General features: G+C 47.0%; 7 protein-coding genes across 11 annotated transcripts in view; 4 read left to right on the top strand and 3 right to left on the bottom strand.

The window, feature by feature from the left end:
* ppp3r1b (protein phosphatase 3 (formerly 2B), regulatory s1ubunit B, alpha isoform, b) overlaps window positions 1-2,040 on the top strand; it is a 14,879-nt gene extending 12,839 nt beyond the window's left edge. Inside the window, exon 6 of the mRNA XM_076048744.1 lies at window positions 1-2,040. This exon is cut by the window's left edge and continues 179 nt beyond it. The gene's annotated coding sequence lies outside the window, so the exon portion shown is untranslated.
* Window positions 2,041-3,533: 1,493 nt separating this feature from the next.
* Window positions 3,534-8,029, bottom strand: etaa1a (ETAA1 activator of ATR kinase a). Of its 2 annotated transcripts, none has more exons than XM_076048959.1 (6): window positions 7,663-8,029; window positions 6,983-7,120; window positions 6,797-6,867; window positions 6,446-6,558; window positions 4,553-5,583; window positions 3,534-4,236 (listed from the first exon to the last, which is right to left on the bottom strand). In XM_076048959.1, the coding sequence occupies exons 1-6, from the start codon at window positions 7,826-7,828 to the stop codon at window positions 4,124-4,126; spliced, it is 1,632 nt and encodes a 543-aa protein (XP_075905074.1). In that variant the 5' UTR covers window positions 7,829-8,029; the 3' UTR covers window positions 3,534-4,123. The 2 variants fall into 2 exon arrangements, with proteins under 2 accessions (XP_075905074.1, XP_075905073.1); XM_076048958.1 differs by having other exon boundaries at window positions 3,534-4,239; window positions 7,663-8,027.
* A 7,764-nt stretch (window positions 8,030-15,793) lies between these two features.
* Window positions 15,794-32,573, bottom strand: meis1a (Meis homeobox 1 a). The gene is made up of 12 exons (XM_076048967.1): window positions 32,145-32,573; window positions 30,053-30,258; window positions 28,855-28,996; window positions 28,179-28,229; window positions 28,008-28,058; window positions 27,772-27,918; window positions 27,390-27,501; window positions 24,646-24,791; window positions 19,766-19,842; window positions 17,538-17,600; window positions 15,997-16,085; window positions 15,794-15,887 (listed from the first exon to the last, which is right to left on the bottom strand). The coding sequence occupies exons 1-12, from the start codon at window positions 32,154-32,156 to the stop codon at window positions 15,850-15,852; spliced, it is 1,134 nt and encodes a 377-aa protein (XP_075905082.1). The 5' UTR covers window positions 32,157-32,573; the 3' UTR covers window positions 15,794-15,849.
* Window positions 32,574-34,301: 1,728 nt separating this feature from the next.
* On the top strand, window positions 34,302-45,136 carry spred2a (sprouty related EVH1 domain containing 2a). Its single transcript, XM_076048964.1, has 6 exons — window positions 34,302-34,751; window positions 39,671-39,845; window positions 40,595-40,763; window positions 40,853-40,917; window positions 41,398-41,550; window positions 42,416-45,136. Exons 1-6 carry the CDS (start codon window positions 34,726-34,728, stop codon window positions 43,112-43,114), a joined length of 1,287 nt encoding a protein of 428 aa, XP_075905079.1. The 5' UTR covers window positions 34,302-34,725; the 3' UTR covers window positions 43,115-45,136.
* Window positions 45,137-48,758: 3,622 nt separating this feature from the next.
* Window positions 48,759-54,480, bottom strand: actr2a (actin related protein 2a). The gene is made up of 9 exons (XM_076048966.1): window positions 54,334-54,480; window positions 52,802-52,912; window positions 52,500-52,715; window positions 51,970-52,042; window positions 51,651-51,787; window positions 50,534-50,683; window positions 50,281-50,426; window positions 49,548-49,680; window positions 48,759-49,034 (listed from the first exon to the last, which is right to left on the bottom strand). The coding sequence occupies exons 1-9, from the start codon at window positions 54,379-54,381 to the stop codon at window positions 48,864-48,866; spliced, it is 1,185 nt and encodes a 394-aa protein (XP_075905081.1). The 5' UTR covers window positions 54,382-54,480; the 3' UTR covers window positions 48,759-48,863.
* Window positions 54,481-55,384: 904 nt separating this feature from the next.
* On the top strand, window positions 55,385-57,815 carry LOC142903375 (E3 ubiquitin-protein ligase TRIM21-like). Of its 2 annotated transcripts, none has more exons than XM_076048954.1 (2): window positions 55,385-55,484; window positions 55,945-57,815. In XM_076048954.1, exon 2 carries the CDS (start codon window positions 55,955-55,957, stop codon window positions 57,629-57,631), a length of 1,677 nt encoding a protein of 558 aa, XP_075905069.1. In that variant the 5' UTR covers window positions 55,385-55,484; window positions 55,945-55,954; the 3' UTR covers window positions 57,632-57,815. The 2 variants fall into 2 exon arrangements, with proteins under 2 accessions (XP_075905069.1, XP_075905070.1); XM_076048955.1 differs by having other exon boundaries at window positions 55,415-55,480.
* A 575-nt stretch (window positions 57,816-58,390) lies between these two features.
* On the top strand, window positions 58,391-63,759 carry LOC142903389 (ras-related protein ORAB-1). Of its 3 annotated transcripts, none has more exons than XR_012929233.1 (7): window positions 58,391-58,547; window positions 59,842-59,914; window positions 60,040-60,135; window positions 60,250-60,345; window positions 61,394-61,525; window positions 62,357-62,743; window positions 62,780-63,759. XR_012929233.1 is itself a non-coding variant. In XM_076048973.1 (6 exons), the coding sequence occupies exons 1-6, from the start codon at window positions 58,534-58,536 to the stop codon at window positions 62,552-62,554; spliced, it is 609 nt and encodes a 202-aa protein (XP_075905088.1). In that variant the 5' UTR covers window positions 58,391-58,533; the 3' UTR covers window positions 62,555-63,759. The 3 variants fall into 3 exon arrangements, 1 of the variants encoding a protein (XP_075905088.1); XR_012929232.1 differs by having other exon boundaries at window positions 62,357-62,747; XM_076048973.1 differs by having other exon boundaries at window positions 62,357-63,759.
* The last annotated feature ends 4,524 nt before the right edge of the window (window positions 63,760-68,283 follow it).

Genomic DNA, 68,283 nt, shown 5'->3' with positions numbered 1-68,283 from the left:
CAACCAGCCACCCACCAACCCCTCTACCTACCCACCCACCCAGTCACCCACCGACCCCTCCACCCACCCAGCCACCCAGCCAGCCCCACCCCCTCGAGCTGAGCGCTCTGCGTCTCACCGATCCGAACTCAAACTCCGAGCGACTCGACGTCGTCTTTTTGAACGGCTGCTGGCCGAAGAGCCCAGGCCTCAGTTTCTGTTGGAGGAAAGCTTGTGTGTGTGTGTGTGTGAATCTGTGAGTGTGTGAGTGTGTGTGTGTGTGTGTGTGTGTGTGTGTGTGTGTGTGTGTGTGTGTGTGTGTGTGTGTGTGTGTGTGTGTGTGTGTGTGTGTGTGTGAGATATTTATTGAGCTGTGTCAGTGGAGGAGTGCAGTGCAGTTGGCAGTGATGCTACTTTAACTTGAGTTTGGGAGCAACACAAACATCTCCAAGTGCCAACGTGAGTTTACCGAGCCACAGCCGAAGCTGCTCCGCCCCCATTCTACCCCCGTTCACATACACACGCACACACACACACACACACACACACACACACACACACACACACACACACACACACACACACACTCTCTCTCTCTCTCTCTCTCTCTCTCTCTCTCTCTCTCTCTCTCTCTCTCTCTCCCTCTCTCTCTCTCTCTCACACACACACATACACACACACACACACACCTACACACACACACACACCTCTAGAGCGGCTCCGGCGAGGCCTGTTAGCCAACCACACGGGATTGTGCGCCCGTTTACTCCTCCGGGTTCTTCACTCTCTTTTTTTTTTTCTTTCTTTCTTTATTTCCTCGTTATTTATGAGCCGTGAAAACTGGCCGCCGCCGCCGCCGCCACCGCTGCGACCTGCTCCACTGGAATGTGTGTGTTTGTGTGCGTGCGTGTGGCATGCGTTCAGGGACGAGCATCGACGAAAAAGAAGCGTTTGTAGATTTGCTGCAGACTTGGTTTTTCTTTTCTTTTTCTTTCTCTCTCCGCTCTCTGCACAGCTCTCCGCGTTTGCTTGCAGCCGCCCGCCGCTGGCCGAACAACCTGCAAAACACTCTTTCTAAGCTTAACTCGCTAGTTCAAAATGTTGTTTTCACGACTGTAAGATTTAGTTTAGTTAAATTAATATATATATATATATATATATACATATACATACATATATAAATGTACACGCGCACACACTTGTGTATGCTTTTTAGTCTTTTAAGCTTTTAAAAGGAATTCGCAGAAACTAAGACAAAACAAAAAAAAACAAAAAAACAAAGCGCTCTGAGTTTGCAGCCGCTCACTTTTTGTTCTTCAGGAAAGCTGAAAAAATAAAAACAACACACGACGGCCATAAAACTGCAAAAAAAAAAGCTGCAGAAATCTTTCGAACTGCGCAAATTTTTTCACTTTTATACCTGAAAACGGGCGACGGCTGGCGTGTCTGCACGAAGTGTGAATCCTCCTCCTCCTCTTCCTCCTTCTTCTTCTTCTTCTTCTTCTTCTTCTTCTTCTTCTTCTTCTTCTTCTGCCTGTTCTGCATGTGTGTTCAGAGGCTGTCGTTGATCCCAGTCGAAGGCTTCGGCCTCCGACTGCATCTTAAAAACAAACAGATATTATTAATAATCATAATAAATAATAATGATAACTTTAAAAAAAAAAAAAAAAAAAAAAAACAAGTCAGTTTGTGTTCTGTGCATGCAGGAGTCAACGTGTCCATATTTTTCTACAGTTCTGACACACAAAGTGGACTTGGTGCATGTTTTCTTTTCTTTTTCGCTAGTTTTAACCTTTGACCCTCATCGAGGAGTTTCATTCAGATGTAACAATTCCGACGTGTGGACGACGAGGTTTCAGAATTGTGTTTAAATCTTGTAAAATCACAGAGAGGAACTGAATCATTTTGCTTTTTCTCTCCCTCTCTCTTTTTTTTTTTTTTTTAAGTTCTGGATCCTGTCATGAAACTTCAGTGCAGCCGTGTTTGTTGTGTTGATTATGGTGATGAATAATAAACATTTTGAGCACGCCGATGTAAACCAATAAAATGTTGAAACTTGGATTCAACCTGTTGTTTGACTCTTGGATGTGAAATACAAATAATTTGAGCAAAAACACCACTAGTAGCATATAGTACTATTAATCATATTAGTTTTAAATATGATAAATAGAAAACTATGAATTTCTCAAAGGTTCTTACAACTCAATAATAATGCAACATTGCTTTACAATGAAAAATGATTTCCCTGGTTGTTGTCGATTTTTATTTACTATCCAGTCACATTTATCTTATATTTTGCTAAAGCCTGTAGTTGAACTCATTTTTAAAAAATAATTTTTGCTGCTCACTGATTGGAGTACGGTGACACGGTGGCGCAGTGGTTAGCGCTGCCGCCTCACAGCAAGAAGGTTGTGGGTTCGATTACGGGGCCTGGACCTGGGACCTTTCTGTGTGGAGTTTGCATGTTCTCCCTGTGTCTGCGTGGGTTCTCTCCGGGTTCTCCATCTTCCTCCCACAGTCCAAAATGCATGTGAGGTCAATTGAACATTCTAAATTGTCCATAGGTGTGCATGTGAGTGTGAATGGTTGTCTGTCTCCATGTGGCCCTGCGATGAACTGGCGACTTGTCCAGGGTGTCACCCTGCCTTCGCCTTAAGACAGCTGGGATAGGCTCCAGCAGACCCACGTGACCCTGAATAGGAATAAGCGGCTATAGATGATGAATGAATGAATGAATGGCGTACGAAGACCATAACAGTTTGAAGTTGCACTGCTTTACTCCTACCAGCAGATGTCACCATGACGCCAATTTTTCAAAGACGAAGCGTTTTACTGGCGGTGTCTCGCCCTCTGAGGGAAACTGGAGTTTTTGCAATTTCTGTGTTATGTTTTTACACAGATGCATATTTTTTTAAAAAAATTTATTTATTAGATTTTACGTTTCGCGTTTCTTCATCCAATATGCTGCTGTTTCTTTTCTTTTTGAATCCGCAAATTTTATTACAATTATTGAAGCAGTATTTGTTGAAGCAGTTTTGACGCTTTTAAGCCTCCATACAAGAATTCATCCTCCTTCCTCCGATGCCTCCAAGTTGAGATGACTACTTCTCAGTGTTCCACCTGCTGTGATATAAATTAGAGTCATCACTCAACAAGGAGTAAATACTGTTTTGTGAGCGATAGCAATATGATACAATACTATAATTAACGACATCCCAATGTCAATAAACTTTGTGTTTCATTTACTTACTCTTTTTAACTTTATTTAATTCACTGGACGTGAGTCAAAGTTGTCATCGTTATCTGCCCAGTCTAAGGTCTGCAGCACCGGCGCCTCCTGAAGGCGCTGAGGTGAAATGGCTTTGTTGAAGCTATGAAGCTCCACTGAGGTCGGTGAAACCCACAGTCGGGACCCCACGAGGACCGTTGGGTGGCGTTCACGGTCACCACCGAGATGTTTTTCGTGGAGGGAACGAACAAAGAGGCATCAATGACATCATCAATCAAAACTTTATTGACAAACCGCTCTGACATCAGTGAAAAGTGCTTTAGAAAATAAAATAATAAAAAAAACAACTCAAAGAGAACGAAAGCAGTTTGGCTTAAAACGTCTGTTTTGAAGGAGCTTACTGCCTGAGTGTGGTTAGCCTAGCTTAGCATTGGGGAAAACAATAAAACAATATTTACCTGAGATGTTTGGTTAAATTATGATAAAATATCAATCATTTCTCGAGTTCCTGTGCAAGAATCCCCCAAACTCATTAGACGATTTGATCCTCGTTCTGCAAACATTACACATGAACTTCTTCTTTGTTTTTTTTATTTTAAATGGCCCTGTCGGTGAAACAAGAGAAAAAGTTCAAAAGTTCACCGAGAGCCAAGAAGAGAGCTAAGAATTAAAAGCAGAAGATGGATCAAGAGCCTGCTGATTTGTCCTATTTCAGGAGTTTAAAAACTGAATTTAATATTGAAATCTAGAGACGTGAAGGTGTGGCTTCACACTCAGACTGGCTAAGTGCAAAACTAGAGACTAGCAAGCGGAATTATGTGACGGAAAGAAACATCGCAGAGATAGCGGGCTAGCGGTTTCCTTTTGCTAACGACCTTCACGCTCAGCTAAAGGCTAACCACGCACAGAGCGCCCTCAAGTGGCAGCAGTCGCCGTGTTGGCGGCCACCTGCAGCCGCCGGCGCCGGCGGTCGATGGCCTGCTGCTTCTTCAGCTTGATCTCCGCCGCCGAACACTTGGGCGCCACTGCTGCTGCAGGAGGAGACACGAGGAGGAAAACGGTGACGACTTCATCGCTCGTTTATCATATTGCGGAAAAGTTGCCAAGGGCTCAGCCTCAGTCGACGACAGATGCAGTAACGGACCGGTCGTTTTTCTCTCTCTCTCTCTCTCTCTCTCTCTCTCTCTCTCTCTCTCTCTCTCTCTCTCTCTCTCTCTCTCTCCATATATATATATATCTATCTCTATATCTATATCGATATATATATCTATGTACTCCTCACTCTCCTGCTGGTGGCAGGAAGTGAATCATGCCCTGTGCTGATGTCATCGGGGGCAGTCTCACCTGGACTGGTCACCGTGGAAACGGGGCCGCTGGGCTTCTTGAAGGTGAACGGGCCTCTCTGGACGCTCCAAGGCAACCATGGACCTCCGGCTGCTGATGGCCCTGCCCCCGCTGTCGCAGAGACGACGCCCGCCACCGACCTACCGGCCAATGAGCTGCCAGCGGAGGCGGGAGGAGTCCTGCGGTTCCCGCCGGGCGCCATCGTCTGCTCCGCCACTACGATCTGGTTCTCCAGGTCTTCACACACCTCGCACAGCAGGTGGTCGTCGGCCAGGTCATCCCAGACGGGCTGGGACCGGACTGGCTCGGACTGGAGTGGTTCAGACCGGACCGGCTGGGACCAGACAGCGGCGAGCAGCTCATCGTCGTCCAAGAGGTCGGCCGGTTCCTGGTAGAGGGGCGGAGGTTTCTGGAAAGTTCTGGAGGAGGAGGAGGAAGTCTGGACGGGACTCGTCTGGTGGGACAGACGGGGTTCCTGCTGAGTCCATCGAGACCTCACTGGGACCGGCGAGAACCGGTTCCGCTGGGCCTCCTCCCGGTCCTTCCTGACGGAGCTGTTTTGATCCGACCCTGGGGTTCCCGCCGGTGGGCGTGTCCCACCCACAACCCCCCCAACCGAGCCCAAAGGCTTCTGGGTGGAGCAGAACTTCGGAGCAGCAAAGTTCTGCTGCAGTGGGTTCTGGGCCGCCTCCATCACCAGGGAGTCATTGAGGAAGTCGTCGTCGTCCCAGTCGTCCTCAAACGCAACGCTGGCCAAAGGTCCTGAAGGGGGTGCTGATTCTGCTGATTCTGCTGACTCTGCTGATTCTGCTGATTCTGCTGGTTCTGCTAGCGGCTGACTCAGCGCACCGGCGCTCAGCCGCTGGGTAGGACCGTCAAACAGGAAGTCCAGCTCGTCCGTCCGGACCTCGGCGTCCCCCAGAGTGAGGACGTCCTGACGCAGCAGCTCGTCCTCGGGGCCGTCACTCTGCTGGAAGAGGTTCAAGTCAAACTGCCGGGCCAGTTTCAGCAGGTCGTCCACGCCGTTTGGCCTGAAATGGGGGAAAAAAAAAATGTTTGTTTGAGTCGGGTGGGAAAAAATTTGGAAATGTTTGGTGTGAAAAAGAAAACAACTGAGGAAAAATGCAAAGACGATAGCGAACGTTGATACATCAGCAGCAGCAGCAGTGACCGAAATACTTCGATCCTGTCGATCATCGTAAAAAAAAAAAAAAAGAATCATCTTTTGTCGCGAAATTCCAAAATATCCATGAAAGTGAATCTCAGTGTCTGCCAGCCAATAATCATTTGGCGTTGAATGATCAACAAGTGGTTGCTGACTGGCTCTCACATTAGAGGCGGAAACTAAACTGTTGGAGTTCAGGTTAGAGTGTAAATTTAACGGAAAACGGGAAAGAAACGGTAAAAGTAAAAATTAGCGTCATTAGCACCAATGATGCTAAGGTGTCTCCACATCATGAAGGTGGATCAGAAAGAAACAGGAAGACAAGAAAGTGGATTTGGAGGAAAATCGTGATTTGAATCAGCAAATGAAAAATGGAAAATGAAAATTTTGTGCTGTAGCGGCTATAATGCATTTTTGTTGTCGTTCAAATTGGCTTTAAAACATGGAAAGAGTATTGTTCCGATACCGGTATTGAAATTGGGCATCGTATCAAAACATGACACTAAACACTAAATGGAACCCAGCCCTGGCTGTGTAAAAAATATAGTTTTCCTGAAAGGAGGAATCAGCCGTTGGAATTCTCCTCATCCATCTTGTAAAACTCTGAGTGGAAACATTTTTCTTCAAACTTCAGTGGATCGCAGACCCGACCTCTATGTTTCCCATGTAAACACAGAAAATGACACAAGATGAATTGGGTGCTTCCTGTTCAGCAGTCTGGGACCCACCTGGGCGACTTCTTCTTGGCTTTGGGAGCCTGGACGTCCGGCGTGCAGGGGATGGATGCACTGTCTCCGATCCAGCGCTGCAGCGTGGGCTCCACCACCTCCGGCCGGCCGTGCTGAGGGACAGACAGTGGGACAGACAGGTGGACAGATGGAGGGACAGGCCAGAGGGGCAGATGAAGAGTCAGACAGGTGGACAGACATATAGGAGGGACAGGTGGACAGATGGAGGGACAGACAAAGAGATAGATGGAGGGATAGACAGGTGGACAGACAGAGAGACAGACAGGTGGTTGAGGAAGGAAGACAGACGGCTGCAGCTGGATGCTATGGGAGACCAGAGGCTCCGCCCACCTTTGGAGCGATCCTGTTGACGATCTCTGAGATGTCCACCAGGCTGCCTCGCTGTTTCTGGCCTCTCTTACCTGCAAAAAAACCTGTTGTTTCTTCCTGGCTCTGTTAAACTGTCCCAATGCTGAAGACCTCCTTGGTGACAAAGAGGAGGAAGAGGGGAAAGGGGAGGAGTCTTTCTCTCTTTACCAGCACGGTTGGGTGACGGTGAGGTGGCGTCCCAGATGATGTCTTGCTGGAAGTCGGAGTCGTTGTGCGGCGACTCCTCGCCGAAGCCTCCGCTGCCGGCGGCTCTGCTTCTGGGGACTCGGGTCGGACTCTTGAAGTCTGGAGGAAACACGTGATGACACCATCAGGAGTGTGTTGATCAGATGTTACATGGATGTTGTTATTGTCACAGTCGCTTTCTGGATGTTCTATGTTTCACTACGATGACAAAAAGAAAGAAGTAATGTTGGCATCCTTGACTTACAGATGAAACGCTTTGCGGATCAATAAATCATTATTGATATCATTACTGATACTGATGAAATAAAGGACTCATGATGATGAGGTCAGCGGTAACCAGATGACGTCAATATTTGGCCTTGCACCTTTGACTTGGACGCACACAAAACAATCAATTTACGTTCATCACTAACAAGTCAACGTAATCTGCGGCTAGCCGAATTAAACGGTGACACCTGAAGTTTAAATAACATCGTGCCGCTGGCGGGCGCGCGTTTATATCCAAGAGGAGCAGATACTAATCGTGAATCTGACGGGATTCAAGAGGGGGCTGGTGCAGGGAGAGTTCCGGGCTGCTAATGACGTCAGAAAACAGCGCCAAAAAGAGACATAAGCAAGCTGGCTGGCTGCCGGTGACTCACCGGACTGTCGACTCTTTGGAGACTCGATACTCCCCGGAACCGCTGCCTGGGTCTGCTGGCTCGGCCTGTAGCTTCTCCTCAGCCGGTTCGGTCTGCTCTGCTGGCCCGGCGGGGAGTCTGGCAGGCCGGACCCGGAGCTCGACATATTCCTGCGGCTTCGGTTCATGGTGACCGGGCGGCTGAGCGGCGGAACGGTTCGAGTCCGAGCCGGGTTCCGGTTCGGCTTCGGGCTTTATGTCATTCACTTATTAGTTTCAGGATTGGCCACTGCGGGGAGATTGTTTTTGAACGTCCCGCCATCTTGTTGTTCCCAGAATTCATTTCGAGCGGAGCGAGCGCGTTCATGAGGAGCAGGGGCGCGCACAGAGAATCGCCACTGACACATGAGGTTCAGTTGTATGCGCAGCTAGTGTAGGTTACTCGGTATCTATGTTTTGGCAGACTATACATTTTATATGTGTTGTGTATTATGTCGTACTACTACTACTACTACTACTACTTTACTAAAGTAGTAGTAGTAGCAGTAGTAGTAGTAGTAGCAACAATAACAATGATGACAACAACAACAATACTACTACTACTACTACTACTGATAATAATAATAATAATAATAATAATAATAATAATAATAATAATAATAATAATAATAATAGTAAAAGGGAAGTGTGATCACTGGGATTCTTTTAGTTAAAATAAATAAATGAAACAAAATCAAAATAAAATAAACTAATTTCCCTTCATGCAGGTCTTTTTAAATCTGGCCTTCAGTCAGTGTCTGAAGTGATGTGGTTGCAGTTTGAGGGTTGTGTCACCGTACAAAATGATCAGTTATGCACAAAAAAAGAAAAAAGAAATCCAGAGTGGGCACTGGAGATGCAGAGCAGGAGTTAATCTGCAGCCTTGGAGATGTTGTGTGTCTGATGTGCCGCTCTGTGTGGAGCAAAGACGGGAGGTTGTGAAGATCTCTTCCCTCCTCCTCCCTCCCTCCCCCATTAAATTATATATATTATTATTTATTTTTTTTACCCCTCATTTAACCAAAAGTGAAAAAATCTTGACAGCTTCCTGTCATGAATCTCCGTTTAAACTACAAGAACAGTTGCTGCGCCAGTGGAGGGAAAATTAAAGCTTCTTCTTCTTCTTCTTCTTCCACTATTTCTGATGAAAATGAGACGATTCTGCACGCAGCTAAAAATGATTCATTCAGACTGAGCACTCAGAGCACCACGAGCAACCACGTCATGATCGGATTGTTTATTCAACGTTCATGTAAACGGTTGAATCTGGAATAACATCCAAATCCCTCAAATTAATCTGATGAAGTTAATCCAAATTAATCTGATTAAGAAATTGTTTGTGCAGGTAAACGTAGCTAAAGACCGTTTCAGATCGCTCAGATCGGGATGTGTGTGTGTGTGTGTGTGTGTGTGTGTGTGTGTGTGTGTGTGTGTTTGGTGGGGTGGGTGGGGGGGCCTGTCTCTAGCCAAAACTGCTATCAGCTACTTTAAACAGGCATCCTGCTCCGCTTCCAGTTGCTGGCCAACTGCAGGCTGAGGTTGAAATCTGAGCGTCTCATCGGGTGGACATGCCTCCTCCCCCCCCAGCCCCCGACACCCCCCTCTTTCTGGCTCCCAGCCAAACAGATACCCGCCGTATTTCACGGCCCCCTGCGTCCGTTCAGATGTGCCGAAGGAAGGAGGAACGTCAAGACGTGCCGGAGCTCTACCTGCTTTTCACATTACCACAGTCGTCCTGCTCCTTCCCGTTTTTTCTTCATCTTCTTCTTTTTCCCCGGCCCGTCTTTTTGAAATGCGATCCGGGACGCTGGCAGAGGCTCGTTAGAGGAGGCCCGAGTACTTTTGAGAAACGCGGCTCTCTAATCTCAGCAATCCATCACTGTCTGCTTAGAAGTGCGACGGGGAGCCTCCAGGGGGCCGCAGAGCTGAAGGGCAGAGGGAGGAGTAGGGAGAGGAGGAGGAAAAGAGGAAGGAATGGAAAAGGAGCAGGAGGAGGAGGAAGAGGAAAGAAGGTGGTAAGGTGAGGAGGAGGAAGAAGAGGAGGTGGGAGAAGCGAAGGAAGAGAAGGACGAAAGGAATAAGAGGAGGAGGAAGAGGAGAAAGAGAAGGAGGTGGACGGGGAGAGGAAGGTTGAAGGAGGATGAAAAGGAGGAAGAGGAAGTCATGGCGGCACAAACTGGGCTGAGAGTTTAGCGTGCGTTCCGGTTTTTATTGTTCGCACGGTAACATTTCGAATTGGGTTAGCGTTCGGCTTAGGTTAGCTTGATGTAGCGTCGGGTTCAGAGGCAGCAGCTTAAAAAACGAGGAACAACAGCTGAGTGATTTGAGACGGCGGAACGAGACGGATCGACGTGAGCGACAGAGCAAAGACCCGCAAACCAGCTTGTGAAAAAAAAACAGGGTTTTATGACAAGGCTTACACACTCTTTGTCGAGTGAAGAGATTTTCAGATTTGATGACGGGAAGTTGTGGCTGAGGAAAACTTGACATACTTATTGTCTCGAAAAGAAGGAAGTGACTGATGGACCTTGACGACTGATAAGGCCAAGAGAAAAACTTGAAAAAATTATATTAATAGTAAGTGAGTAATAAAATACCTTTCAATCACAGTAATAACAAGATAATAACAAGATAAATACTCTGGGGGTTCAATTCAAAGACATATTTTGTTTGCTATTGACATTAAGCACATGTTTTCTACTTATCCCATGATATATATAGTTTTTCTTCTGTGAGATGGGTCACCAAAACTACTCCATCCGTCAGCTCCTGGTTCGGCCCGTTGTTGAATTTTACAATCCATTGTGGCCCACCAATCAAACGTTTGCCCACCCCATGCTCGAGAAAGAATGAATGAAAAAAGTCAGTAGTTCACACCTTTGAATTTCTGTATTTTATTGCTGGAGACTAATTTTTTTTGCCAATTTTTTTTTTTTTTTTGGTAACGGCCCGTGGAAATTGGAATTTTAGGTCAGAAAGTTGAGGAATCTCCACCTGCTGGTTTCTGTTTAAGCCTCAGACTTTCTGACATGACGTGCGCTGAAGGACGCTAACATTCTATTTAGTCTGTTAGAATATAATTGACCAGAAGCAATAGACGTGAGGGTCATCTACTTTCCCCACCAAATTTTTTTTCAGGTCATCTGACTTGGGGATTGTTAGCCTTAGCCTCACTCTGTTAGCATCTCAACAATTACTGCACGTTTATGCGTTATTAATAAAACTTTTTTTTTCTTCTTCTGCAAAGTGTCACATTAGCTGTTAGCCTTGGAAATTTTCCAGTAAAAAACCTCTTGCATCGTTCCTCAAAGCTGTTTTTTGTTTTATTTATGTATTTATGTATTTATTTATTTATAAAACAAAAAACAAAGACCGCAGAGTTTGGTGACACACGGCCGCGAGATGATACGTACGTAATTCAAAACAAATGTGTGTGTCCGTAAGGTGAGAAGTGAACAAAGTATTTTTAGCACAAAGAAACAGGAGGACGTGGATGAGGTTGGACTCCCAAAGCAGACGTGATGTCATTGATCTCTCTGCGGAAATCTGCCATGGGGGGCCGGAGCCTTTCAGACCATCCACGGCTGGCTGGACTCGGGTTCAGCCGCGCCGCAAAACCTCCCTTTGTGGTATTTTTCCACTTTAAAGTGAGCAAACAATTCTGGTTAGCCTTTCATTTCAGGGCCCTGAGCTCCACCATAGCTGTCTCGGTCACGTCCGTTTGAGAGATGTCCAAGTGGCCGGCTGCAAATCGCCCACGACGTGTGTACGAGAGTGTGTGTGTTTGTGTGTGAATGGAAGATGCCGTAATGTTTGTCAGATGGGCACCAAGCTGAGAAGAAGAAGAAGAAGAATTCACAGACGTGCACTCACTTTTTGCAACCCGACGTGCCAAACCGATCCTTTCCATGTCAATGATTTATTTCACGTGTCCGTCTAGGATGCAGGAGGATGCAGAGAAAACAATCCATTATCGATATTATTGAATTTAATGATCACATTTCTTCTACACACTGTGTTTACTTACTGCTGTCCACAGCAATATACTTTTAAAATCTAAATTTTCATTTAATTCAATTTTCAGCATATGTCCTGCTGTGTATCTTATTTGGGCATGCTAACATGCAAACAAGGGCTATTGTAGATCGTGTGCAGGACTGGTTTTAAGGTCTTTTGCAGTTTGTTTTTTTTGCACATGTTCACTCCACTGACAAAAAGCAAGAAACTTGTTGTTGTTGTTGTCTTTACCTGCAGGGGGCATCAGAGGACGGGGCCTGCAGAATCGTCAGAACGTTCAGTAACAGAACCATCTGGATACTCCCTGGTTGTTCAGAAGCCACGCCCCCTACAACAAAAAAAAAGCACTGATATCTTCCCCCAAAGATGGTTCGTGATGGTTCAAGTTCTGAAGCTGCTGATGACTTTGTTCATCAGTTTGTGTAGTCTGACAATGTCACATCGGAATGTCGTCCATGTTGTCGTTGATTAGTGACAAAGAAGCGGCTGCAGCTTCATCTGGCAGCGACGAGAACCAGAGAGTTTCCCCCCGATGGCCCGGAGATAAACTGTTCAAGACGCACATCTGATGAAGGGAGGAAGAAGAAGAAGAAGAGCAGAGTGTATTAGCCCGCTAATTGCGGCAGGAAACACATTTGAACATTTATTGAAGCAGCGTTTTTCTATCCAGACCAGAAAAACACCCGCAGGAATGTTTTCATCTGGAGGAGCCAGAACCAGAACCTCAGTCCTCCTGGGCTGACGGTCATTCCTGACTGGAGAAGTCTCCAAGCCCCCTCCACCGCCGTTCCGAGAGGTGAGGATAGTTCTGGATTTATGGACAGACTTTACTGGGCCACTGGGATCCTGCGAAGAACCGCTGGACCGCCGTGAGAACCCTGAAACTGTCAACCGTGACGGTCGACCGAGGAGAATCTGAGGAGGAACTCCGGCTTGGAGAGGAAAAATGTCAATACAGGAAACATGTAAAGGAAAAGGAGGAAGAGGAGGGAGAAGATGAGAAGAAGGAGGAAGAGGAGGAGACAAAAGAGGAGCAGGAGGAGGAAGAGGAAGAGGAGGCGGAGGAGGGAAAGGAGGTGGAAGACAAGGAGGAGGAAGAGGTGGAGGAAGGAAAGGATGAGGAGAAGGAGGAAGACGAGGAGGAAAAGGAGAAGAAAGAGGAGGAGGAAGAGGAGGTGCCATGGTAGGATAGGGGGTTACAAAGAGCCCAGAACCACCAAGATTCATTCAGGTCTGGGTTCTGGGAGGAAGTTAGGAGACAGGTTGAACCCACTGGACTCACCTTCAGCACCTTAACCCCGCCCACTGAGCCCCGCCCACGCAGCCTCTCCCCAGTAGGTGCAGGGTTTTGTTACAACCCATTCACAATCAGCCGTCCCTATGGCTAACGAGCTAAGCTAACTGAAGTGAAGGCATAGCTCTCGGAGCTTAAGTGGGCAGAGCTTCCAGCAGGGAGACGAAAAACAAAAATTTTCCCGATCTCCTTTAAATCAAACTCAGTCGTGTTTGTTGTGCTGGGTTGCTGCAGCAGCAACGTCCCAGGGGTGTGAAGAGTGTGTTTGTGTGTGTGTGTGTGTGAGTGTGTGTGTGTGTGTGTGTGTGTGTGTGTGCGTGTGTGTGTGTGCGTGTGTGTGTGCGTACATGTGCTTGCCTGCCTTAAACTCGTCGCCTTTCGGGCCTTTTTACATTTTTAAGTGAGGGGGATTTGACTCTCTGGTGAGTTCAGGGCCTATCGGGAGAAATCAGGCTTCCACCAGCGGCAGTGAAGATGAAGGCAGTTTGTCCAATCCCCTACAGAGGGCGACCTAAAGAGGGAGTTGAAGCCTGTCAGTCAGCCACTGTTTTTAAGATCTTGGCGATAAATAAATACATTTACAAAATAAAAACAAAAATAAAAAAAAATAAGAACACAGCTAATGATGCAAAGTTCAAAAAGGAATTAAAGTAGTGAGAAGGAAAAGTTTCCTGAAGGAAGGAAAACAAACTGACAGGTCATGTGATCAGAGGGAGGCGGGGCAGCGCTGCCATTCAGCTGGCCGACTGGAGCGTGAGGGGGAACTAATTCCACCTTGTAAAGGTTCAAAAAGACTCACACAGACCCCTTTACCCCCCCACACACACTCCATCTTCCCCACACCCGCCCCCACCCTGCATTTCAAAATAAAACAAATGGTTTGTTTTGTTCACCTTTTGCTGCTTTAGTCGTTTCTATGTGACTTTTGTAGCAGCAGCAGCAGCAGCAGCTAAACGACAAGTTTTACATTTGAAATCAAACTTTTCACGCTTAACGTACTTGTGTGTATTCAATGCAGCAGGACTAATGAGCAGCAGGAAGTAGCAGAAGCAGCAAGAGCAGCAGGGAGCAGCAGGATGTAGCTGGAACCAACAAGAAGTAGCAGGAAGTAGCAGGAAGCAGCAGGTGCTGACAATTTACAAAAAAAAAACTTTTTGAGATTGTTTAACTTTTTTTATATTTTTTTATTTTCCAACTCAAAAGGTTTTTGGCTCTCCTCGGAGGAAAAAGAGACAAAATGCTCAGAGTGAAGAAACAACAGTGTTGGGTCATGTGACTTCCGCCGGCACTTTTCGACAAAGTTCTTTCCTTGGAAAAGAAAAAACAAAATAAAGTCATTTTTCTTGAAAGCGCTTCCGTCTGGGGAAGTACAGACATTGGCTGCTGGTGTCACATCCAATGTCCAATTCAGACTTCAGGTTCCACCAGAGACCCCACGTCCACATCCAGCAACGCGTCCACATCAGGTAACGCGTCCAAATCTGGTCCAGGACTTTTCAAAGGGTTCGTTGTGCTTTAGGTGTCTGAATTAGAGTCACAGAGTGTCTTTCTTTGGTGGGCAGCAGTCGGACGGATTGACGGTGTGAGGGAGGGACCTGCTCCATGCCTGCCTAGGAAACTCTGCAGAACTCCTGAGTGAAACCTGTGAGAGGGAGGAGGAAGAGTGTCACCACAGAAGAAGACGAACCATTAAGCGAGCGGTACAGTCGCTCAAAGCAGTCAGTGGCAAAAGGTCGTGTTCAAGGTCCATGGTGTATCTCTTTGACTCACTTTGTGTTGTCTACAAGCAGATAAACGAATGCAAGTGCAATGAGTGTGTTGGTTAGCTCGCTGTTGAGGATGGTTTAGCCGTCAGAGACTCTTTGAGCTACCTCCTCTCGAGCCAGCTGGCTCGCTAGCTCTCTTTCAAGTTTGGTTTAGTTTTTTATCAAACCAAGGACTCAATTAAACCCTGTACCTTTTATAGAGAAGATACATAAAACAGAACGTACGCTACATTAGCTAGCTAAAGCCAGTCCTCTTCTCCTCCTCCCTTCCTCCCTCCTTCACTACTCATCACGTGTGGACCGTCGATTCTTTTTTCTTGTCTTTTATCCGAGTGAGAGCCAATGGGATGAAAGAAAAGAGAAAAGAGGCGCACAAGATTAGAGACGTGTGTGTGTGTGTGTGTGTGTGTGTGTGTGTGTGTGTGTGTGTGTGTGTGTGTGTAGCTTCACGCATGGCTGCGTCCGATCCTGGCTGACAGGTGTTTTGTTTCCCAGGAGCCACTAGGAAAAAAAATCTTTAATTGTCCTCTCCTTCCCCCCCCTCTCTCTCTCTCCGCACTTCCTTTCTGCATGTCAACATCCACCTGACCCCCCACCCCCTTCCCTCCTCCCTCCTACCCCTCACTATGCTGACAAACTGCTTACGTGCTAATTGGACTGAGCTGATCAGATTAGGAGCTGCTGCACTAATGATCGCTCGCTCGCCCGGCTGGATGGATGGAGAGGGAGAGGATCTCGGAGGATTAATTGACCTTTAAATCAGAGGGAAGCTGGTTCAATTAGCTAGGGGAGGTTAAGGTGTGGTTGGGGAGGGGGTGGGGGGGCTAATGCATGTGCAACGACTGGGAGGCGAAAAATACTGAAGTGTCATAGTGTGAGAGAGAGCGGGAGAAAGAGAGAGTGAGTGGGGGAGAATGAGAGAGGGAGAGAGAGAGGAAGAGGAAGAGAGAGTCGGGGGGGCTGTAATTAATTTCAAAACGTGAATTAATAATAACGAAAACTCATGTGGTTGTGTTCCGTCTCCACTCCACACTCACTGTTTCCCGGCCTGGCGGTGCGCTGCAATTCCCCCGGCTGCAGGTGGGCGGCGCTGCTACATGTAATGCCACTGTCCATCCACACCGAGGCCTCCTGCAGCACCACAACAACAACAACAACAATAACAGTGACACTCGGCTCAGACTAACAACAACCCAGCGCGAGTGTGTGTGTGTGTGTGTGTGTGTGTGTGTGTGTTTACCAGGTCCTCTGAGCCCCATGTGTGCCTGCCCGTCCATGACGAAGCCTCCCATTGGCTGAGGGCCGTCTGGGCCGAAGGGTCCTGCCTGGCTCACTGGGTGGGAGGAGACTCTTTAGTGGGCCGTCCAGCAGGGATGACATCACAGCCTCACTCAGGGCGCAATAAATTGATGTTTTTTTGGGCTTTTAAATTTGTCATCTTGTGAACTTTATTGAAAATCTCCTTCGAGGGAAAGACGAAGATGCTGTTTTATTTTGAAAGGGGGGAAGCCCCGCCCCCGCCCCCGCTCCGCTCTGTGTTTACTCCCAACAGTGTCTCCTGGCCCACCACTTAGCACCATATTAATGCTTTTTGTGTGTGGGACGCACTGTAAAAATGCCACAGGGGCCAAAAGGCTAGCGGCGCTTTAGCCTTTAGCCTTTAGTGGCGGTTTAGCGGCGGTTTAGCTGGATTCCCAGTGGCTCTAATCCCAGGTTAAAACGTTCAATGTGGCGGTCAGTCAAAGCGATTAGCGTCTTTGTCCGCTAGCTAATCCTGTCAGGCCCCGCAGTACTGCGACCTCTTTAAACGACCATTTTAAACACGGTGCAGAGGGCCGGAGTGGGCGGAGCCACAGCGCAGAGGCCTCAGCTACGACTTGTTGAGTTGAAGCAATTTTCCTGTTTTTGCAGTGGAGATATGAGGTCCACTTTGTGGTGCTTTAGAGAGCTACTGTAGATAAGCACTAATTTTAAGGGTCAGAGGTCAGAGGTCAAAGGTCAGAGCCAAGAAGCCAATCAAATACATCCAGAACTCCGCCGCCAGACTTCTCACTGGTTCCCGCCCCTACGACCACATCACCCCCGTCCTCCACCAACTCCATTGGCTTCCTGTTGCCCACTGTATCCAATTCAAGATCCTCCTCCTCACCTTCAAGTCACTCCACAACCTGGCCCCTCCCTACTTGTCTGACCTCATTGTCCGTCACACCCCAAACCGTCCCCTTCGCTCAGCTGATGCTAACCTTCTCTCACCCCTTGCCATAACCAAGCACCGAACCCTGGGGGACCGGGCCTTCAGTGTCTCCGCCCCCACCCTCTAGAACTTCCTCCCCAAACACATCCGCAACTGTACCGAGCTCAACAACTTCAAGACTACCCTCAAAACCCACCTCTTCTGAATTGCCTACCCTACCTGAACCCTCCTACCCACCACACCTCCCAGCCCATATCTGCCCTCTCAACCCTGTCTGTTTTTAACTGATTTTATCTTATTTTATTATTATCTATTTTTTAATCGTTTTTAATTTTTAATCTCTCGCATTGTTTTTATTGTTATTTTACCTGTAAAGCGACTCTGAGCACCTGTAAGAGCGCTTTATAAATAAAAATTATTATTATTAAAGTCAAGAAGAAACAATCGTTTGAAAACTAAATGAAGGGTGTTGGTGAGAAAACTAACAAATAAAATAGACAAACATTTTGTGACGTGCACACTCAACATGCACTATGAGGGTGTACGTTGATGGTTCCGCTTGGTTTGAGCCGGACAGGAAGTGGCACTTGCCTGCTCGGTTGGACTGGTCGATCATTGGCTGGACGATTCGCCGCCGGGCGTTGATGAACCTGAGGAAGAGCAGGAAACAGGTTCAGATGTTACAATCCAAAAGCAAAGTCAAGTCAAGTCAAGTTGGGCTAGACAAGCTAAGTGAAGTTACGTTATGGTGAGTTTCGTAAACATATGTTAAGTTAATACCAAATATGTAAAGTAATGGTAAGTAGAGTCATGTTAAGTTGAACCAAGTTGTGTTAAACAATGGTATGCTAAGTTTAGTTATGATGTGTTAAGTTACATTCAGTTATTTTTAGTCAAGCTCGGCTGAGGTGCGGTCTGTTACGTTAATTTAGGTTATGTTACGTCACCTTATGTTGGGTTACTTACGTTATGTTATGTTAAGTTTAGTTAATCTAGTCGTCTGGCTAAGACAGTTTTCAGCTGTACCTGTTGACTTAAAAAATTGTTACTTTCTAGTACAAGTAACGTTTTGTGATTTCTGTGGATCAAGTTACCATTCAAAATGAGCAATTTAGCATTTAGCAAAAACACCTTTTACGACAATAGGGGCTTGAAAACTTGTAGCGTCAGAAGCTGAAGGTGCTAACCAGGTGCTAACCAGGCAGCGGCGGTGCGTTCAATGTCCTTCTGAGTCGTTGACTCTTCCAGCCATCATCCTGGTATGTGTGACCTCTGACCCAGCACCTTCTGTGACACTCCCGCCTCCCACCTCCCTCCCCCTCCAGAGGAAGGTTCTGGTCTTCCTCAAAGCTTCGCTGGCCCCCCCACAGTGACCCCCCTCATACCTTCCCCGTGTGATTTATGTCCTCCCCCTCTCCCCCCCTCTCCCTCAACACACACACACACCCCTCCTCTTCACCCCCGAGCCAGGAGGGACGGTTCCATTTCCACTTGTTCTCCGGGAGGAGGGAGCAGAGGAAGAGAAGGAACAGAGAGAGGAGGTGGAGGAGCAGTGGGAAGAGGGAGAGGTGGAGGAGGAGGAGAAGGAGGGGTAGGAGTAAGAGGAGGAGGAGGAGGAGGGTGGGAGAGGAGGAGGAGGTGAAGATCGGACTTCTGCTCACCAAATCAAACTGGCTGAACTGGATGAAACCGGTTCCCGGTTACCAGTTGACCTTCAGCAGGTTCTCTTGGAAGTTTTCGCAAAAAGAACCTCAGGCCCTGTCCACACGGGAACGTTGACGTTTTTTTTCTTTCCCGGGGTGGAAAAAAGTGGCGTCCACACGCTGACAGATGGAAACGGGACGGTGGCTGAAAACGATGTAACGCGTATGCCACACCGAAACGTGGCGCTGTTAACAGACGCTGACACAGCCACTGGACCCACGATTTAGAAAAGAGGGCATTTCCGCTACGCACCAAACACACAGAAAACAAAAACGGCGAGTAGCGGAAAAAAACGTGAGTCTGAGGTTTTGTGAGGTTTTGTAGTAATATTGCCAACAAATCTTGAAGCGCCTGCCATACAAAGACAACTCCGCTGGCCGCTATCGTTGTCGTTTGTGCCGCTGCATGCCGTGTTTTTTCCGGTCACATGACAGTGAGGGTGCGACGACGTCATCGTTTTACAAGGAAAAGCCGTTTTCACCGTCCACACGGCAACGATGTGAAAACGGCGAAACGGCGTTGTCAGATTCCTCTGTACCAATGGGAAGCCTCCGTCCGTTGCCCCCCCAACTCCCACCCACGGCCCCCCACCTTAACACCTTAACTTCCTGTTGACTGAGTGACACTTCCTGTTGAGGTGAGTAATGCAAAAAATAAAAATAAAAAATCAAGTCGGAAAGTCAGTTCACGGCAAGTGCAGCGCGCGCACACACACACACACACACACACACACAGCTTGTAAAAGGCCAGCAAAGCCACGCCCACCCGATGTCATTCTCAGGTCAGCCCCCACCTCCCATCACTCACTCTCCACAAGGGGGGTGTTTGAAGACACCAGTCCAGCTGTTTGCCATGAAAATAGCATTCACACACACACACACACACACACACACACACACACACACACACACACACACACACACACACACACACACACACACGCAGATATGTGTGTGTATATGTGTGCTCCAAACTCCCAGCGGTGAATCCTGCTGACGCCGTCTCACCTCCAATTAACTCTCCCATGAGAAGAGATCCAGGTGTGTGTTTGTGTGTGAGTGTGTTTGTGCGTGTGTGTCCTGCTCACTCACTCACTCACTCACTCACTTACCAGTTGTTGACCTGTAGGATGGTGAGGCCAGTGTCCTGAGCCAGCTGCTTCTTCTGCTCCTCGGACGGGTACGGGTGCTGCAGGGGGACAAGATGTAGCCGTTAACTTGCAGCATCACAGCAGGACTCACTGCTCTATTTTTCTGCTTTTTTCTGATTTTCTTTATTCATTCATTCATTCATTCATTCATTATAGATTTTTGTTCTGTAAAGCTGTCGTTGATTGCCGCTGATTTTTTTCTGTCTCATTTTTGTGTTCAAACTGTTGTATTTTTAATCGGAAGTGTCTTGTTTTAGGTTTTAAGTGTTTTTTTTTTTTTTTCAATTTTCAGTTTTGCTCGACACATTATGGAATAATGATAATAATAATGATAGAACTAAAATGATGAATAAGTAAAATCCTAAACACACAGACTAAAAAATACCAAAAATACCAAAATAAATGTAATAAAATGAAATAAAATAAAATAAAAACAATTTTGTTTGTCGATGTTTGGTCCATCTTTTGGCACAAACAGCTGCCGGACTAGACCAGTCTTGAATTTCATTGGCTCTCTCTCTCCGAGTCACACGACACAGTTACAAAAGAATTCACACAACATTTTTACAACCGTTAACTAGAGACGTCATTCAGGAAGATGTCCAGCAGTGCATGTGTGTGTGTGTGTTTGAGTCCCGGCTAGAGGTTTGACGCTGAAAGATGTTGACATGCTAACACAGAAATCACAACAGCGAAATTTTCGAAAACAATAATAAAAAAAACAAAACAAAAAAAACACCCAACAACATAAAAACCCTGGAAACCTGCTGCGGCCGCCGGATGAGGTCAGCCGTGTGTGATAAACGGGCCGGCGGAGCCGAAGAAGGTTCAGCAAGAGTTGGAGGCCGTAAATCAGCTTCCAGAGTAACAGCTGAGCGAAGAGTTTCTGAGTCTGGCTGACTGGAAACAGCTGCAGCGGCCGACACGGCCCTGACCTGCACAACGCCGCCGCCGCAGAGCTTCCAGGAGCTATTTTCACACCGACGACGACGTCAGAAGAAGAAGAAGAAGAAGAAGAAGGAGAAGAACTTTTTGTCTCAAAAAAAGTCGCTGATCCACAAGAGAATCGGAGGACCCGAGCAAGTGAGAAGGTCTTTGGTGTTTAATTATTAAAATATGGACTTGAAGTTAAAAAAAACAAAACAAAACAAAACAAACACAACAAAAATAAAAACTTCATCTTATCTTATCAATATTGAAAGCAAGAAACAAGAAGAACAGTTCAAATAAAGGTCGTGGCCTCATGGAGATCAGCTCCCTCACTGAGTTCAATCAAACACAAAGAAGAAGCGACGACATGGGGGACACACACACACACACACACACACACACACACACACACACACACACACACACACACACACACACACACACACACTGTTCCGTGCTGTGATGTGGGGAGATGCTGTTGTTTTTTTAATTGCCCCTGTAAACCAGTTAAGGGGTCGTAATAAGTCTATTTTGGTGAGTGTGTGTGTGTGTGTGTGTGTGCGCACGCGTATGCAAACAGGTTCAAAATAAAACTAAAAGGAATTTATTCACAGAAAAAAACTTTTTCAGTTGGAGGAGCCATAAAGAAAAATGCAGGTCGACTTGAATAGAGAAGAAAAGAACAACAAGTTGACATTGTGAAGTTTTTTTTCTTCATACTGGATCTTTTGTTGGGCTCCATCTGCAGGAGCTCCTGGTCATCATCGAATGGACGGATGCTCAGTCACGCCGTCGGCGAAGAAAGAGCGAGTCGTGATGTATGAGAGCACATGCTGCTGCTGTGTGTGTGTGTGTGTGTGTGTGTGTGTGTGTGTGTGTGTGTGTGTGTGTGTGTGTGTGTGTGTTGTCGGGGAGCGTGGGGGGGTGGCTGAGGGGTCAATAAAGGCGACCCCTGCAGGGCGCCGGGCCCCGCGGCCCCTGGGGATCCCTGTCACCGAGGTAATGGATGATGTTTTCACTGCCGGGGAGAAGTGGAGCGACATCGGCTCACACACACGTCTGTTTTCCAGCCGCCGCCACCGGGACGGGGGTTTGGTGGGCGGCGGCGGTGGTGTGGTGTGGTGTGGTGTGGTGGTGGGGGGGGAGCTCCAGCTCTGATTAAAACCACCTCGGGTCCTGACGGAACTCTGGGAACCGTCCGGAGTTCAGGACGGAGTCAAGAAAACATCCAGACGGAGCAGAAAGAGCCGTGTTCCTGGTCACATCTGGGGAGCCGCAATCAGCCAACAGTGCCAAAAGTTTCTCTCACTGGGCAGGAAAAACTGCTAATTATTCATCAGCCAATCAACTTGATCCGCTTCCTTTTGTTGTTGTCTTAAAGTATTAATGATAGAAAATACAATGTTCAATTAACAGGAGGGGGTCCGGAAGAGGTATATATGTGTGTGTGTGTGTGTGTGTGTGTGTGTATATGTATGTATGTATGTATATATGTACTTGTTATGTATGTGTGTGTGTGTGTGTGTGTGTGACACACACACACACATACATACAGTATATACATGATAATGGTAAATGGACTGCACTAATACAGTGCTTTTCCAGCACCTTCACGGTACCCAAAGCGCTTTACAATGGCCTCATACACCAATGGCATGGCTGCAGAACAAGAACATTTCAGACAAATGGCTAGTCGGAGCCAGGATTTGAACCGCCAACCCTTCGATCATCAATTCGCAGCCTGCTCTACCAACCACAGCTGGTAAGATTACTTTAAGAAAACCCTGTCTAAAATTAAATTTTTAAAAATATGCATGCTGCATGTTTCGGAAATTAAGATTGTTATTGAGTAACAATCAGAAGGATGGGGACCCCCACCCTCAAACCTGATGCATGTGCAGTGTCTCAAGCTAACGCTAATCGCTAAACAAGGAGACCGGAACTGTAACTGAAATGTTCTCAGTCGAACTGATGACATGTTTCCTATTAAAAAAAAAAGAAAGAAAAAACAGTTGTCAGACGCAGAAAAACCTCCCCTACTTTCGATTAATCGCGATTAATGGATTCAAGAATAAATCTCAGAAAACATCTTGAAAGGAGGAGGAGGAGGAGCCTTAAAGAAAAGCCTGATGATTGAAGGAAACCTTCATTTGTTCAGCAGACCAATCACGATTGTCATTGTGCAACACTTCCTGTTTTTGGTGACCATTCCAGCGAGTCCAGACCCAATCAGGAGCCTTCGGCGAGCTGCAGTTCTCGTCTCGCCGTCACCCACATCTGCAGCCCAGCAGCTGTAATAAAGAGCCGGTGATAGATGGATGGAGGTGTCCCGCTGACCTTTGACCCCGGGTGGTTGGCGCGAGGGAGGGGGGGGGGCCAGGTCATCGCCGGGGCTTCCTGCTAACTCATCTGTCCAGCTCGGCTCTGGAGGCCCATCCTTCAGGCGGGCCGACAGGGGGGCGGGGCCGAAGCCCAGCGCCCTCCACTTTGAAGTTTTTTTTTTTTTTTTTTTTAGAATTTTTTGTTTCTTAGAATCGCAGTTTTTTTTCTGCTCGACGTCTCGCGTGTTTCTGCCGTTTTGACGGAGCCACGCGCTACTACATAAAGCCCCGCCCCCTTTTTACCTGCAAGTGCGTTTATCAGCAGTGAATCACTTCAGGTGAACTTGTGTTGTTGTTTATTGTTTTGTCTGTTGTTGTTGTTATCAGTGGTCGTCTGCACCTCACAGCGGCTCAGGTTGCAGGGCGGAGGAGGGGTTTAGCGGTTTCTGAGTTTACACGGATCCGGGAAAGGCGGAGGAGCGTTTTCGGAAAAGTGTGGTTTCAGTCTGTGCGGTTTCATTGAAGACGTCGGCTTCGTGTAAACGCGAGGCCGAACCTCATAAATATTTGTGCATTTTCAGAGAAACTCGTATTTGTGTAAATGACCCCTCTGGGTGAATTTTTGTTCTCCACTGAAGGCTGAAGAAAACAAAGAATGTACAAAATTTCAAGACTTACATATATGCGTGTGTGTGTGTGTGTGTGTGTGTGTGTGTGTGTGTGTGTGTGTGTGAGTGCGCGTGCGCGTGCGTGTGTATGTGTGTGGGTGTGTGCGTGCGTATGTACATGCATGTAAAGCCACGGACGTAAACAAGCAACAGCATTTTTTCCAGAGTAGAAGTTTTTTTTTAGTTCTTGCTTCGGGTTGGAAGCTCTGAGCAGCCGGCAGGTTGAAATACCTGGACCCGGGGCCAAGGGTCAAAGGTCATCACCTCGGCCCAGGAGGAGAAGGTCACAGCAGCTTCAAAGCAGACAGGGAGGTCAGCGGGCGGACGGCAGGACAGAAATACCAGGAGCAGGAGTGGGAGGTCAAGGGTTTAGACCTCCGAGTGGATCTCAGAGTCCTGAAGGTCTTCAGGTTCCTCCTGAGAGTCGAAAGGTTCCCCCTAAAGGTCTTCAGGGTTCTCCTGATGGTCCTGAGGTTCCTCCTGATGTATTCAGGTTCCTCTTGAAGGTCCTTAGGTTTTTTCTGAAGGTCCTCAGGTTCCTCCTGAAGGTCTTGAGGTTTGTTTTTTCCACAGAATCTCCATATTCAGGCCACTTGGTATTTATGGTCATTCCACATGTTTCCAGAAAGGTGTCTGAACCGTTTTACAACTTAGATATGTTAGCATATACTGTAGTGCCCTAGCCTAGTTTCAAAGGATTTTTTTTCCAAGCAAGTTTTTTTTATTTTTTTTTAAAAAAAAGGGGAAAACCAAAATAAAAGTGCAGTTTTTTTCCTGGAGTAAACCAGTTGAGGTAAATTTATAGCGACGTCATTGGCTGACACTACACAGCTACACGAAGAAGTCAAACCAGCAGCAGCAGCAGCAGGAGCAGCAGAGGAAGTGAGCGGCCAATAGGACGGCTGCTCGGGGGCGGACCTACCGTCAAGTGCTGGAAGAGCCACGCCCTCAGGATGTTGGTGGCCACCTTGGGGAAGATTCCTCTCTTCTTGTTGTGCAGTTTGTCTCGGTCGGGGTCGTCGTCGTCACCGGTGCTGGGAGACGCCAGGCCGTTGTCAAGACCATCGCCTGATCACAGAGGAAAAATAAAAAAACAACCATGAGGTCAGTTGGCCGCACAGAGCAGGGGAGAACAGAACCAAACAGAACTGAACCGGAACAAACCAGGTTGTCCAAAAACACAGAAATACAACAAAACCGTCAGTCAGAACAAACGACTTGTCATTGTTTTGTACGACTGTACCGTAGGCAGCCACCAGGGGGTGGTGTGTGTGTGTCGGGGGCGTGTCTAAATTAGCCAAAAACAGCCCTGTTAGCGCGCCGCTCGACCTCATGAGGTACAAGTTGGAACATTTCCCCAGTCTGACTCAAACTGGCGGCCCCTCCTATCTCCCCAGCCTCCACACCCCCCATCCCCCCTCCACTGGACCGTGACACCCCGACATAATAGAACATTTCACCAGGAGCCTCCAGGAGCTCCGTGTATTCACTCGGCCTCCTCTGCTGCCTCGTTAATGAGCCTCATTTTCTCAGCGTGTTTCTTAGCAGCCGGGGAGGGGGATTTGGGGGGGGGGGGGGGGTCGTGGTGGTGGGGAGGGGTCATGGCGACCTGGGTCTGATTGTAGGGGAGGAGGGAAGGGGTAGGGCAAGAGTGAACAACGTCTCAAGAGTGGAGGCAGGTTCTAAAGCCTGAGAAGGTGGAAATAATCATAAAAATGACGCGTAACTCAATAAACAAGCTCTCGGCCTCATTAGCCGAGCAGCAGGCCAACCTGAACACCCTCCCCCACCTTCCCCCTTCCTAGCTCCGTCTACACTCTGTAACCCCGCCCACCTCCCTCGGAGGGCCCAGGAGGAGAGGGAGGGGGAGGAGGTCAAGCCATAGCGGCTAAATGGTTTGCGACGACACCTGTGAGAGCAGGACGAGTCAGTCGGCTGTAAAAACAGACCATGAAAGTTGTGAAACTTTTAGTCGCATGATATATTTGAAGGAGGTAAAGCTCAGAATATTTGTGGCTGCAGCTCAGATTATTTTCTCAATGAACGGCGAAAAAAGTTCTGTCTGTGCGGTTCCAGGGATTTTTTTTTTTTAGCCGTTTCACATCAAGGTTCCAGTTCCAGGTCTTCTCCAGATTGAACAAAAAAATAAATGAAAATCAGCGACAGACGCTCTTCGAAACGATGACTGAAGAAAATTACGTATTCCAGTCGACTGGTCGCTCATCTTTTCCTCAGATGAAGCGGCCTGGCGGGGAGCTCGGCACCAAGGCTCAACATGGCAAATCTCTCTGCAGCGCGACACAAAAACAGAAACACAACTCAGGGCACTGCCCCCTCCTGCTCTGCGCTCCTTAAGTAGTGTTTGTGCAAAAACTTTATCGTCCGTGAGCTGCTGCAGGACGGACGGTCGGACGGACGACTCGCCCAACACACTTCCACCACCACGCTCCATTTCTTGCCTTGGCAGTAGTGGGAGGAGCCCTGATTATTTAAATACCAATCCGACGCTCAACGGATGAGAAGCTCCCAGATGAAACTCAAAAATACCAAAAAAAAAAACAACAACAACAGGGGGCCGGATTCTGTCAGCGCGAGAGCGTGCAGGGGGCGGAGCCTCTTCTTCCACCAGATGTTTCTCACATTCGACCGCAGCCGACTGGGGGGAAAAAAACGGGGAAAAACTTCCAGTATGAATTCTTTGGAGTTCCACCTTTGAGGAAAGTCCCGGCTGAAACGCTTTCAGCGTGGCACCTTTGAGAGGGAAGGGGCGGAGCCACAGTTGGGGAACGTGGGATTGACTGAAACCAGTGCAGAACAGCGACGCACAACCACTGTGTCTTCAAGAACAAACGTCACGCTGACACACATCTGAGCCGCAGCTGGTTTCACAACCCTCTGCTCGGCTGCATTACACGAATACAATTTTTTTTTTTTTTTTTTTTTTGGGGGGTTGGGGGGTCCTAAACTCAGGCGCTGAATAATTTTAAGAAGGCGCACGGCAGCGTAGAACTGTAAATATGTCAGAATGTGTGGAAGAAAACCGCGGCTCTGGTTCCCGTTTTGGCCCACTAATGGACGCTAGCAAAACCACAGCAGAGGACTGTTAGCATTTATTGAGCTGGCGGTTATTACCTAGAGAGGAAAAAAAGAGAATTGTTTGTCACTCACTCACACACACACACACACACACACACACACACACACACACACACACACACACACACACACACACACACACACACACACACACACGCTAACGAGAACACAGGTGCAAATAAGGCACCACTGCTGCCTGCTAACGCAGCTTTACGAGGCCTTGCCGCTAATTAGCTGCTCAGCTGCGGTGCATTAACAGCGCATTAACGCGTGTCGCGCACGTCAAGCTTGCTGAGCTTAGACTCTAAATGTTGTATGTGGGGTTTTTTTTCCCCTCTTGGCTGCTGCGAACAGACAACATCTGCCCTCCGCGCGGCTGCAATGACCGTTATGTCGTCTCGTGGGGAGGAGGATTTTATTATTATTGCTTTACCCCTGAAATTGCTGGAGGTTAAATATTTTGTGTAAGATTATTTCATCATCTGATCATTTTTCAGACACTTGACACATAAATTTGTTTCTCGAAAACAGCGTTTCGACTTAAAGAGAAACCAGGTGTTGCGGTCTCACCTTGTTCGCTGCTGTTGTCACCGCTGTGAGACGTGTGTCCGCCACTAGATGGCCCTGGCGTGCCTGCTGACCGCACCGAGGCGTCGTCATCATGATCCCTGTTCCAGGAAATCTGCAGATCAGTGACAGTGAGTTGAAAAAGCCTCGACAGAAACAGGAAACTGCTGCTAGCTTGGAAACACCATCTGTGTATACATGCATTCATACATACATATATATATATATATATATATACACATACATACATACACATATATATATATATATATATATATACACACATATATATAGATACATAAACATATAAATGTATACGTATATATCATAATAAATTGTGGACGCAGACGATGGAAAAGTGATAACTCTGAAACAGCTGTCTCACCTGCTCCATGTTGCTGGCGGATGAGCGCAGGAAGTCTTCGCCGTCCGACTTGTTCCCGTCCCGGTCGTCCAGCACCAGGTCCACCGGCATCTTCCCCTTCAGGCAGCTGATGTAGCGGTGGCAGAAGTTGTCACACAGCTCGTGGACCTGAACACAAACACATATGTGTTTGGTTTGGGTTTTTTTAAGTGTTAAACTTGAGTTGGATGAATGTTTCTTTGATTTTATGTTCTGACCTTCTCCAGCTCCAGCAGGTGGAAGCGCAGCACCTGTATGGCCTGGATCATCTACACAACAACAGCAACATAAACAAAAACAACACAAAACAGAACAAAACACACTTTCAGTCAGGTGGCGGCGAGTGAAGACGGAAGAAACAAACGGTTGAAAAACATCTAACAACCCACCAAGTTGTCCAGCTCCGGATTGGACGAAAACAATGGTTTTTCTGTTCGGATCTGGACACACAGGACAAATAAATAGTAAGATATTTGGCAGATTTGTCAAATGCTGTTGTTGTTTTTTGTTTTTCATTTTAATGTTTTTTTTTTCATTCGTCGAAAAGTCGTTTTGCATAAAGCTGTCTCTGTTTTCAATTCATGGCTAAATTCAGCTCAATGAGTTTGCTGACGACACTGTGGTTGTTGTTCAGCTTCAATTTCAAAATAAAGACGTCATTCAGGAGGCTAAAGCTAATTAACCTTGTGAGTGTTTTTCCTTTTCTTTAAATCAAGTGCATGAAAAGAAAGGTGAGAAAATTTCTTTAAGCAGCGTTCTGTATTCTCCATAAAATAAATACATAAATAAAAAAATAGACAAGAACCTTTGCAAAGTTCGGGTGGAAAAAAACATAAAACAGATGACGCTAGCTAAAAATATGCTAAGCAAGGCTAAGCTAAGCTAAGCTAAGCGAGTTCTTGGCGACTCCTGCTGCGATGGGCTGCGGTTCAGAACATTCCGGAGTTCTTCTCCCTGAAACACTGCAGCTGTCGCCGCGTGTGCGACACTTTTACGACTGTTTACATTTTTCATTTTTCAAATTTCATGAACGACTCTCGACTCAGGGAAAGGGGATGGCCGGACCTGCTTGGAGAAGACGGCGATGTCCTCGCTGAAGGAGTCGGAGGAGCAGACGTCGGCGCCGGACCCGCTGCTCTCCCGCGGCGTGCAGGTGGCCAGCTCACATTTCTCAAAAATCAGCGCCAGCAGTGGGAACAAGGGATGTCTGAAGAAGGAGAAGGAGAAGAAGAAGAAGAAGAAGAAGAAGAAGAAGGTGGAGGAGAGGAAGATCAACCACTTGCAGCACCTCCAGCTTCCATCTGCTGAATTCAGATCCAGTCGGAGTCAAACTTGAGCGTTTTGACGGATGAGGAACGACAACGTTCAAAAGTTTTGGCTGCGACTGAAATGTTGTGATTGGCCGGAAAAGAAACAGCTGGTCAACGTCCCGGCGGACGGATCAGCAAAACAAAATAACTCCAAGAATTAAACACTGATGGAAAAAACAAAGGATCTGTCTTGTTCAACTAGAGATAAAAATGCAAACTAAAATCTTGTAATTTCAAGATTAACTAATCAAAACAATAGGACTTTACATTTTGGAGATATAAAATAAGAATGTCGCACTTTAAACTGGTAGGATTTAAAAAAAATAATAATAGGGAGGCAGCGAAAGGTGAAGAGATCGAGAACGGAACCCTGAGGAACTCCAGACTCAGAGTTGAAGTCAGAGTTCACCCTCAGTTCATTACAAATAAATCAGAACAAATCAGCGGCTCTCTAGTTTTTTGGTTTTTAAATCTGTAACTACCTTTAAACAATATAAATATATTGCACTTCTTAAAAACCCACAGATTCGTTTGACTTTCTGCCGCATCCAAGTTTAGATTACACAGTTTTTATAATTCAGGTTTAGTGCCAACAAAAAAAATTAGAATGTTAATCTAAGAAAGGCAAAGAAATTGATTCATAAATTGGACATTTAAATAATTAATATATGATGTGATGCTGAACTGTTCCTACATCAAGAAGGAAGAATCAAATAACCAGAAAATACAGAGATTTTCAGTCAACCTGCAAATTTTGATAAATTACAAAAACTCCCAGAAAACAGAAACACATTGAAATAATGTAAGTTTTTGCTATATTTACATCACTTTTTTTTAAAAATCTTTTCAAGCAATGTCAAATTTCAGTCAGCGGATTCAAACTCCTCTTTGTATTTTTCTGTCTGTAGCTTCTGTGAGTTTTTTTTTTCATGAGTTCCGTCCACTCATCCTACCCGTAAATGGCGTCTTTGTCCCTCTTGACAGAGTCACCGCCGCCGCCGCCGTAGGCCGACTGGGAAAACTGGTGGGGGGGGTAGGGCCCGGCCGACAAGTGGACAGCCTGCAGGGGTCGCTGGTGGGGGTGGGGGTGGTGGTGGTGGTGCAGGTCAGCGAAGGCACCGCCCACTCCGTCCAGCCCGTAGTGGGCCAGGTCTTCGTACTGGAGAGGAGAGACAAGGAGACGGGTGACCTTTGACCTCAGGGTGTGAGACAGATTAGCAGTTAGACAGCGAGCTTGCATTAGGAAAAACTTGTAAAGTAAAAATTATTAAAATAACGTATTGCAAAAAACAACAAGAAACTAATTCTGAAAAAAATCTCCACTTTAAAAATAACATGATACATTTTTTCCCCGTTTATGACCGAAACTTTAAATATTTTAAAAACTTTAAAAACACAAGGACGCCACAGAAAACGTTAAAGTTTGAAATGAAAAAAATTCTAATTTATGAGTGACGGTAAAACAGAGACTTTTGTCTCAAAAGAATGAAACAAAAACAAATGTCAAATCTAAATGTTAGATTTTTCTTTTTAAAAAAAGTTTTTTTATAAATATTTTTTTCTCTTTCTAAAAATAGAAGTGACAACACTAAAAACACTGTCAGCTGTTCACCTTCGTTTGAGCTCAAGGAGAAACATTTTTGATTGAAATCTACTGAAACATAAAAATGACTTTCCAGGTTCAGCTGAGAGACGTGAAGTGGCTTTAGCCTCTGACCGACTGAATGTAAAATCCAAAAACAGCACGACTCAAACCTTCCGGCTGCTCATCTTAAAATAATGTTCAAGGTTTTCCCCTCTTTTTTCATTTTCAGACGTCAAAACACAGATGCACATCTTGAATTCAGCTCAGCAAACAGACTCAAACACACACTGTTGTTAATAATTGAGCTACTCGGAGACCAAGAAAGACTTTAAACTCAAAATTCTTCAAACATTAAAAGCCATCCAGCTTATTTCAAATTAAAACAGCACTTGTCAAAAGTTGGTTTATTTTTCTAAAAGTGTATTTGTGTTGTAACTACTGGAGTTGTTATCACTGTGCCTGCAACACATTTCATGGAGAGATTTATGCACAAACATTTATTTTTTAATGATTTATATATTGAATCAAATTAAAGCAAAAGTGCTCAACTTTAAAAACTGTTTTAATCATTCTAAACATAATCATCTACATTAATGTATTAGTTGTCGCCCACTGATTTAATTTAAATAGTTTTAAAGCTTTGACATTAGATCATCTGTCGCAATGTTCATTTCTTTTGAAAAGGAAACTATAGAAGAGGCTCAACATCAACATCGTTGTCGTTGTCGTCGTTGCGTCGTGAATTTAAGATTGAGAAAACAACCGTCTGCAGAAAATCATTTGAAAATCCAGAAATAAAGATTGACTTTTTCTTAATTTATGGCTGCAGCTGATTGTTGCGGGATAAAATTGTTTCAATTTTCTAAAAGACAAACTGAATATGTCAATAAAAGTGACTAATCCGCCACTTTAACGTCGAAAGGAAAGACAAAAAAAAAAGTTATTGTGGGTTGAAAAAAGTTTTCTATCAATTTCGACTATTTTGACAGAATAAATTTGCCTGTAAATCATTTAAATTTAACAAACAATCATCAAGTTTTATTGTCTTTTAATGTAGACGATTAAAAAAAAAAAAAAAAAAAAAATTACCTGAATTGTAATTTTGGTGCTGTGCGTTTTAGTTAAAGTTCCGCCAGAGTTTCTGTCAGATTTCACAAAACCATCAAGCTGGTTTAAAAAGAGGTATGTTAACGCTCAATCCGATAATTAATTAAGAGGTCGAATGAATACAAAATTTAGTTCGATTATCAGCAATAAAAAAAAAAACAAAAACGCAATTTTCTGTTCGAGGCCAAACTTTGAACCGCAGCTGTAAAAATTCCCAAAAACATATTTTATGCCCAAACGACCGGTAGTTGAAGGTAAAATTGCAGTTCGTTTTAAAGGGTAATTTAGCATAACTGTGAGTTCCTCACAGACAAATTCATCAAAGTTGCGATGAAAGTTGGATTTTTACGCACCCGTTGCGCCATCGGCCCCGTCTGTCCGCCCGGAATCCGGCTCACTCCTACGGGGCAAAACACATCCACGTCCCCGGTAACCGAACCGGAGCGTCACCAACTAGACAGACAACCTGGACCGGGCAGCAGCCGCGGGTCCTGGCGGCGCTCCGGTGAACCACCGGCGGGGAGGAGGGCGACCCTCCGCCGGCAGCAGCAGCCTGAGCAGCAGCAGAGACCTCCGAGCGGCTCCGAGCAGCAACAAGACGCCGCTCACTCCGCGGGCACAGTCCGACCAGAGAGCATCCAGGAGCGGGCAGGGCAGCAGCTCCGAGCCGAGCCGAGCCGAGCCGAGCCGAGCGGCGCTGTCTTCTGGAGGAGCAGCGCTTCAAATCCCCATCGCAGCCCCGGAGAAGCAGCTTCCTCCTCCTGGAGAGGAGCGCAGGCCGAGTGGGTGAGGAGGGGGGAGAGGAGGAAAGGGTGGGGGTTGGGGGTTGGGGGAGATGGGTGTGTGTGTGTGTGTGTGTGTGTGTGTGTGTGTGTGTGTGTGTGTGTTTGGGTGGGGGGCTGTTTTCTTCAATTTAAAGGAGCAGAGAGACTCACTGCCAGGGGGCGTGTGTGTGTGTGTGTGTGTGTGTGTGTGTGTGTGTGTGTGTGTGTGTGTGTGTGTGGTGCTGATATCTTGCAAACATCACAGCGTTAAAAAAAAAAAGAAAAAGAAAAAAAAGAATGCAAATTGTCAGCAGCCCTTTGGACCGGACCGAACCGAACCGAATCGAGACAAAGCGAACCATACCAGACAGAACCGAATCGAATCCGGCTCGTCCCGAACCGCTCCGGCTGTTCTCAAAGTTTTACAGTAACCTGCGCTGAAAGCAGCAGGAGAATCTGTCAGCATGATCACGAGTCACGTGACTGCCGGTCGGGCCCAGGTGAGGCTGATTGGGGTTCAGGTCCCCAGGTGACTCACCCAAAATGCAACAGCGACATCTGCACAGTGAGACTCTCTCTCTCTCCACACACACACACACACACACACACACGTTCCTTCCTCATGATTTCACAGCATGAACTCGAAAACCAAAAAAAAAAAAAAAAAAAAAAACATCTTCAGACAGCTGATGTGTCAATGACGACCGTGTTTACTCCCTTCAAAAAAGAAAAAAGAAAAGAGGAAGTCGCTGGAGGGGGTAACTCATCGCTCGCACCGTTGAGCTCTCGCGCCATCTGGTGTTTGTATAGCGATGCAGTCACTCTGTCAGTGTTCAACTCTGTTCAAGTCCGGATTTGTGTGTACCTCTCCACTGTCAGGATCAGAGTCACAACAACACTATCTGATGATACAATCCATCACCTGGATCACCTGGATTATCATAAATGGGACTTTGGTCTGACAGCATCCACGTAATAGGCTGCAAATTGATCAGACAATGTTTAATTTAGCCTGAGTGAAACACTTTACAAGAAACTGTCAGTCTGGTAACTGAAGAAGATGAACTTGAGGTTTTAGTTTAGTTTCATGTTTACAGCCTGCTGGATAAAAACAGTGTCTTTAACTTCCAGCTGAAAATGATAAAGCGATAGATAGATAGATAGATAGATAGATAGATAGATAGATAGATGAAGTTTGTTGGAAGATAAAATGAGCCCTTTGTGACATCATAAATAGCTTATTTCCAAAAGTTGCTGTGACCCTCCTCTTACCTGGTTCCTGGTTCCAGCGGCAGAGACAAAGAGAGAAAGAGAGAGAGAGAGAGAGAGCAGCCGCTGCAGTGGCACTGGTCGACCACCAGGTGGCACTGGGAGACCAGACAGACGGTCAGCAGCAGGTGAGGAGAGAAGAAGGAGCGAAGCCGACGATTTTTCTCTGCACAACTGAAAGGAGTCATTTCCTCTATTATTATGTATTTTGTTGTGGTTTACTGTGGAGACACGCCCACTTCCCTTGGTGGCGGTGAGTAATAATTTGAATCGGAGAGGTCAATCAGGTCACAGTGACGGTGTTTTTATCACCTGAACGCGACACCTGCTGCCCCTGAAACCGCAGACGCCGTTCAGCTCCCAATAATACCGCGATATGCTAGCGGCACGTGACTCTGCAGTCCTTCGGGTCTGACGTCACCCGTCCCCGTCCCCCCCGCCCCCTTCCTCCTGCTCCTCCTCCCCCCTACTCCTCCACCTCCCTGAATCCAACATGGAGTGAGGAGGAGATGGGGCTCGTCCGGGGCCGTCCGCACCGACACCAGCGCACCAGTCTCGGTCACCGCGATCCAGGCCGCAGCGGCAGGGGAGCAGCAGGAGGAGGAGGAGGAGGAGGAGGAGGAGCGAGAGGAGGCGGCGGAGCAGGAGGAGGAGGAGGCGAGAGACGCAAAAGGAGGAGAGGAAGACAAGGCGTAGGAGGAGGAGGTCGGATGCGCCTCCTTGCTCCAGGTAACTGAGGAGCAGAGAGGAGGCGCACCGCGGCCGGCCGATAGGAGGAGAAGGGAGGTGAGGAGAGGAGAGGAGGAGTGGACGCCGCCGAAGGGCGAGGAAACATGAGGACACGGCGGCGAGCGGCCGCGGCCGGAGCTCATCATTACCGGAGGAGGTGAAACGGCAAAACATGAGCGAGGACACGCGCCCAGACGAGTGAGTAGCCCCCCCCCCCCATCTACCGATCCATGATCCCCTCCTCCACCGCCCATTCATTATTATTATTATTATTATTATTATTATTATTATTATTATTATCATCCAGCGCTGTTATGTTGGGGGCAGGGGGGGTACATACGGTTGGGGTTCAGCCCCCACCCCCCCCACACACACACACACCACCATGTTGGGTGTCATTATTCATTTGACCATTGACCAGCAGCGAGCAATCATCAGGTGATCTTGTCTGGGGAGAAAAATAAAATGGAGTTGGATCTCTGAAGTTCCAGACTTCGGGGCAGAGTCAAGTGGACCTGGTGGACTTGGTTCCACCAAATTGGTTCAATGATCATATACCTCAAAGCTTCCACATATGAATAATAGTATTGTTGGAGAAAAACAACAAACGTGTCGCTAACCTCTGCACGTGTGGAAAGAGAACACCTCACCAAGATACTGTGGCTGAAACGCCTGTGTCTCCCCAATCAGGTGGACAGATGTAGCGCTGGTCCCATGACGTGGGCCGAACCAGCAACTAAACATGGTGTCTGATCAGGTCTGGTGTTTGAGTTTGGGGTTGTTTTCCTTTCTCCTCGCTTTGGTTTGGATGTATTGTTTGACGTGGTACAAAGACCATGACTGTCGCCTGAGCTCAGGCTACGATTGGCTCAGTTGGATTTCCAAGTGGGAACCTGATTCGCACCTCTTTGTAGGATCTGGTCACCCAAGAACATCAGCGAAAACAGTCAGGAAGCATTGGTCGTATCAGTGACAGGTGGGACTCCTCTACCTCCGGAGGAGAAAGTGAAGCTGCGGTGGCCATCTTTACTTTGGTCTCTCTTTTCTGACTGGCTAAGCCGTGCGCTGACTCAGCTTCCACATGATGTCCTGTAGGCGCTGGTGACCGGTAGTGGGATGACTCCTACACCGGCAAGGCTGGAGTTGGGAGTCGCCGCTGTTTTCCTTACAGTCGAGAGTTTGAGTTGTTCCGCAGACTCACTGACTCACTGAAGGTTTGTTTGTGCGGTGGAAGCCTTGTGTAAAAAATAAAATCCTGGCATCATTGTGTGAATATTTCTGTCCCTACACTGGAACCGTAGACCTGGAATCACAAGGACAATATCAAGCTGAGTTCGAACCGGGGAAGGTTGGGAAACACAAAACATCTACAGGAAAGATTGTGTACCAGGGGGCGGAGGGGTGGAGGGGTGACATACTCAAATGTTTGTGGTGTATCTCTGGTATCTGGGCGAGAATGCCGCCCCCTGTTGAAAGTATCCAGCAGTCCAAGACATTCAGCTGGTTTCATCGTTCTGGTCTTCAGAGCAACAAATCCTAGTGCACTGAGGACCGATATTATCCCGACTCTACTGGAGACCTTTCATCACCTGAAAAACTGTCCAGGTCTCCAGAAAGAAGCATATTTAGCCCTTTGTTTTCAGCCTCCTGTTAAGACCAAATCACCTGTCCCGTGGGTGGTCGGTCTCAGGGTGGTGGACCAAAACCCCTCGCTAGTGTGTGGTCACTAATCTGTGAATCTGGGGGTCAAATTCTCTTTTTGTTTGTGTGTACAATAGTGAAGGATAAAGAAAACCCCCCACAACCGTCTGTCCTGTTTCTCCTCATGGGCATTTTGGTATTGATTGGGGCAAACCGATGCCCAGGAAGCAGATCTCAGTGTCGGCAGTGACATTGAAGGAAGGTCGGCTGACTGGCTACCCCGGCTGTCTCACTCTGTTCACCACATGGTACAACATTCATTTCACATCAACACTGACCTCCTTGTGAGCTGCTGATATCCCGCCAGTGGAAACGGATCTGGCGGGCGGCCATGTGGGAAACCACAGTCCTAAAGGTCCTAAAAGTCCCAGAGACCCCAAAGGCCTCAAAGGACCCAAAGGTTCTGGTGCTTTGCTGGGCCCCAGTTGCAACAGCTAGTGCTGAAGCTTACAAAATTGTCTCTATCAAACATTTCCTTGTATTTAAGGTTAGTGGCAGTTGGTAAATTTTACAGTAAGACCTAAGACAGGAATTTGTGTTTGTGTGATTGCGATTACACGATTGTGAAAGGATATTTCTAGAAAAGTGATCATTGTAGTATTTGTTTTTTACTGTTGTCTTTGAATACACCAGACAGGAAGTTTGGCACCTGTTGGATCCACAGTTGGTTCACACCTGGTGGCAGAGATGTTCATGATCAAGACACACCGAAACACACACATACGTGACCCAACTTGTTCATGCTAACGAAGAAGTTGGTTGTGCTGAAAAGAAAGAAATGAAAGAAATTAGAATAAGACATCGACAAATCCTGCATGTCTGACTACCAGAGAGGTAGCAGTGCATTTTGACACATGCTAGCCAGCTATTAGCAGATGTAGCACTGTGGAAAAAGGTGTCAACCAACAGTGGGAGACGTCAGTTACCGGGAAAGAAGGCAAGTCGTGTTTCTTTTAGCTAGCAGGCAGAAAGTGTTAGCCGGAGCTGGAGATGTCAGCCGACCGCAGCAGAGATGAGCTAGCAAAAAAGGGTGGATGTGATGTGGTAGCTACTTGGCTGAGGGCCGATGTCGTCCAGCCAGGGAATGGATGTGTTGGACATTTAGCTTGAAAGATACAGATGTTAGACAGCTGCAAGCTAATTTCAGCCAGCTGTGACTGGGCGTTAGCAAGCCTTGGCAGCTAGTAAATTAACATGCATTAGCTGTTGCATGCTTTTATTTACCAGTACATGTGTGGGGTTTTCCAATCACAATTCCGAACAATTAAACAGTCACCTGTCTTCAAAGAACTAAAACACCACTGTGGTGTCGCTGTTTGCAAATGGAGCATCAATGATTGTAGAGTGTCTTTGTGTATGTGTGTGAGTGTGTGTGTGTGAGAGAGAGAGAGAGAGAGAGAGAGAGAGAGAGAGAGAGAGAGAGAGAGAGAGAGAGAGAGAGAGAGAGAGAGAGAGAGAAAGAGAAGGAGAGAGAGTGACAGAGAAAGAGAGAGAGAGAGAGAGAGAGAGAGGGAAGCTGCACACTGTCGGCAGTGATGACTCATGCTAGACACACACACACAGACACACACACACACACAAGCACCATCTGTTTGACAGGCAGGCTGAATCACACAGTCGGAGGAAGCAGTGTGTGTGTGCGCGCGAGGCCAGAGACGAAGCAGTCACTTCTCTTGGGCCTGTTAGGATGTGCCGTCGGTGGCATGCAGCAGCAGCACCGGTGCGTCCTGCAGAAAGTGGCTCAGAGTCGCACTTTCCTGTTGGACAACTGTTAGAATTTAGCATCATGGTTGTTATTGCGCAGGGCTGCAACTAATGATTATTTTTGTTGTCGACTAATCTATCGATTCTTTTGTAGGCGATTAGTCACATTTATCTTCTTTAGTTTCACCACCTATTTTGGAATTCTGTTTAACCTAGCTTGCTTAAATATTCACACCTGTGTTATACTGCTCTACTCTGACAGCATACATTTTTAAACAAATATACCAAAAATAATGACACACAAAGCATCTGTCTGTGACATAGTTGTTCTATTTTTCAACATAAAATTTTATAGGTAAATTAATTCACAATTTAACGGTTTTATGCAATGTTTATTACAGTGAAATACCTTAGATAGATTCTTACAACTTAAAGATTGAATTTTATGACCTAAATAACACAGTTGATAAGTGATCAGTAAAAGTGTTACAATTCAGGATAAAAGCTGATATTGTCAGGGGCTGCAATTCACTAATTACTGCCGTGAAGTATGCATTTACCTAAGTGAACTATCCTTTGCTTAGCAAACTTGTTCCATGAATTTCCGATTTGCGAAAAAAATGTATTACGTACTTGCACCATAGGCTGATGATTAATTAACAAATAAGCACGTCATTTGAACACTATCTACGAAATATCTACCATCTGTGTTTTTTGTGAACTCTTCTCTGCGGTTTGTGATGATACAGCAACTCCGGGGTGTCTGTGTTCAAGGTGTTCGCGTATTGCCATAGTGCTGCCATGGAATGTTGGGTGAGCTTCACAGAGTTTGCACCTAACGTGTTTGCTTCATCTTCTATGAAATATTCTTAAACTTTAGAAACTTTGGGTCGGAGTTCGAGCCTTTTCAGAGAAGAAGTTGTTCTTCTTCTCTGTTTTTTGCAGAATGCAAACAACGAACGACACCACCCTCAGCGCTCAGTACTGCACTGCAGGTACAAATGAGCATGTGGCAGCTGGAGTGTGAGTTTTATCATTTCGAAATTTACAATAACAATAAAACGCTGCGTCGGCGCTTACATTTTTGCGTTGACGAATTTATGTCGTCGACATAATCGATTATGTCAACTAATTGTTGCAGCCCTAGCGCAGAGCAAAGGACCTACTGCTATATTGTGTTTTGTTTCCACCTGGTTCACACAAATTGAGTGCTGTTCAGGGAGTGGGCTGCCGAGGTCCCCGCCTACGACTGCCACACAATCCAGAGTTCGCCTGCCCCTCATGGTCCTTCCTGCCGGTGGAGGGTCAACTTGAAGACACATTTCGAGGAGCCAGCAGAGGTGCTTCTATGGCATCTTTTTCGGATGCCACCTGGACGGAAAAGGTGTTTAAGGCATGTCCGACTGGAGAGAGGCCCAGAGGAAGACCTGGGACGTGCTTGAGGGACTATGTCTCATGGCTGGACTGGGGACACTTTACGATCCCCCTGGTAGAGCTGGAGAAGGAGTCCAGAGGGAGGGAAGTCTGGTTATTCCAGCTTAGACCTCTACTGGGACGTACCAGGTTATACCTGGACGTACCAGGTCGCAGAACCTGGTATGGAATAAGCAGAGAAACTGACTGATACGTGGTTTAGCCCTGAACAGTGATTCCGTGGTCAGGAAAGTGTTGTCATCATTGTCTCTCCTCCGCTGTCTATGTGTGTGTTGCAGTGACAGCTACATTGTGCGCGTCAAAGCGGTGGTGATGACCTGGGACGACTCGAGCGGCGGCTGGTTGGCGCAGGACGGCTGCCTGAGCAGAGTGGGCGTGTGTCGGCTGCTGCCGCCGGAGTTGCTGGGACGCAACACCTTCCTCATCCACGGGGAGCGACTTAAAGACCGCCAGGTTTCTGAAAGACTGCTCATCGTCGCTCATTGCTTCGTCCCTACATATTACCAATTTCAATTTGTCTTAAAAGTTCAACAGTTAATCTGATAGTGAACGATGCCACGAGATTCTCTGAAAAACCACAGAAGAAGACCCAAGAGGAGAAAGAGGCAGCTGACTGCTGTAAACGGTGGTTGCGGCCAGCATGGACATTGCCGTAGTAATGCAGTTCTATGGCATTTGTCATGGGTCAATATGTTAGGACTGGGTGGAATGTTCACTTCTTCACTTAAACATACCTTAAACGACATAGCAGGTAGCCACAAGTGGTCCCTACTGCAGCGCAAGAACATATGTGATTGGTCTGCTTGAATGCGAAGGACCGAAAGTTCATCCAAATTCTCTCCACAAGTTCTTTACCAAAAGCATGTGCAAGATAAATCCAAAGAACCAATGAAAACCAAGTCTGGCCTACTGGATAAGTTCATGTTGTTAACACTGTTAAGATCCAAGCTGTTAATATCATGACTGATCCAACGGCCTGAGGAGACACATTCCCACTTTAATTACCAGGACAATTAGAGAGTCTTCCTGTTTAACTTCCTTCTTGCCACACATCACAGCCAAAAATCAAAAGAGAAGCTTCAACAAAAGTCGTTAAGATTTGACACCTGCATTTCACAGCCTAGTCAAATTTTAAGGTATTCCTTCAAAAACGGCAAAACAAAATTTGCCAATAATGAATTGTCCTTCCTCACTTGTTGCAGGTGATCCTGGAGTGTTTCCTCAGGAAGGACCTGGTCTACACCAAGGCCACACCCACGTTCCACCACTGGAAGGTGGACAACAGGAAGTGTGGTCTGACGTTCCAGAGTCCAGCGGACGCCCGAGCGTTTGACCGAGGTGTGAGGAAGGCTCTGGAGGACCTGACGGAAGGTGAGTAGCACACGCCGCCGTTAGAGAGGCTTTACCATCTGAAGCCTGCTGCGCTCAGGGTCGCACTCAACCTCCCGTGCGTTCCGCAGGGTCGACCACATCCTCGTCCACCCTGCAGAATGAGGCGGAGCTTGGCGACGATGATGTCTTCACGGTGAGAAAGTTGCCCCACGTGGTTGTTTTGAAATTTTCAGGTCTCTCTCCTTAAACAAGATGCCCCAGACCCCTGCAAAGGGTCTCCAGTTCCAGTTTCAGTTCCAGATTTAAGCCAAGGAGAAGAAGACTTGCAGGCCAAGATTAAGAGTTGAGAGGATTTGAGTGATGGGAACTCAGAAACAATGACATTCAAGCAGATTTACAATAGTTGAAGCAGAGCCATAAGCCCTAGTAGGTACGTGGAAACCTACAGTGGACCATAAATAAAGGCACAGAGAATCCACAAATAAACACTTGTGTGGCTGGGATTCATTTAGCAAACACCCAAAGAATAACACTAAGACATCACACTGTCATCTGTGTGACACTATTTTCTTTTATTGAACTTAGTTCTGCACTTAATACATTAAAAGATTTGGAAAATAATGTAAATAAAGACACCAGCAAGTTTGTCACCTTCTCCTTCTCCCCTGCCCAGACGGCCACTGATAGCTCATCCAATTCATCCCAGAAGAGGGAGCCGGTGCACATGCTGGCACCGACCAACTTCTGTGATGCCCGTCGACACCACTGCATCCTGGGACATCTGTACGAACACCACAGGCCTCCTGATCACTATTTCCTGGACCAGGTGAGTGGAAGGTGCATTTGCATGTTGAACGTACGCTCCCAGCAGGGCTCTGGATGTGAAAAAATGAAAAAGAAACCAAAAATACTTGAAATGAATGGAAGTGACCCAAAGGAAACAGAAAAAATGAAAAAAGAAACAAAGCAAAAGCAGGAAATTAAACATAAACAGATATAGAAACAGATAAAGAGCCTAACCTTAGTCCAATCTGAACACTGCTACAACCCTACTTGTAGCCCCAAACCTCCGCCAGCCCCAATCCAAACCCCCACCAACCCCAATCCAAACCCTAACCCAACCCCACTAGTCACACCAGCTGCTACCCCAACCCTCCACCAACACCAACGCTGCCTCAACACCAATCCAACCCTACCAAAAATCCTCGCCCTAATCCAAACCCTCAACTAAAATCATCCTACCCCAACCCCAATCCTAGCTATAATCCTGGCCCAATCCCGAACCTCACCCCATTTATAACAAAACCCTGCATTATCCCTATCACTACCCTCATCTTAATCCCAACCCTGACCCTAACTCCACACCAACCCTCCCCCAACCACACCTCAATCCTCTACCAACAGCAAACCCTACCTCAGCCCCTCCCCCAATTCTAACCCCAGTGCCTACTGTAATCCTAACCCAAACCCAACACTAACCCATCCCTAGCGGTTTGGTTCAAACTCTTTGATGAGTAAAAAACTTTCCCTCTGTCATGTTGGACAGGGTGTAGTCAAAACTTTTCATCATCAAAACCTTTTTTAATAAGTCACATCCTCCTATTTCTGTCACTAATTTGTGCGGTAAGCAGCAGGATGAATGTAAACACATCGGTGTCCCCCCCACCTTTACTTCCTCCATTTGCCCTCAGGCGGTGCACATGTTTCCCCGGCATGTCAGCTTCCAGGTGGAGGAGGAGGAGATTGTGCGCATCAACCCGCGTGAGCGGACCTGGCTCACGGGCTATGAGGACTATCGCCATGCCAACTCCACCCGCGAGAAACTGGCCCAGCCAGACGGTCTGGATGCCTACGTGCACTTCGCCAAGAGCGAACCGCCAAAACACGACTACACGTACCCGTACCCGCTGAGCTGCGACCTGCAGCGTGGGTGCAACGGCGGCAAACCGGGCTGCCTGGAGCTGTGCGCTGGCCACCGGGCGGTGGTGACGTCACAGCCTAGACCGGTGCCGCTCAAGGGGAAGAGGCGGACGGAGGAGGGAGGCGGGCGCTCCCGCTGCGTCTACTGCCAGGACATGTTCAACCAGGAGGAGAACGGGCGGGGCCGCTGCCAGGAGGCGCCGGACCCCATCCAGACCTGCATCAGGCGGGTCAGCTTCATGTGGTGCGCCGACAGCCTGCTCTATCACTGCATGTCAGACCCCGAGGGCGACTACTCGGACCCGTGCTCGTGCGACACCAGCGACGAGCGCTTCTGCCTGCGCTGGACGGCGCTGGTGGCGCTGTCCCTGCTGGCCCCCTGCATGTGCTGCTACGCCCCCTTGAGGGCGTGCTACCGCTGCGGGGTGGCCTGTCGCTGCTGCGGCGGCAAGCATAAGGCAGTGGGCTGAACAGAGGTCACAACAAGCCCTGCCCCTCCTCACAGGAGGGTGGGGCCAAAACTCACAGGGTGGGGAGTCAGCTGTGATTTTGGACTCTTTATTTTAAACGTCATGGTGGTTTGTCTCATCTCTGATTTCTCAGTAGGAGGAGAAGAAGAACTTTGTCTTCAACAGATTGGGTACGTTATATTTTTTACACGTGTGCCATTTGTCACGGGTCAATATGAATGTCGCCACGGTCGGTTGCCGAGGGATCCGCCGCTCCGATCATTTAAGTGTGGACGAGATGGAACGCTCACATCCGAACGACACAGATGAGATGGATTTGGTTAGCTTTTCGAAATCACCTGTTCAAGAAGAAGCTGGGCTTCAATCTATTTTGTGTGTGTGTGAGTGTGTTTGTGTGTGTGTGTGTGTATTTTCAGCACAGAGTTGGAGTCAAAATGTGGTTCTTCTGGTTTAGGGATAAAGACCTGACAGGGCAGCCAGTTTGCACTGTGCTAAATAATTAGCTTGTAACGTGTTTGTTGGCTTTGCTTTTTGCACAGAGAGGCTTCTAAGGTCCTGTAGTGGACCTCAGGCCCCAGATATTTTGTATTTTAAACCAACAGCCTCAGATTATTATTTATTGTTATTATCCAAAGACCTTTATTCCAGGAAACAGCACATTTAGCCCTTTGTTTACTGCGTTTTGCTAAAACATTGGGCTATCGCTGACACCTTGTTTTGGACTGTCAAAAAAAAAAAATGAACTAGTGGTCTCAGAGTGGTGCTGAACACTATGGGAGAAACAGAGATACCAGCACCCCCTGTGACATCACAGAGGGCTGTTTTACACACTCAGCGGTTTGAAAAGTTGCACGAGTCAAGTGAAAGTTGGACTTTCCCGACAGGATGGAGAGGCAGGTTACTGTTGGAGAACATTTGGGAAGAGAGAGCTTCTAAACTAGCCATCTAGCTGTTCTGTCAGGTGACCGAGTGGCTCCTCATACTTCCTGGTCCGGGAGAACCGCCTCTCCTGACTCCGGCTCCGTCTCCAGACAAGTTCCATGGTGTTTGAAGGTTGAATGTTTCCGCAATCGTTCGTGACCGCCTCCCATGAAGTCCTGCCTACCGGCTCTATCGTACCAGTTTATCTTTGATTGACTTTTCAAATGAACTGATGATAAAAAAATAAAAAAAATACGAAAAACACAAAGGTATGACAATAATGGGTCCATATCTGAGAATGTGTCTGAGACTTTGAGCCTTCTGAAGACAGGGAAAGGTTGAGCTGGTGTATCTGATGATCATGATGAATAACTTATTTTTTACTACTTGATTATTTTTGTGAATAGTTGTGGAATTACATTTTTCCGCGGTCCTTCGAGGCGATCTAGTTGTGGTCATCCGTGTTTGATTTTTTTTTTGTTTTTTTTCTCTGATGACTTTGTGTCAAAAGACGACAGATCAGCTGATGATCACCGACTGCAAGACCTTTTGGTTTTCAGCTCTTCATGGGTTCCGTCATTTTCTGCTAAAAAAATTTCCCCAAACTCCACCGGATGGTGTTGATGCGTTGCTTGAATTTCACTGCATACGCCCACTACGGGGAGTCGCAGAGCAATTTTTAAATCAAATTAGACTTTTAATTGCGACAGAGGCAAGACAATCCTTTCGTTCGTTACACAGGAAGGAGGAAGAAGGACCTTGTGACCAAGCAATCCAGTGGGCAGCGAGCGCTACGCTAAACTGCTAACGGCTTCCTGAAATGAGTTGAGTCACTCTGGGAGACGTAGCCGAGCGACACCGGACACTGTTTGTGTTTCTTTCACGTCAACGTTTTTTTAGGCTGAGTGGAGCTGCAGCCCTTGTCCCGTCTGTCCGTCCATCAGTCCATCGGCCTGTCCATCCATCCGTCCGTCCGTCCGTCCCACCTCTTGATGCTGTTCCAGTTGCCACTTGTTGTAGAGTAGTGTGTGTGTGTGTGTGTGTGTGTGTGTGTGTGTGTGTGTGTGTGTGTGTGTGTGTGTGTGTGTGTGTGTGCGTGCGTGCGTGCGGGACGTCAACCAAAAGCAGTTGTGTCTGTTCCAGCCGTTTCAAAGGAAAGTGCCTAAAGCCTCCTCCCTCTCCATTCATGTCCAGATGTATATTTGAAAAAAAAGGAAAACAAAAAAATAACAGTACAAGAAAATCAAACGAGGGTCAAAGTCATTTTCATCGTCTTTTTATATTTAAATATATAAATATAATTCACATTTTTACCGATATAAAAAATAGAATATATATGTATATGTATCAGGTGTATGATGTACATTTTCAGTTCTATTTTTTTATTGTTCTAATATGATGGATGTAAATCTCTTGCGAGAGGGCAAATGTGAGGGATGTGTACAAAAAGGCAAAAATACATCATCTGGAAACTGTGTGTGAGTGTGTCGGTTCTTCTGCTAATGTGGATACCTCAGGTGGTGGCACACACTGGGTGTCTGCGGGGACCGGTGGGATTTTAAACCACTGGTCGAGGCCCAAACTGGGCGACTGCTGGCTGGTAGACGCCACAAGGCATTGTGGGTAATGTCTTCTGCAGCCAGGGCTGGTTTTCCACACTAGACAGATCTGTCAGTGGAAGCTTTTACTTTTGAAGATGTACTTTTGAGTGATTGTAATCAGTTCAGAATGCCGAAATATTGCTTATATCAAATTTACAAAGACTGACACCATGAAGTTGTTGAGAATTTTAAGACGTGATTTTAAAAAAACAAAAACAAATGTTAGGACGCAAACATTGTGTCGTAAGATAACAATAGCGCAATATTTTGAAGGCTTATTTTTCACGACGTCGTCATAATTGGTCTTATTTGGGTTTAGAGGACGTGTTGTGCTAATTATGGGACATGGCTGCACATCTGGATTGTGATCGCAGACAAACAGTTTTGTGCTTTTCTGCTTTTAATAGCAACCAAAGTCCAGTTTTTCAATTCCCTGAAAAATTGTTCCTCAAGAATTTACCATCATCTCAATACTCACATCTGAAGATGCGAAGCACCCAGTCAGAGTCACACGGGCGACTGTGGGGTCACTCCAGTTAAACGCCATGAATCCGGATGTCACTGTGCTTGTGGGTCAACATTGAGGGGGAGGGGGAGGGGCGGAGCCTCATCTTGTGACAGTGAGAGTCCGATTCTCACGGCGCATGGGAGGAACCGTAGACTCAACTAATGTAAACACATCTGCGGCGCTTCCGTGTTTGTTCACCACCTAAAAGGCTAAAAGGCCGGAGGCCACGAGTGACAGCTGGAGCCGAGCGAGCGAGCGAGCGACCTGGCACGTCATGACTTCAGAGAGGGAAGAGAGCAGGGCTGGAAAAAAAAAACACCCTTAACGCTCGGATCCACCTCTCACCCTTCCGTGCTTCCTTCCTCAGTTGCAGGGCATGATGGGAAGAGTGGGGGTGGGGAGGGGTCTGAGGCTGCTGCTGGTGCAACGTTTGATTAAGACTTTCGTGCAAGTGCACAAAGTGAGGTCGGCCAACTTGGCTGCAGAGGGCAGACACACACACTAACATGCGCACGCACACACGAGAACTTTGCACGGACTGTGCACTGTGGTGGAGACCCCTCCCTCTCCCTTGACTTTGCTGTTTGTTATTGCTGAATTTGGCTGTTTTAAAGTTTTCCCTTTCATTTTTTTTTCTTACATCTGTTGTGTTGAAGTACCTTTTTTTTTTTTTGAGAGTTTCACAGTTCTATGTGTGTTCTTATCCCTATAGCAGACTTGTTCCTGTGGTCATTTATTCAATAGTTTCCCATTAAGTGGAAGGGAACTGGTTTTCAATAAACCCAACAACTCACATGAAGCCACATGGAAAACAGGTGAAACATCCGCTTATGTTCTTCTGATAGTGAGTTGGAACGCTTCCCTTGCAATAGACGAAGATTCTTTATAATCCTCGCTTTGAATTCCCCCCTGCTGTTGTTGCTACTCGGGACATGAACACACATTAGCGACTGGAAGTCTAGAAATCACTTTGCTTTATTTAAAACAAAACACTTAAAAAACAAAAAACAAAAAACATTAAATGTAAAAAAAAAAAACAATCCAGCAAGTACTTGGCACCTGGTGAGCGTGCAATCGAGAGACATTTCTACGTTTCTATTAATGTAGCGTGAGCGAGCCGAGTGCCTCCAACGCAAACAGCAGCTTCAGCTCACTTCCTGTTTCAGGACACCAACCAATCAACACTTCCCACCACAAAACCACATCACCGTTCAACCTCCAAAACCACAGAGGCGTCTTCGGGAGGCTGACTGGGTGAATCAACCCCCCCCGCTCCCCTCAAACACACAAAAACTACTAAAGGTGCAGTTCACGAACGTAAAGAGTTCGTTTTTGTGTTCTTCTTCTCTTTCGTCTCCTCTTTGTTTCTGTTTGATTGATCGCAATCTTCTTCTTTGATTGACTTTGAAACTGACCAGCTGTGCAGATTTGGGGGCAGCAAAGTGTCAAGTCTGTCAAGTATATTTCCAAATATACACAAATCACAATAACACTGATTATTTGTTTGCTTGTTTTAAATCTACAGGTTTTAAAGAGCGAGTTTAGTTGAACTGCTCCTTTTAGTTTGAGGCAGATAGAGGTTTGGATCCGCAGCCTCACAAGTGGAGTCGCTCACTTTGATAAAATGTTACTGGTCCCGGAAAGTCAAGGAATGTTTAGAAGAAAAAGAAAGAAAGCAGTCATTATTGGTGATGCTGCAGCCAGCCAACAGGGGGCAGCGTCCACGTTTTAGCTTCTTTTCTCGCTCTCTTTGTGAGTTGGTACTTTTCGTTGCTTTGGTCATGAATGATTAGCCTGTGTGTACAGTGGCAGTCTGAGGTCGGAAAACAGTGGGAATTTTTGCAAATATAAATCTTTAAAAAAACAACAACAACAAAAAAGAAACGCTGTGGTGGAGCAACTGCGAGCTGACCAGTTGAATTGTTGACATCACACTTACAATCAGCTGCTCACAAAGTAAAAAAAAAATGTCCCGACATAGACAGAAAATAGGAATGAAACAGTACACAGGCTGTATGTGTGTGTGTGTGTGTGTGTGTGTGACTTCAAACAAGGTGCTGCTCTGAAAAGAAAAGCAAAACAAAACAAAAACACTATATTCGAGCGTCTTCGATCTCCGTTCAAGACGCCTCAGAGGCTGAGACAGTCGTGAATGTTTAAGGAACAGTATTTTTTTTTAACTAGACACCACTCTCAAACCCGTGTGCTAAATTTGTTGTGTATGAAGCTATGTCCAGAAGCTAGTTAGCTTAGCATAATAACCAGATAAGAAACAACGCAAACATTTTTTTTAGCTGGTCGTCAGATAATCTTAGTCCAGAGGAGGTATTTGACCAATCAGACGAAGACTCGACGAGGCCTCCAGCCTTTATGCTAAGCTAACGCTCCTCGGCTTCACGCTGGACTGCTGCAGATATTTCAAAACTACACTTTAGATTTCAGTTTCACTTCCGTGGCAGCAATGAGTAATTTTCAACAATGATGTACTTTAGAATGGATTGTGCATATTTTTGTCATGATTTTAAGTCATGACAGATTATTCTGTATTATTTTTTGGGGGTTGATATTTTAAAACTTTGCCTCTCACGTCGCTAAATTCTGCTTCCTTCATCCCTTTTCATTTTTTTGACATGTAGGTTTGTCACCAGACTCAGAGGGGGGCGGGGCAGACAGAAAGCAGGGGAGGGGGAGGGGCTTCCGTTTTAGTCCTTTGCTGCATTTATCTGACCGTGACTCCCAGCTTCTCCAGCACCCGCGTCCCTTTCTCCTGGTACTCCTCCCTCGTCATCCAGAAGTTGTCCTTGTCCTTCATGATGTCAGCCAGCACGGCTCCACCAAGGAACACCATGTGCTTGCGCCGGGGCGGGTCCTCAATCCGGATCTTGAATTTCTGCCGTGCGGGACGAGGAGAGGGGAAAAAAAACAAAAAGACACACCATAAACAACAAACAAAGGAGCCTGGAAAGAACGCTGCGCTGCTATTGGCCCCTGAAACTGACCCCGGGATAGGTTCTAATTAAAGGGGAGGGGCTTCCCCCTGGGATCAATGGTGAGGTTGCAAATTTCTGCCGCTGTGGGACAATAAAGGCTCATCTCAGATTTCCGCTCTCAGAATTGACAGTGGTTGAAGCGCCCCCTTGTGGCAGGTACGAAATCCACACCATTGCAAAGAAGACATCGATTCGATAGTTTTAGTGTGGGGCTGTTTGGGAAGCTGAATTCATCAGCAGTTTATCTATTTCTCCAGGAACAAGGAACCAGCGTCCTCTGGCTCCCACAGGTGATGGGGAGGGGAACTACAAGAGGAACTGCTGTCAGGAAATCAGGAAGCCTATTATTTTTTTGTTTGTTTGTTTGGGTGGAGGTGGGGGGTGGAGGGGTCAAAGCTCTGGACGGAACCTACCGACAGCTTCTCCACGTCGCCCTTCAGCACTCGCTCCAGGTACAGCTGCTTCAGCTCGCGCTCCAGGCGGGACGGCAGCCCGGGGTACATGGTGGAGCCTCCCGACAGGACAATGTGCTTGTAGAACTCGGATCTGGTGGGTTGGAGGACAGAGGGAGTGGGTCACGCTTGGGTTTTTTTTATCTTCATTTAAATTTTTTTTTCTTTTTTTTTTGACCTGGAACCAGTTTAGTGAAGGACAGAAAACCTGTAAAGTCAGTTCGGAAGTGCCTCTTACGGCAGGCCAGATGGTGGCGCTGTTGACGGTCTTTGGACCAGGACTGGGCGATACTGGGGTTTTGGTATCGATCCGATAAACAAGTCAATACAGGGATGGTATTGTTCCTATACTGATAATGATACTATTTCTTTCTTTTCTTGAAAAGTCATTATCATTGAATACATTTGTTATTCTTGCCTTTAGTTAATTGATTTATGACCATGGTAAAACACAGGACAAAGATTTAAGGTTTGTTTTTTTATGAACTAACTACAAAAGAAAGCAATTTACCAGTATAGAAATAATAATAAACACACAATTGGTAAAGAGAAAAGTCACAGGTGCAAAAGAACATATGTTACAATCTAATATAAACTTAATGCAAAAAAAACAAAAACCAACTACTACTATCCATATCCATATTGAGATTGATAGGCCCAGCCCCACCTCGGACACTCCAGAGCAGAGACTCACCTGGTGTCGATGTCGGCGGCCTGGATGGTGTTGAAGAGCAGCTCGGCCACGCCCACTCCCTCCACGTTGATGAGGTGCGGCTGGAAGAGAGCCTCCGGGGCCTCGAACCTCTCACCTCCCACCTTGATCACCCGGCCATCTGGGAGCTGCCCATGCGGACACACAAACACACACACACACACGCACACACACGTCAGTCTCGGCACCATCAGCCAATGACAGCCCAGTGCCGCCGCTGACCCCGCCTACCCACCGTGTACGACTCCACCAGCACGGTGGTCTCCAGCGCCAGCTTCTGCTCCTGCTCGATGTTGTAGCCCACGTAGCACAGCTTCTCCTTCATCATTCTCACCGTCTCGAAGTCCGCCGAGTGGTTGAAGGCGTAGCCTCGTAGCAGCAGCAGCTGCAGAGGGGGAGGAGCCAGTCGCCAGCGTCACACAAATCCATTCGTTACGAGACGCCCTTCCCAACCCCGAACGATTAGCGGCGGGCTAGAAAACAAGCTAAGCTGCCTGATGAGGAGCCACTGAGGACACGTGGCTCTTCTGATTGGGTGGAAAAAACAGAAGCCTGAGTCAATACTGAACATCATCTGATTAATTCAACCTAGAGTGAAAAATGCAACTGTTTTGTTTTTAGTTGTCTGTGTTAGCTTGTAATACCTTAGCTAATTATTAGTGTGCTCTAGTGTGTAGTATGTCATCTGTGGTGCAGTTTGTGGCCTTGTCTTGTCTTTTGTGTATCGTGTAACTCCTTGCCGTCCGTCTTGGCCAGGACTCCATGGAAGAAGAGTTATTGTAAATTATGGGACCCTTTCCTGGTTAAAGAAGGTTAAATAAAAAAATAAATATAAAAATTTCTTCAGTTTGCGATAAAGCCTGACCAAGTTACACTGACTCAAACTTTGGAAAAGAAGAAAGTCCAAAACGGGTCTGCTAAATGGCCCAGTGTGTAAAATTTGACATTTGTCTATTCACATTAAATCCAAACAAAATTAAATGTGAATGTTTTAGTTAAACTAAAAAAAATTGAATTGAGTAATGATAATGATAATAATAATAATAATAATAATAATAATAATAATAATAATAATAATAATAGGTATTGATGTATTCTGCATATTTACATAAAACATAGGCAGCTATATTTTACTGCAGTGTACCTAAGGGGTCAAGGGTCAGGGGTCAGAGGGAGGTGGATCTGTTCAGGGTTGATTTGACTTTGAAGGACAACATGAGATCCAGCAGGACATCCTGCATTCTCCTGACTTACCACTGGGGGGCTAATCGATTTTCAGCGCTATGCCTTTAACTAATAAGACGGCTGCAGCACGGTGGGGAGAGGAGGGAGGACCTAAAGGCCATCGGTACCTTGATGAGGTAGCGAGTGATGTCTCGCCCTGCGATGTCCAGGCGCCGGGTCAGGTGAGGCAGCGAGAAGCCCTCGTACACCGGACAGATGTGAGTGACGCCGTCCCCCGAGTCGACCACCACGCCAGTCAGGAGTCCTGCAAGACAGCAGAGGGTTGCAACAAGGACTCGCGGCAGCTGGAACAGTCGGACGTGTGGAGACGACACGCAGGAACTTCATCAGAAGGCTGACAGAGGATGCATGCGTTTCCCAGCATGCCTTGTGCTAGAAGCCCGTGTGTGCGTGCGTGTGTGTGTGTGTGTGTGTGGCCGAACACACCTTGGGCGTAGAGCGTCAGCACGGCCTGGATGGCGATGTAGACTCCAGTGAACTGGTACGTCTCAAACATCACCTGGAGGGGGAGAGAGAGCGCGCGGAGAAAGAACCCCGTCAGCCAATCACACTTGTCGTCCTGAGCGAGCCGAGTCATGATCCCGTGGTGGGTTTAGCCCTCCGTTTACAGCTTTCTGCTAAAAATAAAAATATTAGTACCCTTTGTGACATCACAAAAGGTGCTAATCGCTCACCCATACATATAATTGTTATCTGGGCCATCATTTGTTTATATTGAGGTTCTTCTTGCAGCACCAGTGAAAGCCAACAGGGATGGCGATGGGAGGAGGTAGGAAGGTGTGTGTGTTTATGTGTGTGTGTGTGTGTGGGGGGGGCAAGTGATGTCTAGAGTCTAGAGATTAAAATAATAAAGGGGAATAGTTGTGAAAGGGAAATCTGGAGCACCTTCTTCTTATAATGTGATGTGATTACATTTGTTTTTTGACTGACCCCCACACCCCAGGTCCACCACCCACCTCGATGATCTTCTCCCTGTTCTTGGTGGGGTTCATGGGCGGCTCGGTCAGCAGGATCTTGCAGTTGGGCGAGTCGATGTTGAGCTTCCCGGGGCCGAAGGTGTAGTCCCACAGGTGCTTCATGTCGTCCCAGTTCCTCACGATGCCATTCTCCATGGGGTAGTTGACCTCCAGCATGGAGCGCAGCTCGCTGGCCTCGTCCCCCACCATCAGGTCCTGTCGAGGGGGCAACAGGAGACGTGTTCTGGACTCTTCAGGACCAATCAGCGGCTGAAGAAACACAGCCAGAGGAAGGAACTCACCTTGATCTCAATGTTCCCCACTTTAGCTGTGGAGCGGATGATTGGCCGGCCGACCAGCGCCGGGAAGATGTGTTCGGGGAAGTTGGAGCCTGCATAGCCGCACTTCACGAACTGGGGACAGGGAAGAAAAACAGACTGAAGGTAAACCTTGACAAGAGTGACACGCCGGGCGGGTGCAGAATCCACTGTTGTCTTGAGCTAAATGACTCTTTTTTTTTTTTTTTTTTTTTTTTTTTTAAATAAATGTAGAAATGAGAATAAAACAGAACAGCAGCTATCAAAAATAAATAGAGCTATACATTCAGAGTGAACTAAAATATGAAAAATAAATTGAGTTAATGAACAAAATTTATTTCTAACATACGACAAAACTGTTTTTTCAATCAGCCGGAAATGATTTGTTCTATTACCAGCTTTGTTGTGTCCAGATCAAACGAGTCAATTTCCGTTATTTTTTTGCCGAGAAACGCGAAACCTCTCAGGCAACTTTCACCCGGAATGTTTGACAGGAGTAGAGAAATAAATGTTACTTTGCCCGCAGCGCCACCTGTCGATCACCCCGCTGCTGAGAGTTGCAGCAGATCCGACAAGTTTCCCTTACATGGAAGAACCGTGTCTACTTCCGCAATCACTGACAGACGCATGCGCACTGGAGACCACGGCGCTGTAGGTCGCTGCAGTTTCTAATTCGTAATGTGTGTGTGTGTGTGTGTGTGTGTGTGTGTGTGTGTGTGTGTGTGTGTGAGAGAGAGAGAGAGAGAGAGAGTGAGAGAGAGTGAGAGAGAGAGAGAGAGAGAGAATGTGAAAAGCACACATCTGGATCCGAGGGCGGCTCCTGTGTCAGTTAGCTAACTGCTAACTGCTAACTTCACATAATGGCTGAATTACACACAGCTGATTTTGCTGTTGCAGTTTTTCCCTTGCGCTGCCCCCTCCTTAACTGTGATTATCATTAATGGATGAAGTCGGCTAAGGCACCACAACAACTCGCTCCGTTGTCAGACCCGAATTTAAATAGAAAGTACACAACACCCAATAGCAAACTACTTGTCTCGCACCACTACTACGAGCTTTGTTAAAGTTCATTGTGTTTTCTTGTTGAACGGCTTGTGTGTTTGGCGTCACTGCTGACAAAGTTGCACAAGCAGCAGCTTTAAGCAGCCAACGAGAAACAAAAACAAGAGAGCAAATGACGCCGGGTGTCTGAACCCGAACCCGGAAATGTGTCCGAGCCAGCTGCAGGTTGGCCCAGAAGTGTGTGAGTGGGCGAAATCCAGCTGACAGACACATTCCTACTCCTCCAAACACACACACACACACACACACACACACACACACACACACACACACACACACACACACACACACACACACACACACACACACACACACACACACGTTAGCTATCCGCCACTTCCTGTTTGTGCTAGTTTCCCCCGTTCCCGTTTTTCTCGTTAAAAAGTGCATCTTCCAGGGAGCCGCGAGCTCGCCGACATCACGTTCCAATTGGTGGCGCACGTTCAGAGACTCACCCCGGTGCCGTTGTCACACACCACCACTTTTCTCCCCTGACTATCCATGTCTGTTCCCCGACGCCAGCGGGAGAGTCGGTCCCTCTGCTGCTAGTTGGCAGACCAGCTAAAGTTAACGATCAAGAGACCGGAAGCGGCACACCCTGTGCTCCGGTCACGATCATTTCAGAGTAAAAGCGCTCGTTCGAGCAGAGTCAACAGGAAATAGAAACAAGTTAAGGATCCTAATAATGACGCCAAAATCAGATACTGGCAAAGACGAGTCAATGTAATACACTGTTAAACTAAGTAGTAAGGCAAAAATGTCACTGGAACGCACACACTGAACAAACAACCAATCGAACAAACCCTAAACAAAACTTAGTCGCTGTATTGCATTTCATGCAGTGTATAAGTGAGACGATTTCCAAATTGGTTGACCACCCTGGGAGAGAGAGAGAGAGAGAGAGAGAAAGAAAGAGATAGAGAGAGAGAGAGAGAGAGAGAGAGAGAGAGAGAGAGAGAGAGAGAGAGAGAGCTTTTAGTCTGTTGCTTTGACTCAATTTATAGTCCATGTTTTGTCCTTTGGTCTCTGAACCTGCTTAAGTACTGGTTTTATGGTGTTTTATTATATTACAATGCAATGTTATTCTGTAAAATGTGCTTCATAGTTAAAGTGGATTAGACCGTATGAGATCAACTGGCAAATTGTTGTTTGTCAGAGTTTACACTTCCAACAGTACATAGAAAGTGTCCTGAGCCCAATTAAAGACGACAGTAATCGAAACTGAGGGTGACAATGCAACATTAAAAATACATCAACCAGATGAGGAAGAGAGATGATAAAAGGGAAGTGTGCAGACATCCTTTCTCTGGACATAAAACTGGACAAGAGTCCTGTTGACTGCAACCCATTGGAGATGAGCTCGGCCAGTTAGCGACTGTAATCTCCTGCCCCGGAGGAGAGATACAAGAACCGCCATCTGACCTGACAGGAAAATCCTCATGTCACAGGTAACGCGTGCACATGTAACACATGGCCAAAGGTTGGGCCACAAAACTGAAAGTGAGTGGGTGCAACGCCGGAGTCACAATTAGTTGCTGTTTCTTTTTATCGAAAGGAAGAATTTGTTCACCTGAGCTCCAACCAAGGGTCTCCGATAGACAGGTGAGTACAATGAACATCATTTGGGAGTGAATCCATTTCAGTTTTAAGTCGCTGAAAACATGAGGCAACACGCAGGTCAAAGTCAGAAAAAAACTTCCTTATAACTCAGCTCAACATGTTTTTTTATTTTTTTTTAACAGTCACAATCTTTTTTTTTTGCTTATCTAAAAAAATCCACTTCAGGGAGACATTGGAGCTTGATGACGCTTCCTTCGCTGTTTTTGTTGTTGTTGTTTTATCAAAAAATGTTTAAGCCAGAAAGGTATAGTAATTGGCAGTCAAATAAAAAAAATATATATATATAAAAAAAAAAAACTCATAAAAACAATGAAAAAATATGATTTTAAACACCAAACACATTTGTCCAGATATCAATGTTCATATTTCTGTAAACAGCTTAATGAGATCATTATTACACTAAGGATGATTCTATATTTCAACAGCCTTTTCCTGTTGTTTTCCAGTGCTGTCAACATGGCTGCTGCCAAATGCTGTCTGCTGTCAGAGGACCAGTTCCTCTGCTCTATCTGTCTGGATGTCTTCTCCGATCCGGTCACGACACCATGTGGCCACAACTTCTGCAAAGCCTGCATCTCAATGCACTGGACGGTCAACGTCCCACCCAGGTGCCCCGTGTGTAAAGCACATTTCCCCACGAAACCCGAACTACGAACCAACACCTTCATCTCTGAGATGGTCATCCAGTTCAAAAAGGAGGCTCAGCTGGAGGCCAGCAGCAAAAAGAAGAGCAGCAGCAACATTTACAGCAGCTCAGATCAGAATGTTTCCCAGCCGGGAGACGTTCCCTGTGACGTCTGCACCGGAAGCAAGCAGAAGGCCCTCAAGTCCTGCCTGGTGTGCCTGGTCTCCTACTGCAGTACTCACCTGGAGCCTCATCAGACGGTGGCGGCCCTAAGGAGGCACCAGCTGATCGACCCCGTGGAGAACCTGGAAGCTAGGATGTGTATGAAGCACAACAAACCCCTGGAGCTGTTCTGCAGGACCGACCAGGAGTGTGTCTGTGCGCTCTGCCCGGTTCTGGACCACAAAGCTCACCAGATCGTTCCTCTGGTTGAAGAATGTGAGGTGAAGAAGATCCAGCTGGTGGCTATGATGCAGCAGGTGATCCAGGAGAGGAGGCCGATGGTCGAGGACTTTGCGCTCTCCTATGACCTGATCAGAGAGGACACAGAAAGGGAGAGGGCAGAGGGTGTACAGATCTTCAGCGGCTTGACAGAGCTGGTGGAGGGCAGCCTGAACGCGCTCTGTGAAATGCTGGAGGAGAAGCAGAAGACAAAGTTCAGACGGGCCGAGGACTGCATCAAGGAGCTGGAGCAGGAAATCTCTGATCTGCACAGCACGAGTGCAGAGGTGGAGAAGATCTCCATCTCTGACGACCCCCTCCCTCTGCTGCAGGCCTTCCAGTCCCTCAACATGCACCAGCCGCCCGCCACCAAGGACTGGAACCAGGTCAGCGTCCAGCTGCCGTCCCAGGAGGGGTCTGTGGTGAGGGCTGCGGTTCAGCTGGAGGACGCCATCCACCAGCAGGTGAAGAAGCTGCTGGAAGTGGAGCTGAAGAGGGTCCAGCAGTACGAAGTGGAGGTGAGCCTGGACCCGGACACGGCTCATCGCTGCCTCCTGCTGTCTGATGACGGAAAGCAAGTCAGTCCCGGTGAGATGAACCCAAACCTGGCCGACAGCTCCAAGAGGTTCGTGGTCAACCCCTGCGTCCTGGGTACTACAGGGTTTTCCTCGGGCAGGTTCTACTTTGAGGTCCAGGTGAAAGGGAAGTCGGCGTGGGACTGCGGAGTGGCGCGAGAGTCCATCAACAGGGTGGAGGACGTCCCGCTGAGCCCGCAGGACGGCTACTGGGCCATCTGGCTGAGGAAGCGCTTCAAGTACAGGGCCCTGGCTGACCCGCCAGTCAGCCTCACCGTCAAGTCCCTGCCCCACAAGGTGGGCGTGTTTGTGGACTACGAAGAGGGCCTGGTCTCCTTTCACGACGGTGACACGGCTGACCTGATCTACTGCTTCACAGGCTGTTGCTTCAACGACAAACTCTTCCCGTACTTCAACCCTGGCCTGAATGACGGCGGTAAAAATTCAGCACCTCTGATCATCACTCCAGTATGCCACATAGACCGTCTTTAGATGGGGGCAAAAAAAATAAATGAAATTTAATTTAATAATTAAAAAAAAAAAATCAAGTGAAATACCTTAGAATATCTTTCAGGTTATTGCTGCGTTTTGTGTCTTTGTACTGTATGTATTTTGTCATGTCAGAGAAAATCAAAAATATTTTCACTCATGATTGCAGCCAGGATACTTACCCATTAATCAAAAGTGCCTTCAGGCCTTTCAACAAATGCCAACTTGAGCCCTTTAGCTTCACCAACTGTTGACAAAACAGTGTTACTATTTTTTTTTGTAAATCAGGATTTATTTTCCAAGAAATAAAATAGATACTACTCAATGACACCCTTATGTCCCGTGACTGTATCCAACTACCCAACATGTCCATTTGTCTTTGATCAATTCTGTAATTCAACATTAAAACGAGATCCTCGTCATCAAAGCTCGACCATGAACCAAACTTTAGAGTGAAAATTAGGATGTCATATTTGGGGCTTAAAACTTGTGTATTGTACTTTCACTCTTAATTTTTTTTTCTTTACTCAAAAGAAATAGTGAAAAGAGAAGGAACCGTCAAAGCACCATCAACCTACAATAACCATATCAACTAAAATATCTTTTAATCTATCCGACTTTGTACTTCCTCTTTGGTTTTCTCAACCTCCGCCTTGCTTTGAGTTCACGCCCATTGCAAGAACCACTACACTTCCCAGGATTCCCGTCGTCTCGAATTTCCGTATAGGTATTGCTGACGGCCATATTTGATTCGATTATGCTGTTCTGGCTGCGACGACCCGTTTAGCCAGTTCTCAACAGGGAAAAGCGGTGTTTTTCTCCACCTGACGACCACCGCCGGAGCGAAGCCGCGTCGGAATCCAGCTGCTTTCACAGTAACAACAGTTCACAATCTCCCGTCAGCGATGAATCCCGAATAGTAAGTGAGCGTTGTCGGTGTTTAGCGGCCCCAGGTCCGGGTGAGCTGTCAGCCACAGCCGGGGAGAGCTAGGCTAACGATACGAGCCATGCTAATGCCAGGCTAGCCAGGCGGACCTGTTGGGCTGCGTACAAAATGAACGTCAGCTGCTTTTGTCTCCTGTGCTTTTAGTTAGCGGGTTGGGGGGGCTGGGGGTGAGGGTCGGAGGGAGATGACAGCCAGTATGTCGATCAGCAGACACACGCTTGTCAACGTTTACTGCTCGACGTCACGGCGATCGGCACGACTAATTGTTAATACTTTTTCTGTGTCAGATGTTGACTGTCTTTTACCCCCCGATTTAAACCGAATTAGCATTAGCCGCTAGCGTGCTAAGCGGATACAGCTACGGAGCGTTACCAGGCACCGTTCAGGAATTTGTTACTCAGGTTGTTTATTTCTGGAGAATTTTTTTCGTGGCAGTTGTACAATGGCGTGCGTCAAAAAGTCCCTGTTCCTGCCAATAAACTCGGAGCTTGGTTAAATCTGATCCGGGGTCGGTACAGCGGTTATTTCACCGCGATCTGTCCACCCCAAACAGGAAGTTGCTAAATGTTCTCCTTATGTCGAGTTGGGTAACGTCATAGTGTGAATTTCTTCACTTGGGGGTCGCTGGTTGTGTTGTTTACGAGTGTTGTTGGTGTTTCTGTTTTTGCCAACCGAGGCTAGTTTCACTACTCGAGGTTAAAACTAAAAACTGTGTAAATGAACCAACAAACTATAAACATCGAAAATCCTTTTCTGAAGGCTTAATCCATAAACATCTGTTGGATTTTTAACTTCCCATGAAACGTAAACGTTTCCTTGAATTTATTTCTTAAATTAATTGCTTTAAAGTCCAAAATGGGGTTTCCGCACTGGGCATTGTGATGAATCATCTGTTGATTTAGTGGGCCATTGTCTGAATGTTTGTTTGTTTTAGTGCTAGCTCACCTCAACTGTACACATATTATGACCATCTTAAATTACATCTGATAGCTTAGTTTTGTGACTTTACGCTGACAATTAGGTTGATGAAAATATAAACGGCAATTAATTTGGAAGGTACTTCTTTAAGTAACGTGCACAGCAAGCGTAAAGAAGATTGAGTAGTTTCTAGAACTTCCCGTCGGTTGTAAAAAACAAAAAAACAAAAAGAAATGCCGTCAGTCTAGGAATATCATAGAATGTCTCAGAAGGAACGCAAGAAAAGCGTTTGTTAAGCACACAATGATGCCTGAAGTGCAGGTGTGATCATTTGACTGCGTCTCCACAGTGATTATTTATTCAAGCTGCTCCTGATTGGTGACTCTGGTGTGGGAAAGTCCTGTCTCCTCCTCCGGTTCGCAGTGAGTCTCTGTTTATTACATAACAACCTTTTAATGTTCCTCCCTCTCCTGTCAGAATCGTCGCGACCGATTGAACCTGCAGGTGTCATACTCGAGTGTGCGTGTGTGTGTGTGTTTTATACCAGGATGACACGTACACAGAGAGCTACATCAGCACCATCGGAGTGGACTTCAAGATCAGGACCATCGAGCTGGACGGCAAAACCATAAAGCTTCAGATTGTGAGCAGTGCGAGCGCGGCTGACTGATAAGTCAACCGTGGTGATAGTGAGGGTGATGGTGTCGGCCAAGGTCTCTGGACTGACGCAGCTTTGTCTCGTCTCTTCCTTCCCCAGTGGGACACGGCCGGACAGGAGCGCTTCCGCACCATCACATCCAGCTACTACCGGGGTGCCCACGGCATCATCGTGGTGTATGACGTGACGGACCAGGTCAGCGCCGCACACACTCGCACATGTGCTCTTCATATGTTCTAATAGGATCAACAAAAACCCCCCCGTGGTCGGACATCTGCACGCTGTCCAATTACAAGTATAGCTCAACGTCAGTGCGCCCTTTTACATGGGACCACGTGAGCAACTAAAAACCAAAGTGATGAGGCTAGAGTTGAACACACACACACACACACCACTCGGAACCTATTGTTTTGGTCGCGGACTTTCCACATGTTTTGTTTTTTGTTTCAGGAAGCACTCGATATTTAGTTTAGACATATTTTTTTTTAATTATTTATCTTTATAATATTGTTCTTTATTTTATTTTTCCTTAATGGTACTCGTTCCTGTATCGTGTCCCTAACGGTCAAAACTACTGTCGGGCACTTTGGACTTTCTCCCCTGTCAAGTCAAGATTGTTTTTCATGATGTGCACGCAAAAAAAAAAAATCCTTTTTAGTTAGTTCTCGGCTAAAAACGCTTAAAATAAAAACCCCAGAAAAAGTACATTTAAGAATACTCAGAATGGTAAAAAACAAAACAAAAAACAACCACTCAACACAAAAAGTTGTAATGTGTAAATGAATCACGGTCCCAGAGGAGATGGAGGGTGCTCAGTGCAGGAGAAGGGGAAGGGTGGGGACTTTTTTTGTACGTGTGGCAGTGGGTGGTGAGATAGCTGTCCTGAGTCTGGTGGTGGCAGTTTTAATGGTTCCTTACCGTCTCCCCTGAGCAAAGTGATGCCGACAGTCTGTTGCTCAGGTGGGAGGCCTTTTTCTGGACACGACCAGTGTATATATACTGTGTCCAGATCCGGTAGTCGACCTCCCGCAATTCCCTCCGCTGTTCTCACCACCTGGGCCAAGTCAAAGTGGGGTCACTGAAGTTGTTCATGGAGTTTTATTATTATTATTATCAGTGAAGCCATTTCTGGGCTGTGACGGCTGCTGAACCATCAGCTGCAAAAAAAAAAAAAAAAAAAAAAGAGAAGAAAAAGTTTTTCATTTCCATTTCATTTTCTGACTGAGCGGCTTGTCATCTCTAGGAGTCCTTCAACAACGTCAAGCAGTGGCTGCAGGAGATCGACCGCTACGCCAGCGAGAACGTCAACAAGCTGCTAGTAGGAAACAAGTGCGACCTCACGACGAAGAAGGTGGTGGACTACACCACGGCCAAGGTGAGGCCGCAGGAAGCGGGCAGGAAGCGGGCGAGCGAAGGGGCGAGCGCAGTGAACGGCCTCCCTGCCCCCCCCACCCGCCCCCAACCTCCTCGTCCCTGTTATCTTGTTTGCACAGCCTCCACAAAAAAAAAACACTCGTTTCTGGTTGTCACAGTATTTGAACATGAGCATGAGACGGTCGGTCACGCTGCCCAGCGTGCAGTCATCAACCCCAAGACGGGTCGATTGCTGCTGCTGAGGTGCATCGGGGCGACAAGTGTCACGAGTCGCGTGGTGGGATGACGGTGACGACTCTGAATGAGTGGGGGGGGGGGGGGGGGGGGGGATGAAACTACGTTAGTAAAAAATGCACTGAAACCCGCTTTACTCAGATGACGAGGTTTCTTCTTTTGTGTCCCCATTGACGCGCTGGTGCCGGGAATATCTATCTATATACTTCGCCAACGCTTTTTTTTTTTTTTTTTTGTCCCAGCAGTGACAAATATGAAGAAGCTTCCTCTGCTTTCTCCATCTTTCAGAGAGCTTGTGCTAAAAATAAAATAAAAATAAGCCCAGTTCTGGGAAGTTAGCCCTCTGTGATGTCACAAAGGGCACAAATACCCCCCCCCCCCCAACTTCCCAACACGTGGATGGTCCAACCAGCAAAGCAGTCCAGTGGCAGGCAGTCAACAGCGGGCTAACTGAACATGCTGCTCTCCAATCATCGTGTTTTGAGCAGTTAGCTCCTATGCTAAAGCCAGCTCGCGCTCTCTCGCTCTCCTCTCTCTCTCTCTCCCTCTCGCTCTCTTTCCCTCTCTTTCCCTCTCTCCCTCTCCTCCCCGCCGCCAGGAGTTTGCCGACAACCTGGGCATCCCCTTCCTGGAGACGAGTGCCAAGAGCGCCACCAACGTGGAGCAGGCCTTCATGACCATGGCGGCCGAGATCAAGAAGAGGATGGGCCCCGGGGCCACGGCCGGCGCCTCGGAGAAGTCCAACGTCAAGATCCAGAGCAAGCCGGTCAACACCTCGTCCGGAGGCTGCTGCTGAGGTGGCATGGCCCCGCCCCCCTCCGAGCCTGCGACCAGTCTCAACGTTTAACCACAGGGACGACCCAGAGAGAGAGAGAGAGAAAGAGAGAGAGAGAGAGAGAGAGAGAGAGGAAGACTTTGAGTGGAGCGGTTTGTAATTTTGTGTGTGTGCGTGTGTGTGTGTGTGTGTGTGTGTGCGTGCGCGTGCGTGCGTGCGTGCGTGCGTGCGTGCGTGTGTGTGTAGCTGCAACACCAGATTCCCACCGCGCCATCTCAAAGTCGACTTTAGAACCATTCCCACCACCACCACCACACACTGGGCGCTCCTCCATCATCTTCATCATCATCATCCTTATTATATTATTATTGTTATTGTTTTTTTTTTCTTTCTTACTTTACCAAAACACTCATACTGGAAAAAAATAAGATAAATGTGTAAGATTTTTAACTGTATGACGTTAACCAATGAAAACGAAACCATGTATCCAGCTTCTCCTCTGCTGTCTTCTCTCACCGCTCCGGTCCGATGATGCTCCTCCTCCTTCTCCAGCTCCTCCTCTTCCTCCTCTTCCTCCTCCCCCTCTGAAAAAAACCCCCACCAAGAGTCAAGAGAAAAATTTGAAAGATGTCTTAATTCAGCTGCGTTAGCTCCGCCCACTCTCCTGGGTGTGACACGTGTAACCGGGTGTGCCCCTTCAAATGAAGCACATGCTTTCAAGAAAAAAACAAAAACAATAAAATGTTAAAAATAATAATAATAAATATAAAACCTCCCAATATTTGCACGTTGGAACCAGGAAGTGCGCGTCTCTGCAGCTCTCTGAACATTCCTGTACATAATTAAAGAAAAACCTGCATTCGGCTGCGCTACGCTAGCATGTGCTCCATTGGGATTGGCCCCGCCCACTGGTCTCTCTCCGAGCGAAAACGTGTTCTCGAAGCTGACCGCACAAAACTTGAGGGCTGACACCCCCCCGCCCCCCCCACACACACACACACAAAGCCCCGCCCCCCACACAGCCCAACAACAGTCATCTATAAACTGTATATATTTATACATAAATGTAAGGAGTGATTTTTGTGTAGAGGGAGAGAGGGAGGAGGGGGGGCGTGGCCAACAGCTGGCATGAGTAACCTCGGCGTGTGATTGGTGGCCGCGGATGCGACGTTTTCTGTGGCACAATGTCTTGATATTATTAAAACGATGAAGGAGATCTTTGATAACCGCTGGTGCTGATGGTGGTTTTGTGTTTTTCTGGTGTGCTTGGTTCCAAACTTCACACTCGTCCACTCTTGGTTCCTCATTCGTTCCGGCCTTTTTTTTTTCTTTCCACTCCCTCTCACCCCGCCCCGACCTTAAGCCGAGAGGAATGATGATCTTTGGCCCACATTTCTCAAGCTGCAGCTTCTGTTTTGTACTGGAGTAACTTCAGAGACACGTTCTACACTGTAAAAAGAAAAAAAAAAATCTGTTTCTCTGGGTTCTCTGGTGAAACACATGACAAAAGTTCTTCTAGTCTTTATTAAAATAGATTCAGGAAGGTGTGAAACGTGTGCCTGGTTTCTTCAGGGGGGGACGGACGTTCACATCTGCCGGTGGAGGTCTGGTGACATCACGACTCGTCGTGTGGTTGCATTTAGTGACAGCAGTAACAAGACGCAGGTGTCCTTTGGGTTGACTGAAAAATAAAGTGTTTCTTTTGAAATCTCAAGATCCACACATCAAGGTTCCTTCTGGTTCTGTTGTGTTGGAGAGTGAAGACGCATCATTAGCTAAACCGTCCGACCGGACCAAACCTGAAGGGAGGAGGAGGAGGAAGCAATGAGCTGCTAATCATTATTAACTATTAATTAAATAGTTCTAATCAGAAAGAACTGGAAGAAGCGACGTGAACATACAGCTTATCTCCAGCAGAGGGCGACGCCCAACTCCTGCATTCTGAGCAGCAACACACAGAGCCTGTTTCAGGTCTGCGCTGCGGGAGCAGCGGTGGCGGTGACCTTCAGCGGTCAGAACCGCTGCTGCTCGCCGTGTGTGGGCCTTCGTGACCTCGCAAAGTGCTTTTGGAGCCGCCAGTGGCCGTGGAGCTCGTGATGTGTTTGTCATCGTGGACGTTCGAACCTGCAGCTGCGGCTCTGCGATGACGTCACGCCCTCAACACAGACCAAAAACCTCGGAGGAAGTTTAGCAGAACTTCGATTGGATCTGCGTGATCGGCCAGGATGAGGGCAGAGCTAAAGGTAAAGGAGGGTCAGGAGGTCAGTACTGACAAGGGAGTGAACAGTGGTGTGTGTACATACACACACACACACACACACACACATATATCATGTATATATAGACATATACATATAGACACACACGTGTGTGTCAATGCACTCCTGATCAAAATCTTAAGACCAGTTCAGAAATTGCAAGAAAACAACAGTTTAACCGAAATATAGGCTGTTCATCAGTTAATCAAAAGTCCAAGACCATCGCACAAAAAACCCTAAAGCCCCCTAAATACAGAAATTAAAGGGTAAAAAACACTCGGTAATGAGTAGCTCCACCATTCTTGTTGATCACTCTAAATATTTCTTTCTGCATGCTTAATGCGAGTGTGTCTAGAAGGCTAGTGGGAAGGTTTGTGCCAAGGCGTGGAGATGGCTTCACCGTCTGGAACTGATGTCTTTATTAGTAAACCTCCCTTGCCAACCATCCCCAAATGTTCTCAATTGGATTTTGATCAGTGGAACACGCAGGATGGTCCAAAAGAGTGACGTTCTCTTGGGAGAAGTCCTTTGTCAGGCAGGCATTGTGAACTGCACCATTGTCCTGTTGAAAAACCCAGTCATCAGCAAGCAGACGAGGGCCCTCAGTCATGAGGGAGGCCTGCTGCAACATCTCCACACAGCCAGCTGCTGTTTGACGCCCCTGCACAATCTGAAGCTCCATTTTTCCATTGAAGGAAAAAGCACCCCAGGTCATGATGGTGCCCCCTCCACTGTGCCGCGTAGAGAGAACTTCTCAGGTGGCATCTCCTTGTCATACCAGTGACGTTGGGAGCCATCAGGACCAATCCAAATTTTTGCACAGACTTTGGCTTTTAAAGGCTTTAGTTTTTAAACTTTTGATCAACTGATGAACAGACTATTTCAGTTAAATTGTTGTTTTCAATAAATTAATAAATTGCCTGCTCAGATTTTTGGTCTCTTGCTCCCATTTCTTCTTTTTGCATTTTTAAGCTCTACTTAGAACCACCTTTAGATCCAGCAGTGCAAAATGCAAATTCATGCAATTTCTTAACTGGTCTTAAGATTTTGATCAAGAGTGTATATGTGTATATGTGTGTGTGTGTGTGTGTATACATGTGTGTGTGACTGTAGAATCAAATCATGAAACTATAATAAAAGTAAAGCACTCACTCAGAACCCTCCCTATGACACACACACACACACACGCACACACGCACACACACACACACACACACACACACACACACACACACACACACACACACACACACACTAACTTCAACTGCAACAGCCAGCAGTGTGCCTCCAGCTGACAGGGGAGCCTCTGGAGGGGCGGGGCCTCCTCTGTTTGTGGTTGGTGGGGGTGGGGTTTCTGGATGACAGCTGCAGAGCCCGGCAGTCACCTGGTACTGTTGCTGCTGCAGGAGGAGAAGCAGCGGGAGGTCAACAGCTCCGGGTGTGAAGTTCAGCCGCTGCGGGCAGACACACAAAAACAACTGGCCCCGCTGAAAGCGACGGACGGCCAGAGACTCCACGCGGTGAAGGTCGAGCAGCAACATCAGGAGCACCAAACAGAGACAAGGTTGACTGCAGGAGTCACAGTGGAGACTGTCATAAAACAAACAACAACTGAGAACTTCAATAGAACTTGGTGAAGGAGCTCCAAGAGAACACAAACTAGAATTCATGACCACACACACACACACACACACACACATGCACACACATGTTTGTACGCGCGCGCACGTGTGTGTGTGTGTGTGTGTGTGTGTGTGTGTGTGTGTGTGTGTGTGTGTGTGTTTTCATCCCGGAAAACAAATCACACTTGAACTCTTGCTGACATGGAATATTACATATTTGACAACAAATATTTTGTTTGTTGTTCACTAACTTAACCTTCACTGACTGACGACTGACTGACTGACGACTGACTGACTGACTGACTGACTGACTCGGCAGGACAGCAGTTTGTTCTCTCTGTGTTTGTTGACCAGATCCTGCTCCTGGGACATTTCTGATGCACTCTTCTTCTTCTTCTTCTTCTTCTTCTTCTTCTTCTTCTTCTTCTGCTGCTCCTCCTCCACTCCGGCCATCTGGCTGTGATTAGGTGCTGCTCGGCTTCACTCGGGGCCTCTGCAGCTCATCACCAAACAGCTGCTGCTGCTGCTGCTGCTGCTGCTCTGGTCGGAGGGCAGCGTCACTCTTTCCTACCAGGTTTTCACTTGACTCAACTTGGCTTGACTGGAGGAGAAAGACAACAACAAAACAAAACATTGAACTGAATTTAGGAGGCAGCAGTGAAGACTGTCGAACCCGTCGGACCGGTTCCACTTTCCTGCCTGAGTCAGTGACGTTGGCAGGAGCTGCTGACACACACACGCACACACACACACCAGTTTGCGTGTTGCGACTACTACTCGGCTTTTTCCGACATGATGTGAGTCAGACTTCACCAGGAAGCAAAAGAAAAACAAAAATATTAAATGACGCGTGCAACAAATGAAAATGTGCTCATCAAAGTGCTCATGCCAGCAACAGCATTCACGTTTGTTTCTTGACGTTTCTCACAACATCTGCCGCATTCATTTCCACGCGTCCGTCCTGGAAAGAGCTCTTAGAAAACATTTTCAAAAAAAGGGAGGTGTGTGTGTGTGTGTGTGTGCGTGTGCGTGTTGAACGGCCATTTCTTCCTCTTTCCGCAACAGAAAAGACTCTGATTGGCTCTGAAACACCAGATAGGAAGTTCCAGCCACCTTCTCTGAGGCTCTGACGCTTCTGATGAAGAAAAAAAGACGTTTGCTCTAGAAAGGTTTTCCAGAACTGGACATCCATTCCATCACATTTTTTCAGTTAAATTCCTTATTAGGTCAGGAGAGATGAGGATGAATGTGGTGGAATGCGACCGTGTGCAGCGGACGCCGCTCGTTGCTCTCCAGCCTGGATGTTTCACTGAGACATCGGACTGCTGAATAACTGAGATGCTTCACATAGTTGTGGTTCGTCAGTCGGCGGGAGACGCCAGAACATAGTCGGGCCGGGAAGGCTGCTCTCGTGCCGCTGAGCAGAGGACTCCTCGGTCCTGAGTGCTTTGTTTTCTCACAAGACCAACAACAAATGAAGAACTAATCTTCTTGTGTCTTCACCTCCTGCTGGGTGATTATGTTCCACTGGTTGCACAGCAGCCACCTCCAGACTTCCAGTGTTAGAAGATTATAAAAAGTCTTGCATGGATTTAAGGCCCCTGCGTCTTCATTTTTTGCAAATTGGAGCAGCCGCACAAAATTCATTCATTCATTTTCCATACCCGCTTAGTCCCGAGCTCAGGGTGACGGGGGTCTGCTGGAGCCTATCCCAGCTGTCTTAGGGCGAAGGCAGGGGACACCCTGGACAAGTCTCCAGTTCATCACAGGGCCACATAGACCAGACAACCATTCACACTCACATGCACACCTATGGACAATTTAGAATGTTCAATTGACCTCACATGCATGTTTTTGGACTGTGGGAGGA

Source organism: Nelusetta ayraudi, unplaced genomic scaffold (assembly GCF_046127955.1).
Source record: "Nelusetta ayraudi isolate G7.1 ecotype Tasmania unplaced genomic scaffold, CSIRO-AGI_Nayr_v1 ptg000109l, whole genome shotgun sequence".
Taxonomy (NCBI): domain Eukaryota; kingdom Metazoa; phylum Chordata; class Actinopteri; order Tetraodontiformes; family Monacanthidae; genus Nelusetta; species Nelusetta ayraudi.
The sequence above is the reverse complement of the archived record's forward strand: the minus strand, read 5'-3'. Positions and strand labels throughout refer to the sequence as shown.

Coding starts and splice junctions, on each gene's coding strand:
- etaa1a (XM_076048958.1), bottom strand. CDS start 7,828: ATGAACCGAAGCCGCAGGAATATGTCGAGCTCCGGGTCCGGCCTGCCA. Junction 7,121..7,662: donor TCCAAAGAGTCGACAGTCCG/GTGAGTCACCGG, acceptor TGTTTCCTCCAG/ACTTCAAGAGTCCGACCCGA. Junction 6,559..6,796: donor TCAACAGGATCGCTCCAAAG/GTGGGCGGAGCC, acceptor TCTGTCCCTCAG/CACGGCCGGCCGGAGGTGGT.
- meis1a (XM_076048967.1), bottom strand. Junction 28,230..28,854: donor TCGCCGTCTTCTCCAAGCAG/GTCCGGCCATCC, acceptor CTGTGTGTCCAG/ATCCGAACAGAAAAACCATT. Junction 17,601..19,765: donor ATCCTACAGGTCAACAACTG/GTAAGTGAGTGA, acceptor GCTCTTCCTCAG/GTTCATCAACGCCCGGCGGC.
- spred2a (XM_076048964.1), top strand. CDS start 34,726: ATGAGCGAGGACACGCGCCCAGACGA. Junction 40,764..40,852: donor TCTGGAGGACCTGACGGAAG/GTGAGTAGCACA, acceptor TGCGTTCCGCAG/GGTCGACCACATCCTCGTCC. Junction 40,918..41,397: donor GCGACGATGATGTCTTCACG/GTGAGAAAGTTG, acceptor TCCCCTGCCCAG/ACGGCCACTGATAGCTCATC.
- actr2a (XM_076048966.1), bottom strand. CDS start 54,381: ATGGATAGTCAGGGGAGAAAAGTGGTGGTGTGTGACAACGGCACCGGG. Junction 50,427..50,533: donor TGCTGGTGGAGTCGTACACG/GTGGGTAGGCGG, acceptor CCGCATGGGCAG/CTCCCAGATGGCCGGGTGAT. Junction 49,035..49,547: donor GCGACGTGGAGAAGCTGTCG/GTAGGTTCCGTC, acceptor CCCGCACGGCAG/AAATTCAAGATCCGGATTGA.
- LOC142903375 (XM_076048954.1), top strand. CDS start 55,955: ATGGCTGCTGCCAAATGCTGTCTGCTGTCAGAGGACCAGTTCCTCTGC.
- LOC142903389 (XM_076048973.1), top strand. Junction 59,915..60,039: donor GTCTCCTCCTCCGGTTCGCA/GTGAGTCTCTGT, acceptor GTTTTATACCAG/GATGACACGTACACAGAGAG. Junction 61,526..62,356: donor TGGACTACACCACGGCCAAG/GTGAGGCCGCAG, acceptor CCCCGCCGCCAG/GAGTTTGCCGACAACCTGGG.